This window comes from Amblyomma americanum, chromosome 1, assembly GCF_052857255.1.
Source record: "Amblyomma americanum isolate KBUSLIRL-KWMA chromosome 1, ASM5285725v1, whole genome shotgun sequence".
NCBI classification, from domain to species: Eukaryota; Metazoa; Arthropoda; class Arachnida; order Ixodida; family Ixodidae; genus Amblyomma; species Amblyomma americanum.
In genome coordinates this window covers 296,913,092-296,985,180 of record NC_135497.1, presented here as the reverse complement: position 1 = coordinate 296,985,180, position 72,089 = coordinate 296,913,092, and positions in this window count along the sequence as shown.

The window sequence follows — 72,089 nt, the reverse complement described above, 5'->3', positions numbered from 1 at the left end:
GCTGGTAGCGCCTAGCCAGAACAGATAAGTGACTCATCTTTTGACACCTCCTGGGCACACCTCCCCTTCGGCACTTCCTATCTTTAATCCGTGACGAAGCTTACAGCGTTTTTTCGCTTGAGGACGGTGCGTTTTCCGCCGTCGCCACATGGAATACAAGCCTGGTGACCGTGTATCAGCGTGGGCGCCGATTCGACGACGCGGCCTCAGCGAAAAGCTTTTTTGCGCTCTCATTATTGGCACTCCCAGTGTTCATTTTGCATTGCCTTTGCTTTTGTTGACCTTCCTTTTCCTTGAAACATCCGGCAGATGCTTCTTTGAGAGAGAAGTAATGCCGCGAAAGTGTTGTGCTGTTTGTTTGTTCGAGTTCAAAACCGTTGGCGCGCGGGTATATCACTTTGTTATGTGAGATGCGATCAGCGTTATCTGGAAGGACTGCAGCCAGGCGCAACTATTTCAACATTATCCTGGGTTGTCGTAGTTTCCTTTAGCGCCTTATCTCGAAGGTTCCTCTTCGATGACCCCCGAGCACGTTTGTTGCTATCGGCATCGCCGAATTCTTCAGTCTATTTATGGGCGATAGTCACTTCAGTAAGGACTTTGTTCCGCATTAATGGGCTCCTCTGTTTTTTCATGGCATTGTCACCACCTCCTGACAACATTCAACTAAATTACTGCTGAAATACTACATTTCATGTCTCCTTCACTGCTTATAATTTCACAACGGAACACATCTAACTTGGGTAAAGGGGTGAGACGTGTGGTTTGCGAAAGAACTGAGATCGTCCTTTTGCTATTCGTTGTGACTGAACGTAAATTTATTCATTGTACAACCGACTTCCATCTCCTCTGGACAAAGTTGCTATTATTGGTTTATTTAAAAAAATAATAAAAATTGAAATTTAATAAAAGAAAAGATGGCCGGGTGCTGACCGCGCCAACCACGTGTGCTGTTTCTGTACATAAAAAAAGGCAGCACACTTGAATTTTCGTGACGTCACGGGTTTGACAGTGAAAATTCCACACCTTTATAGTTTCCGGGAAAGTCTCATTATGCGCCCTGCTTCGCTGTGTTTTTATATATATATTATATATTTCATATATGTATTTACATAGCACCCTTCAGAGAGCGTTTTTCCTGTTGAAATATTCGACTTTTGGCAGCGTAGTGCAGGAGGTGCGGCTAGGTGTGGCGCATATCGAGGCGGCTCTAATTGGGAGAAGAAAGACGGTTGAGGAACGCTTGACATATGCGAAACCAGTTCAGAAGCAAAACTGGATGATTTTGCCAGCCAGGCCATGAACTTTTGACATCACGTTGTTTACACTGCGGATATTCTGTATTAGGGGGCTCGGAAACCCGCGAGCTCCTTTCTGCAGACAGGGTGCACCCACGCTTACCCGCGTACAGTGGGCAGCACCGGCACTGATAACGTGAACATTTTGGCAGAGATATGCCTGGTCGGGAGGAGAATTAGAGAGAAAACAGCGACACTCGACCAAAATTTCATTATAGAAGCGATGTTTCGATGCCGATCCGACACATTCTGGTTCCACTATAGCTTGGAGCCAGAGGCGAACGTTGGCTTCGACCGGTTCTCATGACGTCGCAGTTGTAGTGCAGCAGAGGCCGAACAGGAAAAGGAAGGAGACGGTCCTTTCTCCTCTTGATGTGGGTTGTTGCACTGCCATAGATTAGCGCTCGTCCTGTCTACTTCTTTGTCTGTGTCTCTGTTATATGCGCTAGTCTTTTAATTCATGATGAAACACCAACTAGCCCAGCTTTCCGCCTTGATTGCACCCTGCCTTCGTGCAAAAACAGCTTTCGAAAACAGTTGGGTCCGGATAAGACATGTATCCCGAGTATGAATTATAATGTTATACAGGAATTAAAGGATGAAACAGCAAAACAGCACGATCTACACCAGAAAGATACTTTGAGTAAGGCCAAGTGTTGGTAATGCGTGGAATTTCGGAGGGTCTTTGCATCTGTGCAGTTCCTCTGTATCAGCATAATTAACCTTATGCATAAATTCTGCGAAACATTGGTGTTAAAAAGATTTGGAATATACCAATAAGCTCTAGATAATCTAAGCTTCTTGGAGTAAGAACGAAAATTTGAGAGCTGGGAGCAATTAACGCAAACTGACTATTTATACTCCAGCGTTCCATCTCCTCAGAGGCAATATGGAACCAAAAGCCAGCGGGTTGCGTATTTACAGACAAATTCAGATTTTTCGGAAACCCCATCACGCGTTTACCAGGTCTTCCAATAAGCCGGGGATTTTATTAACGACATTTAATAATGTCTACGCAAGATACGTAAATATGTTTATATTGAAGATGAAATAGCGTAAAATGGTACAAGGAATTGGGACATTGAGAAAGCTGGAAATTGCTACCATGTGCTCGAAACTAAAGCAGCCAGGACACAGAGATCAGGCAAGTAGCCAAAATTTTTTGAGGGGAGGGGCACAAGGCAATATTTTGTACCAGGGAGGGGGGGGGGGCTGGCAGTACTTGCTTAAAGAGAAAATTCTTAGATAGCTGGAGGGGTGGGGGAGGGGGGTTGGTACCCTCGTGCCACCCTTTAGATACGTGCCTGCCAGACGTATACATAGAGATTCCTGCAGATATCAGAGGAGAGGGACGGTGGTGACGTCGTACCGGAGAAACTGACAGCCACCCTGCATACGCAGGGGGTTCGAATACCACGCGGGGTTTGAACGCTGTTATACGGAGTCCTCCCCGGCGGATTCACAACGCCACATCACGCGACCAGCCACATTAACCAGTTAATTGGCCACGTGATTGTGCTGTGGTCGCAGATAATCAGATGACCAGTGACGGTGGGTGACTTTGGCTTTGTCCTTGCTGATTTTGTTGTCGTAGCGCAAGGGGCCATAAAATCTGTAGGTCTCAGACTTTACTGTAAGTCTTAGCCATTAGCAAGTCAAGCTGCAGTACGGCAACAGCTTTGCATAAATTTAGCGCGTTACGCAGCGGAGCATAAACGCCTGGCAATTTTTTTTTTCTTGGGGGGGGGGGGGATACTATTCAAAAGGAAAGTTTCGGCGTGTTTCGGGTAAGTTCTTCATGTCCTGCTCCAGGTTCGCTCTGTTTCCCGGGGGACGTTCGGTCTAATTTGTTGAGAATAGGAGCTATCAGCAATTCATGCATAAGAGCATTTTATTCGATGGTATCATCAGTAATAACGCGAGCATTGCGTAGTCGGGGCGTGGAGGAGATATTTGCAAAGCTTCTAGAATGTATCTGCGTCGCAACAAAGTTATTGCTCCCTCTATCTGTATGTATCTACAAGGAATGCGAAGAGCGATAATTGCCGAGGAAAAGTTATAAAATACGAATCAGGAGCGGTGTCATGCAGGGTGACGCAATTTGCCAGCTGCTATTAATTGCCTGCTCACAAGACGTATTCAGGATTGTTGGAGTGTGAAAATTTTGGGATTCACGTAATGGTGAAATAAATCATGGGGCAAAATTGTTGACCTAAAGTGCGGTGAGGTGAAAGCCTTTAGCGCGGTGTTGCTGCTTGTGTCACTGATGTGTGGTTAAGATGTTAATAAGTACTCAATGTTTGTGAATCTTAAATGCTGGAGACACTGGAGGGCGTTTGTGAGGCATCTGTCTGATTCGATGCCTTTCCGCAAACACTATCCAGTGTTACAAACAAGGAGAACTACATATGCGCAGGCAGGAAGAAGCATAGTCGTTAGCACACTCAGCTGCTGAACGTAAGGATGGTGGTTCGAATCCAATCATGCACAAATATTTTCTTGTTGAGTTGAGCATAATGAACGGACGGACGGTATGACGTCACTTCTTTTGTCGTGACTTCTGGTTGGCGATGTAACGGACGGACAGGATCTCGACCGGGAGTATGAGCCACAAAAGGCTTTGGCCTTTAAAAAACCTTAGCAACGTTCGATATGCTTATGCCATTGCCCTGCTTTGGAACTTAGGGAGACAATTGCAGAGCGTCAAAAATTACAACCTGACGTGGTATTGAGGATCTAGATAAACTGCTGCACAGAACAGGTGGAGTCTGAACACAACTTCTTTACATTTTCTTGCAAAGTTAAGGGTCGAAGATACCCCTATGCGAAGTTTCATCCAGAGCTGTAGAAATTCGCCGAAAGTTCAGCAGTGGCTGTTCCAGCTGGTGCCAGGGCGGCCACCACGTTTTCTGAGCACCCTCACGCTTTTGAGAAGAGAAGCCCGCCTTCTTGATTCCGGAATTGTCACTGAATGCCTCAAAATTTTCTGCCAACCGTTTAGCATGACGCGTGCCGACATGAACAGTGTAGGGCAATAGAGTGCATCTTTGAAGGTATATTCTGCGAAGGAGGATAACTGTGCGACAATGCGACTGCACAGCTGACATTGCGGACATGCCTTCTTGGTTAATAGGACATCATATCGTCGTTCTCCTCGACACTTTAGGGAAATTCAAGTGAAATAAACGGTTATTAGCGGTGCAATGAGTTCGGAAGTAAAGCTAGTAGATGTGGCAATTTGTTCAAGTTGATTATGAGACACAGCGCGAAAACGACGTGAGTCAACATAAGTGCGCAGCAAGTGCCCTAAGAGGAGTACTGCTCCGCTAATTGCACACAAGGCAAAGGAACGGCGAAATCCCTCAGCTATGCCGATATAATGACGAGGGATACGGGAAGAGTACCACTGCGCAGATGCGCATTTTAGGCGTGACCTACGACTGTGTTGGAATATGGGATGGTATGGGGTTTTCGGTCGTAGAGGGCTTTACAGCGCGTGCGCGGAGGGCGCAGACATTTCACCTGCTTCTGCTTGAGAGGCGCTACCTGGTTCAGTAGGACATGCTGGCTGCCTTCTAAATGCGCATCTGCGCACACCACTGCGACCCGCCGCGGTGGCTTAGTGGTTAGGGCGCTGGGCTACTGATCCGGAGTTCCCGGGTTCGAACCCGACCACGGCTGCTGCGTTTTTATGGAGGCAAAACGCTAAGGCGCCCGTGTGCTGTGCGATGTCAGTGCACGTTAAAGATCCCCAAGTGGTCGAAGTTATTCCGGAGCCCTCTACTACGGCACCTCCTTTATTCTTTCCCTTACGGCGCGGTTCAGGTGTCCGCCGATATATGAGAGAGATACTGCGCCATTTGCATTCCCCAAAAATCAATTATTATTATTATTATCACACCACTGCAAATGTATCGCACATGTAATACGTGTCTGAGGAGACCCCACAAAAAAGTAATGACTCTTCGAATAATTAAGAGCAGCCCCCGACAAGGATGCTTACTGACGAAAAACGTTTAAAGCTTCAAGCAGGCTGCGTTCATCAGCTAAGTAGAGTACGAATTCATCTGCATAAACGGTGACGCGTACTGCCTCACTGCCTGGCAAAGCCGGACCTCAACTAAGAGAGCGGTGATTGACTATCGAGAGGAAAGGCTCCAATGCTAAGACAAACAAAAGGGAGGATAGCGGACAACCATGACGGACGCCGCGGCCAACATCAAATGCGGTACGTTCTCGGCCATCGAGGAACAGAGTGCTTGAAATATCTCTGTACATCTCTTTAATGTGAAGTACGAAAAAAGGTGGCAAACCAAAAGCATCCAGTGTACCGTAAATATATTCATGGTCTAAAAAGTCGAGCGCCTTCTCTTGATTGAGGGAAACAAGAAGACCCTGTACGCGCCGTCGTACAGTATAATCTAGGATATCTCGCGTTATTGAAGATAAACTATGTATTTCTCGACCGGGGATGGAGGAAACCTGGTGGCAGAAAATGAGGGACGGGGGAGAGCCCGTAGACGGCGAACACGTAATTTTTCTAATACTTTGTAATCTGAATTTTGTAGGTTGATAGGGTGCCAAACTGCCCGAAATGTCGAGAAAGGAGAATTTTTAGGAATAAGGACAATGCGGCCTCTTTAAAATGAATAAGGAAAGACATGATGACTGCAGCAGACTTTTAACACATCCGAGGAAACGGGGCCTACAAAATGCCAGAATTGTAAATAGAACTCCACAGAAAGGCAATTTGGCTCAGGCGCTGAGCCTCGTTTTATGGAATCCAACGCCTCCTTGATTTCACTTGTTGGCGGAGCCATAAGGCCGTCGTGAAGTTCAGCGGCAAACTGCGGCAAGCCTGCAAAAAATGGGTGTGCGTAAATGTCATCGCAATCAACCAGAAGGAACGACTGAGCAATATCCCGGAAATGGCCGAAAAACGCTCTGAAATTCCCGTCAACTAGCTGGACCACAGTCCTGGCGGAAGATGTAAAAGCGGGGCACCTTGAGGGCACAGCAGCTCCTGGCGTGCAAACCGAAGCACCTCATGATGAGCAGTTATACTGCGTCGACAACGCCATGCAGCCGCTGTCAAAGAAGATGATCGTAAAAGACACTGTAGACGCTCCGAAAGCTCCTCTTTCCATGCGCACATAAGCGACGACGGCGACGGTGGGCGCTAAGCAATACGCAGCTTCGCCGTCAACACGCGCACATCATCTGAGACGCGGGCCCTAAGCGCTCGACTAGAAGCGGCGCAATGGTGACGCCACTGCTCCTTCAGACGGTCCCAGTCACCAGGCACGGCCGCAATCATCGAAAAACACAAGGCCCGCGTTAGCCCTTCTCTCGTGCTGGCGTCGTGAAGGATGCGCACACCCAAACGCCATGGTCTCTGCACTGCAGACGCCGAAACCACGAGTGACAGAAAAAGGGGCGATGGTCTGATATGTATACCGGCGAGGAAGGCAGTGTCATTACGTTAGCAGCACGTTCTGTCCTCGAAATGCCCGTCTGTACGTACACCCTGTGTAACCTGCTCGACGATAATTCGCGACACCAAGTCCACACCAAGACGCCGCCATACAGGAGCTCATAAGCTCATTGCCCACGTTCCGACCAGAAGACTGCTACATGCTTTGGTCAACGTAAAGGATGTTCTTTTAAAAGAAAAATACCCCGGGCGGGGTCGTTTACAGCATTCCCTGCTCCGACTGCGTCTACATTGGCGAAACTAGTAACTTCGAAAGGCGCCTAAATGATCATAAAAACGACGTTAAAAACAAAAAAAGTGAATTCCAGTGCTATCGCCGAACACTCCGTATCGAAACAGCACATTATAGACTGGGGCAAGGCACACCTTTTTGCGGCAGAAAAGAAATTCTCTCGCCTTCACCTGGAATCTTTGACGATACAAACGACCTGAAATTGCGTAAATCTGACAGCTGCCTACGCACGCTCCATGCGCCCCATTTTCAAGCAGACATAAGCTCGCGCACCCGCTTCTAGTATTTTTTATTGTGAACAAGGCTGCAGTATGGCAGCCTAAACGTCTTTTGTGTATTCTTTTCTATGTTGTGGTCAGCGTCTACAATGTCACGATTTAAGATCTCATAAGAAGTCTGTGAGGATAAAGTGGTTGACTATAGGCGGCTCATCTCGCACGCATTCCAGCCTGGCCTGCCCCTGCCGGGGCATGCACATCAGCGACCGTATCGAACAAGCAGTTGAAATCGCCCAACATCACAACGTTACGTCCTCCAAGAAAATACACATCTAGACCTTTAAAGAATGATTTTACGAAATTAGAATGCGCAGGTGGAATGAAATCTCAGGCGCAGTGTGAGAAACGTGCAGTGGAACGCCAGCACGCGTCCAAGCGCATCGTATACGCAACATGATGGTCTCGCAGGAGTACGCGCTTCAAAACAAGAACGCCAACGCTGCTACAACGCGTGCTGGCGTACGAAAAGAAAGTGTAGCATAGCCACGGCCGACAGGCCACGGCAGGAACGGAACGAGCGTACACGCCTGAGAAACAAGACAGGTAACAACCGACGTTTATTATAAACGGAGGGTGGTTATATAGCAATAGGAGGGAGAGGGAATGGAAAAGGGACATGGCGACATAGGAAGGAGACTTCGCGCTTGCGCAGTGTGTAGCCCGCACTATGACACAGCGGCCGACACAACACTTCTTCTTCCTAAAGTCGGTCAACTGGTGTAATCGGTCAACTTGTGTCCTCGTCCTCGTCGAGCTTCGTAGGACTTGAGCGGGTTCGCTTGGCACTACTGCTCCGGATGGCGGAAGTGCCGGGGAGGCGCCGTCAGCATGATGATCCCCAACTGCAGGCTGCAAAGCAGATGCTTCTAGTCTCACATCGAGCTGCGATGCGGATTCCTCTGGCCTGAATGTAGCGCCGCCTGGGCGCGCGTCTTCCGCAGTGTAGGATGACTGTGTTTCTGTAGGCCGAAGACGTATCTGGTCCACGTGGCGCCTGACAATAGCTCCAGGTGTTTCTACTGTAACCATTCTGGTCCCAGATGTAATGTCACATGTCCTGGTCCCATAGGTGCGAACGTGCACACGACTCTTCATTTGGGGCAGCCACTCCTGGCTATCAAACGGTGTGTCTCCACTGCTCTTCGGGAAACACGTATCCAGGCGCGATCTAGTCTGGTGTCCTAGAAGCATCTCTAATGGCGAGTTCCCGCTCTTCTGGGGCGTCCTTCTGCAATTGAGCAGTAGACGCATAATTTTGTGCTCCGATTTGCCTCCCCTCAACTTCCGGGGAGCATCTTTCACCGTACGGACAGCTCTTTCGGCAGCCCATTAGAATGCGGGTGGAAGGGGGCGGTCCTAACGTGCGACATGTTGTTCTCGACAAACGCTGCAAATCCACGACTAGTGAACTGTGTTCCGTTATCGGAAACTATCGTTCTGGGTACGCCAAACTGGCTGAATATGTCCCGCAAACAATGGATTGTAGCTGCCGTGGTAGCTTGCTTCAGAGGGAGCGCTTCTATCCACTTGGTGTGCGAATCGATTAGCACAAGCACCATCTTGCCTTTTATCGGTCCGGCAAAGTCCACATGGATGCGCGACCACTTCTCAAACGTTTGTGGCCAGCTTGCGGGTGGAGCGGCTGGCGGCATGGGCAAATTGTACCAAGTCTAGAATACCAAGTCTCGGTTAGCGTTATTATGCCTGCTTTAAAAGAAAGTTGGCAAAAAAAACACTCCAGATCTTCTGTTTTGCCTACTGCAGAACGAACATTAAGATGCAAAGCAGAATGCACTGCGGGTGACGGAAGGAAAATATTCTAGGCTACAACGAAGTTATGATAATTCGTGACTATTGACGGAAAACAAGTGCGGATAACAGTACCGTTCATTCTATTTTCTGAAGGTCTTGCTCACGAGTTATCTCTACCGAGCATGAATCGTCACTTTACTTAGGGAAGACTCTGCCGTTGTAGATCCAGAGCGAGTTCCACTTATACAGATATTTTCATTTTATAGCCATGCGGAGTAATTTCTTCAAAGCAGGGCAAAGGTGCTCGTTTACGTAGAACGGTACTGAACTGTCAATTCTAATGTCTCGGTTTGTGAGTCGCAACTTTTTTGTCTTTCTCAGCACTGTGTCACGCTTTGCTCTGGACCTGAACCGAACAATAATGTTAAATATCTCACAGTCCCGAGTGGGGACGCGATGACAAGACTCGATCTCGCCTTCGGCAATTGGCTCTCTTCGGCAATTTCTCTGCAAGGATTTAGACAAGTACACATTAAATTACGAATCCGCTCTTTACGTCGCTAAAATAATTGAAAGCGTAAGGTTCTGTAAATCGCTGCTGGAGGGAAGTTGCCTGTACCCAATTTAACAATGTCTAAAAATGAAACGTTTGCACAACACACTGATTTTCATCGGTATAGGATTGCCTGCGAACCAAGAACAAGAGAGCTTGTATGAAGGAGCACTTTATTAAAATGAAAGTGGAAACTTGGGACCATGAGATTTAAGCAGTCTTCCAGCTCCAAAACTTTTTGTGAGCACAACATTTATCAATGCAATAATAAAACACTTATTACTATGGAAAAGAAATGTGCCGTCCTAGAGAAATCAAGACAAGCCAAAAATCTAAAAGTTCTAGTCTTTGAGTGCTGTTATGACTGCCGCAACTCTCGGTACCAGGCAGAGTGGCTTTCCGCCTGAGTTCTCAACCTTTGTTCCTCTTACAGGATTAATAGCTGCAATAACCCTTAAACAATGAGCCCCGAGCTGTGACTAACCACCAGGCACAATAACTAAAAACTTAATTTTTATAGCTGAAAGACAAAAATATGTTGTACACTTGCACAACCACTCCGACAAGGGCAAAAGAAACTATGATGTGTTAAAAATAATCAGGTCCCATGAATGATCCGCTACGTTCTAAGTAGGAAAAGTTAAGCGAAAAGAAGCTAATTTTACCTGTTCCCATCCAGAAATAAAAATTGCTTTCTGATATGTGACATTCATCCTCGAACCTTCTTGGCAAGCTCCTCATCACGATAAAGCAGCAAGAATCGTTTTATCGAAAACCATGCATCAGCTGGAGTCGCAGGTACTGCTAGGTGGAAAGAGCATATGGTGCTTCTATATTCTCATCGTTTACGAGGCGTATGTGTTGGCGGAGTTTCCAGTCATACAGGTACCATCGGAAACAGAAGTTTTATAGGACTCTTGTAGAGCCTAATTATGTGCAATGTTTCTGGGTGATCACAACATTTTACTACCACAAATTAAAGAATTTGAGATAGACTTTCATTTCCACAAGTGAGGTTTAGTGCTAGTTGGTAATAATAAAGCTGTCAGCTTCGTTCGTAGGGCATGCGTCCTAGGAACTCATAGCCCCGACCGTACATGTTGCCATGTGAATTAGGAGAATTGATTGATAAAACAAGGAGAAACGCGCTTTATCAACGTTATGGTATTTTCTGCCTTACCTCTAGCTACCACAGTTTCCCAAGGCAGAACGCACCCCTCTCCAATAAAAAAAAAGCCTGAATGCCGTACCCCGATTCCATTACCCGTGCCTGTGTGTGTGTGTGCGTGTGTGCGTGTGTGTGTGTGTGTGTGTGTGTGTGTGCGTGTGTGCGTGTGTGCGTGTGCGCGTGTGCGTGTGTGTGTGTGTGAAATGCGGCGGGCAAAGAGTGGGACAGATCCATTTTTTCCTATACAATGATATTTTATACACAGGGTGATTTTCGCCACTTTGTCAGAATTTTATCTTAAGTACTCAGTTACGTCGGTGTGGTCTTCTGAGCTGGATTGTACAGCGAGGCAGACATTACGAATACCTCAAATGTATCAGTAGTTAAATGATTAACTTTGATAGACTTTTCGATTTTTGATTTTTAAAGGCAAGGTTATATTTCAAAATAATAGTAGTCAACTTGGAATGTCACCTGTTTTTGAAATATTCTTAATCGGCTGTATCGTTCGAAATATGGACTCTCAAAAATACGCACATGAAAGCTCGTTGAGTCGGCTTTCTAGCATTGCATATTCATAAAAAATCACTTTTCGCACTTTACATGCGCAGTTAGTGCATTCGTTGATCTATAAGTTAACTAGATTTAAGCGCCAATACCATGCACAGCGACAGCATTGTATGGATAGGTAATGTGGACAAGCCAATTGAACAAGCTTTCCTTCGATTCTTCGAACTACATTGCCCAGTAAAAAAATTTTAAAAACAAGGCTAACCTTCTATGCTGAGGAGTAAATTTTGCAATATAACCTCGCCCTCTTAAGTAGAAATAAAAAAGTTTATTAGGTAAGCTAAGCTGATTAATCGTCTAATTGTTGACCGATATGAGGTACACCCCTGTCTAAAATATACTACCCAAGGGGTTTGTTTGTAAGACTGCGTGTATGGCTCGTTATGCATCCTAAGTGACCGTAAACTCTCCAAAGAGGAATGGCTTCGCGTCTTCAATCCTTAAAAGCTTTGGACTGCTGGATGTGCTTCGGAGCCCAACTAAACAGCTTAGAATCAAACCCCTTGGGCTGTATGCTCTTGACGGGGGCTGTACAGTATGTACACTTTGCTGTACTATCCAGCACAACAGAAAGCACTGGCGTATTTCTCACAGTTATTAAAATACAAGTCTGTAAATCTTTAAAAAAAACCACCTTGCGCTTGCGTTCTGCACATGAGAACTACCGTCCCCGCAAGCTCCTATCGTATTCCAAGCCTTTGCGGACGCACAACTAAAACTCTAATAAATTCCCACCAAGCAAGCGACTGAGCTATCACACCTGGCTTTGCTCATTTTGCTCAGGGGCCTCATGGTTTACTGCTTCATCATCCGCGACGATAAATTAACTAACGAAGGTTAGAAACTGCACAAAAGGACGAGGGCAGAAGGTAAAGAAACGTGCAATACACCACGGGCAGATGAACAGTTGGCAGTCTGCGCCCGTGGTGTAGTGTTCGTTTCCTTGTCCTCGTACTATTGCGCAGTTCCTGAGCTTCCTCAGGCCGTTGTGAATAAATGTTTATTCATAATCGGGTATGAACCAACCATCCCGCAAGAACGTCGTACTAAAAGTGAAATAACCAATGCGGCGGAAAGCGAATGACGGTGAGGTTGATGAGACGCAGGCATTGCTCGCTCAGTCTCGCTTTTAACCCTCGTGAACGCACAAGATTTTCTCGCTCCGCACAACGCAGTAGCAATGTTTTGCAGGAATTGCCCGATCCCACTATAGAGCAACGACAGTAGCCAGCTTCAGCTTGAATTCTTTGTCTACAGCAGGCGTGCTATATTGAAAATACATGACAGAATTTAAATGATAATTTATTGAAGCAGTAATTTACTTTTTCGATTTGCTAGTCGCCACCAGAGTTAATCTCAGCCTTAGAAGTATCGTTAAGCAAGTTGCTTTATTAATATACTTAAGCCAGGAGAAAAGCACCAGGTCTATGTACTAAAATCTGCTTGTATTCCAGCAGGCTGTGATTCCATTCAGTTCTTGTAGAGGCCTGGTGCAACATGAATGTCTCACAGAGACGTATATATCAAATCGAATTGACGAGGTTATTGGGAGCATACGTGCGTCATGCCCTCTATACGCTTCATAATTGAACTAACGAACACTGACTTAGAGTGTTAAATACGTCTAGTTGGTTCATACTTTCGAAAAAATAAAGAAAATGTTTAATTATGCCTGCAACGGTCTCCGTGGATTCTCATTATTAAGTTGCGGCGGACATTGCTGTAAACAGATGGCTAAAGCCTCGTTCAAAGTAAGCCCTCCATGCTGCTTGCTTCGTGCTCTTCAATGAATAGGCTACGCAGTTAAGTTACACGCTCTATTTGCTGCTTTCGAGATGCTACAAAGATGCGCACCTACCAACATAGAACAGATCGCCGTCTGCACACCTGGTTGCGCGAAGCAAGCACCGTTAACTCGTACCAGTTTGCATGTAAGCATCGGCGACAGTGGACGCGACGGACTACGTCAGCAGAAATGCGCATCCGTTCGAAGCCTAAACTTAGCCCTTAATAAGCAGTCAAGTAACCTGCGCCCTCAATCTGCTGGTAATTTCAGCATGCTGTCAAGCATCTACGCCGTTTGCAATTCAGCGCCAGCAATTCAGGTTCCGAGCAAAGAGAACGGGCCCGTACGGGTGATCGAGGGCCCATGCCCAACATAACATACTTCTCAGCGTCATAACAGTCCATATTACGTGATATATTCCAATAAGGTAGTTCTCATTGCCCAGCAAACAGAGCATACAGGATATTCAACAATACTGTTTTTAGATTATATTTGACGGCCATAGCAAAAACCGTGTAGAATCTATTTGACGCTTAAGCCGATACCCCGGCGGCGACCAGGCCACTGAGCCTACTGAGGCGAAGACATCATCATCATCATCAGCCTTACTACACCCACTGCAGGGCAAAGCCCTCTCCCATGTCTCTCCAATTAACCCTGTCCTTTGCCAGCTGCATCCACCCTTTGCATGCAAACTTCTTAATCTCATCCGCCCACCTAACCTTCTGCCGCCCCCTGCTACGCTTACTTTCTCTTGGAATCCACTCCGTTACCCTTAATGACCAGCGATTATCTTGCCTTCGCATTACATGCCCTGCCCAAGCCCATTTATTTCTCTTGATTTCGACTAGGATGTCATTAACACGCGTCTGTTCCCTCAACCATTCTGCCCGCTTTCGGTCTCTTAACGTTACACCTATCAGTTTCCTTTCCATGGCTCGCTGCGTTGTCCTTAACTTAAGCTGAACTCTTTTCGTTAGCCTCCACGTTTCTGCCCCGTAGGTGAGTACCGGTAAGATAAAGCTGTTGTACACTTTCCTCTTCAGGGAAATTGGTAAACTGCCACTCATGATCTGCGAGAATTTGCCATATGCGCTCCACCCCATTCTTATCCTTCTAGTTATCTCCCTCTCATGATCCGAATCAGCTGTCACTACCTGCCCTAAGTAGACGTATTTCGTCACAACTTCTAGGCTCTCGCTGCCAATTGTGAACTGTTGTTCCCTCGGTAAGCTGTTGAACATTACCTTGGTTTTCTGCATGTTAATTTTTAGACCCATCGATCTGCTCTGCCCGTCTAACTCATTGATCATGCAGTTCACCTCCTGAGTGACTCAGCAAGGCAATGTCATCAGCGAATCGCAGATTATTTAGGTATTCTCCATTTATTCTTATTCCCAACTGTTCCCAATTCAGGCCTCGAAATACCTCGTGTAAACATGCGGTGAACAGCATTGGCGAGACTGTGTCTCCTTTCCTGACGCCCTTCCTTATTGGAACTTTATTGCTGACTTTGTGGAGGACTATAGTAGCTGTGCAGTTGCTATATATATCTTCCATTATTTTGACATAAGGCTCTTCTACCCCCTGATTACGCAATGCCTGTATGACTGCTGAGGTTTCCACTGAGTCGAATGCTTTCTCGTAATCAACGAAAGCTATATAAAGAGGTTGGTTATATTCTGCGCATTTCTCTATCACCTGATTGATAGTGTGAATATGATCTATTGCGGAATATCCTTTACGAAAGACTGCCTGATCCTTTGGTTGATTAAAGTCTAACGTTGCCCTGACTCTATTAGTGATTACCTTAGTAAATACTTTTTAGGCAACGGATAGTAAGCTCATCGGCCTGTAATTTTTCAAGTCCTTGGCGTCTCCCTTCTTATGAATTAAGATAATGTTTGCATTCTTCCAAGCTTCTGGTACAGTCGAGGTCATAATGCATTGCGTATACAGGGTGGCTAGTTTTTCTAGCACGATGTCCCCTCCATCTTTCAACAGATCTGCTGTTGCCTGATCTTCCCCAGCTGTTTTTCCCCTTTTCATTGCTTCTAAGGCTTTCTTTACTTCATCTTTCGTTACTGGCGGGATGACACATTGCTGTGCACTGCTGTCTTTCTCATTAACGCTCTGATTACATTGGCTACTGTACAGGTCTGTGTAGAACTTTTCGGCTACGTTAACTATCTTATCCATATTGCTAATGACATTGCCCTGCTTGTCTCTTAATGCATAAATCTGGTTTTTACCTATGCCTAGTTTTCTCTTCACTGCTTTTAGGCTACCTCCATTCTTTAGAGCATGCTCGATTCTCTCCACATTAAACTTCCTTATGTCACCGACCTTGCGCTTATTTATTATCTTTGATAGCTCTGTTAGTTCTATTCTGTCGGTAGGGTTAGACGCCCTCATGCTTTGGCGCTTCTTAATCAGATCTTTCGTCACCTGAGATAGCTTCCCGGTATCCTGTAGCACTGTCCTACCGCCTACTTCTACTGCGCACTCCGTAATTATTGGTGTCAGATTATCGTGCATTGTATGAACATCAAGATTGTCTTCCTCAGTTAAAGCCGAATACCTGTTTTGCAGCGCTATCCTAAACTCCTGTGCTTTCCCTCCTACGGCTAACTCGTTAATGGTCTTCTTCTTCTATAGCTTCTTCCGTTCCCTCTTCAAGTCTAAGCTAATTCTAGACCTTACCATTCTGTGGTCGCTACAGCGCAGCTTTCCGAGGACGCTCACATCCTGAATGATGCCAGGTTTTGCGCATAGTGTCACAAAGTTCATGCCTGCCCTGTCCAGATTTGACCTTTGTTTCCCAGAGACATGTCGCGGAGCGGCGTCGAGGACTTTTTCCCCCTCCCCCGCTGGGGAACGGCATTCTCACCATAGCGCTGGAGGGGTCACTCAAAACTACACCCACCCCCCTCCTAGCATTGTTGCCATACCGGTGGCAAGCGCTTGCACGTGTTGGGAACAGCAGAAGCGGATTGAATGCCCCGGCACTGTTCGCGGCCCCCAATGACTCCTCGTGGGATTAAGGCATTGTGCCGAATTCTTTCGACATTCCTTCATGTGTTCTTTTTTTCTTTTTGGGAGCTGCACTCCTTTGTGCGTGGCTTCTGAAGAGGCCCAAGTTCGCCCATATCCGCAAGCCCCCATCAGCCCCGCGACGAGCAACCGCAGCCCGACGCTCCCTGCGACCGGACCTTGCCACTCCGCAGCTAAGCCATCGTTTCTCACCCCTCACTTCAACTCTTTTATCTTCGTATTTTTGCTTTCTGTGTTTCTCGTTGTAATCTTTTGCACTGTATTTCCGTCTCGTAACATTTTTGTATAGCAATCGCCCTGATGTTTCTTTGTGTTAATTGTTGTGTTAACATGTTTAAATGGTGCTTGTGTTATTTGCGTCACGTCAGTGTACGGCGCTACCTTGTCGGGCATATTGTAATACTTGGTTGTTGTTTGCCTAATTAAATTAATTCGCTACGGAACATGCCTACGCCTCATGCCTGCGGTCAACGACTAATCAGGCGTGGCCCCTATCGCCGGTCAGCAGTCGAATCACAATCTTTCGCACGCGGGGTGAAGTTTGTCGCTCCTCCCCCTCCGAACTTACGGAGAGTGCAGTGGTGGGCAGGTTGGCCCGATTAATTGTAACTTCGGCGCCAACCAACACCACAGCCGCCCACGATATCTTGACAAACTGGCGTCCGCGACAGGACTTGCTGACCACGATTGGCCGTGACCGCGAGGCATAGCGTTCAAGTAATATCTCACGTACTGTCAGCACTGAGAACAAAGAACCGTGGGTGCAATGGCAGAGTTAGAAAAAATTATTGCTCTCCATTGCGGTTTTCCCACCAGGGAAAACCGCTACCCGCGGCAGTATCATCCACACCACGCTGCTACATTTGCGCGCGACCGGGGCACGTCGCGGCTCATTGCAAGGAGAGCCGGAGAAATCCTGAGCAGGGCCACCGGGCACGCCCTGGAGCAAAGGACGTGTCGGTTTGCATTCAAAACGGCTATCTAGAGCTGAAAGATGGCCAGTTCCTGCCAGTGGTGAACCTCGGCAGGGCCCAAGAGTCCGGGGTCCTTCCCGTCGTTGAAGGCTTCATTGCTGGGCAGAGGATAAAGGTGTTGAGAGACACGGGGTGTAACATTGTTATTGTCAACCGAGACCTTGTAACAAAGTCCCAACTTACTGGCCGACACCGAGCCGTTTACCTGGTGGACCGCTCGGTCAAAACGCTACCCGAGGCACGAATTCAAGTTGACACACCTTACTATAGGGGAGAGGTGCTGGCCGGATGTATGGAATCGCCACTGTTCGACCTAATTCTCGGGAATATCTACGGCGCCAGGCATCCGTCCGAGCCCGACGCGACTTGGAGGGGAATAGCCCTGAGTATCGAAGGGGCCGAAGCGGGTGCATCGGATCTCGTACAGGGACAGCCAAGTACCCCGGACGAGCCCGCACCCGCGGCGGCCGTTACCACCCGTCAACAATCCAGGCAGCAATCGTCGGAGACGTTCCGCAAGTTACGAGTACCAACCGCGATGGCAGAAGTCACCCCGACGCAGATTAGCCGAGACCAACAAGCGGACGAGACCCTCCGGCGTTGTTTTCAGATGCAGAGGGAAGAGGGAAAGGTCCGGTGCAAGGGAGGGGGCTCGTACACCTTTCTGCGGAGGGATGACCATACACCCGAAGAAATGCGAACTCGGCGTCGATCAGCTCTGTTTTCTCGGTCACACGATTGGAAGGGGACCCTTGGCCCGATGGAATCAACACTGGACAGGATCCGCCAAGCCCCACGACCGATAACCAAACGCCAAGTACGAGCCTTTTTGGGCCTAGCGGGATACTATCGTGAATTCATCCCGAGTTACGCAATTGTTGCCGCACCTTCGACAGACCTGACCAAAAAACTCGCACCAAGCAGCGTTAGGTGGGGGAATAACGAAGAACAAGCCTTCAACAGCCTGAAGCAACTGCTCTCAGAGGCCCCCATCCTACAGGTTGCGGATTTCAGCAAGCCATTTGTACTCCGTACCGACGCCTCAGATCAAGGGGTTGGGGCAGTACTGTTGCAGGAAAAGGACGGACTTCTGCATCCCGTCGCGTACGCGAGTCGCAAGCTACTTCCCAGAGAGAAGGCGTACGCAGCAGTTGAGAAGGATTGCTTGGCCATTGTATGGGCTATCAAGCGCTTCAATTCGGCAGTTCGGCAGCGGTGTACCTGTGTGCAACGTCTCTAAGGTTCATATCTGCTCTTCGCAGTTTGTTCATCGCGGAAGCCGGGGAAGATTGCTATCAGCCAGCACAGACTGCATCGCCGAGATCAACGCGAAGCCGAGACTGACACGCCCCAGACATCGGCTGCCAACCGAAAGCCTTGGTTTTGCGACGACAGAGGGCTGCAGGCATCTTCTGCTGTGCTTAAAAGGGATCGCCGATTTCATCCACACGGCAGTTCGGCAGCGGTGTACCTGTGTGCAACGTCTCTAAGGTTCATATCTGCTCTTCGCAGGTAAGCACTGCTCTTTGCTATTCTAAAAAAAAGCATACCACGCTGCTGCCGAACGCACCTGCCGAATGCACATGTGGCCTAGTCTGTTGCTGGGTCAGTTGTTGTAACTTTTTATCTGCTTTTTCATCGCTGCATTATGCCAGGGGAGACGGCTAATAATAATAATAATAATTGGTTCTGGGGGAAAGGAAATGGCGCAGTATCTGTCTCGTATATCGTTGGACACCTGAACCGCGCCGTACGGGAAGGGATAAAGGAGGGAGTGAAAGAAGGAAGAAGAGGTGCCGTAGTGGAGGGCTCCGGAATAATTTCGACCACCTGGGGATCTTTAACGTGCACTGACATCGCACAGCACACGGGCGCCTTAGCGTTTTTCCTCCATAAAAACGCAGCCGCCGCGGTCGGGATCGAACCCGGGAACTCCGGATCAGTAGTCGAGCGGCCTAACCACTGAGCCACCGCGGCGGGGCCAAGACGGCTAAAGCGATTGAGGATTTGCGGCGGGAGCTGAGGGCTGAGCTCAGGTCAATCAAAGATAGCTTGCAAGATGTAAAGACACTGAAAGATGACATTCAGAACTTAAAAACACTAAAAGATGACATTCAGAATTTGCTTGAAGAAAATAAAGATCTGAAAGCTGATAATGCGCGACTGTCACGTCGCATCGAGGAGCTGGAGCAATACCAGAGGGGAAATAACCTCGAAATCAAGGGAGTGCCACTTGATGGCGAGCCAGTGACCATAATTAAAAAGATTGGCGCGCTTGTGGATGAAGAACTTACCGATGCTGACATTGGTGCATGCCACAGAGTGCCGACTTCAAGACATGATGAGACAAATATCATCGTTCGTTTTGTCCGACGCACAAAGCGTAACGCTGTCCTTCAGTAGGCCAGGAAAATCAGGATTGACACTAAGAAATTGGGTTTTGAAGACTCGGAGCCAGTCTTTGTGAATGAGCATCTTACCCGTCATGGTAAGCAGCTTCTCGGTGCGGCGACAAAGAAAAAGCGTGAAGTAGGTTGGAAGTTTGTATGGACAAACGGTGGAAAAATCTTTGCTCGGAGGGACGAACGGTCTGCAACTTTGCGGATAAACGCTACGACCGATCTGGAAAAAATGTCTCGCGAAACTGAGTGAAAGTGTTTAACCACGTGTCAGAAATAGCAACAAGCTAAAGTATGGCAGCTTTAAACTCTTCTCATTACTGTACCATAAACACCTTCAATTCTTTGGCAGAGACTACTCAGAACCAGATGCGAGTGTTCCACTTAAACGTGCGCAGTATAAGAAACAAACAAGAGGAATTACGCGACTTTTTCAATTCACTGTCCGTTCAATTTGATTTGATGTTGTTCACGGAAACGTGGTTAAGAGTACATGAACAACCTCCATTCTTTCAAGACTACGTTTATCAAGGTGCTGTTAGGTTGCTTGGAAGGGGCGGTGGCGTAGCCGCGTACATCAAACGACCCATGCCGCATGAAGTTTTTCCTGATTTTTCTGTCGTTAGCAATGATGTTGAATGCCTTACCATACGTGTGGAAAATATTGTAGCAGCCGTTATCTATAGGCCACCCACAGGCAACAAAACAAATTTCTTCGAGTTCCTACATGGTCTACTGCGGCACCTTACATGTACTGGTCTGTCTTTCGTGATAATGGGTGACGTCAACATAGACATGCTATCGCATGATGCCCCTTCAAGACAACTCACAGAATTAGTCACGTCTTACGCATGCGTAAACACTATCGTCGAAGCAACACGAGTCACACCCAATACTGCATCTTTGCTTCATGTATGTATTACAAACGTGCACACACCAAATTGTGCTGCCGGATTGCTAACACTAGGAATTAGCGACCACCTCCCAGCCTTTTGTTTTATCCCTTTTCTGCGTGGTAAACTTAGTCATGAACCAAAGAAGATCATCCGCAGAATAAATAATGAGTCGTTGAAACTTTTTCGCGTTCTGACTGCTGCCACTGACTGGGCATGCGTATTAAAAGAAGACGACCCTAACAAGGCGTACAATATTTTTCTTGATAAACTTATGATATGCTATAATCAAGCGTTTGCTATAGAACTGAGTAGGCCAAGGCGTAAAAGAAACGGAAGCCCTGGATTAACAACTCGTTATTAAAGAAAATAAAAAAAGAACCGTTTGTTTCATACATTTTTAAAAACGCGAGAAGAAGATGCTCTAATTACTTTCAAACAATATAGAAACAAACTGAGCAATGAAATTAAAAATGCCAAGATAGAATATTATGAACAGGTGTTTGCCAAAATAGGAAAGGATCCCAGTAAAATATGGAATGAAATAAAAGATCTATGAGGGAAGAAAGAACAATGCACCGTTCTAAAGATAGTCACACCCACAGGAACACTAACCGGTCTAGAAGCAGCCACTGTCCTCAACGCCTATTTTGCCACGAGCGCAGTGTACGATCAGGACAATGAAAAACAAAACCTCGTTGATAACAGTGTGACGATAGTGAACTCCATGATACTCGCACCAGTGACGCCTTACGAAATCAACTTATTAATGGGATTAGAAATGAGGTTGCTTCTGGTTTTGATAAAATTAAGGCAATACTAATCAAACATGTGTCTGAAATCTTATCGCCCATCATAGCAGACATAGTAAATAAAATGTTTGAGACTGGAATCTTTCCTGACTCGCTCAAGATAGCTCGCATCTGTCCTATTCACAAGGGTGGTGCTGAAGGAGACGTAAGCAACTATAGACCAATCTCGGTCCTGCCTGTTCTATCGAAAATATTTGGAGGAGTCATAAATATAAGATTAGAAAAATTTTTCGCAAAATATGGGGTAATAAGGGATATGCTGTTCGGATTCCAAAGAGGTAAATCTACGGAGGACGCGCTTCTCAGTATTAAGCATGCTATTATACATAACTTTGAGCACAGGTTTTACACGCTAGGGTTGTTTGTTGATTTACGGAAAGCTTTTGACTCTGTGTGTCACGATGTGCTACTAATTAAACTCAAAAGATACGGTGTTCGCGGCGTTGTCCTTAGACTGATAGAAAGTTAGTTAAGCAATAGGCTTCAATATGTAAGCGTCCACCAAGAAACGACTGAAAAAATATTAATTAAATAAGGTGTTCCTCAAGGTTCTATTCTTGGACCGTTATTATTCCTGGTCTATATTAACGATCTTCGTACCATCCATAATTCTCCTAAATTAATAATGTACGCAGATGACACGAATATTTTCTTCACTGCACGCACCCTTACGGAGCTTCAGGAGATTGTTAATAAATATATGGAGTCACTTTCCGACTGGTTACATGCGAACAGGTTACAGTTGAATACTAATAAAACAAAATATATCATATTCGCTCCAATTAATAAGCCAATGAACAATAATATTCATATTACCTTTCGGGGCACTCAGTTAAAACAAGAGGTGAAGCAAAAATTTCTGGGAGTGTGGTTTCAAGTAAACTTGACTTGGAACACCCACATTGATAACCTTGCTCTGGAGCTGAGTAGATCGCTCGGCTGCCTATATAGAATAAGTTCACTTATACCTTTGTGGCTTAAAATTTCGCTTTACTATACTCTCTTTTATTCCAGACTTTCCTACTGTATTTTGGTTTGGGGTACAACCTCTAGTAAAAATTACCTGCGAATACTCAAGTTACAGAAGCGCGTACTTCGGTTGCTTGAAAGGTATACAGGACACCCACAAGACTTACCAACAGGTCCACTGTTTGTAAAGTATTCTCTGCTAAGAGCTGATGAAGTTTATTGTTTCAAGTTATTGCAGTATGTACAAAAACATAAACTTCACGTAAGTAGTAGCCCTGTAGAAACACATACGCTCGCCCTTCGGAGGCAAGAGCGCAGAAAGCCTCGAACGCGCACGAATTATGGCAAACAGCATTTAAAGTACCAAATTCCGGTGCTTCTAAACAAATTGCCTGATGATGTTAACCTAAAGAAACCAATGAAGAAAAAAACGGTAAAAGCATTGGTTATTGAGAAAGAAATTCGTTACCAGTGACTTCTCTTAAAATCACGTGTAGCGTCTGTAAACCAGTACTCTTTTTTTTTCTCTGTGTTTAGGATGTCGCCTTTGTTTTTTTTCCTTTCTTTCCCTTCTTTTTTATATGCACATATGTTCTCCGCGATGACTGAGCTTTGCACCTTTGTTAATATTTTTTATTCTCTTTGTTGTTTATATTGGTGTATAGTCATATGTACTGCATTCTGCAAGACCTAGAAATGTGTAAAGTGGAACAACAAATGTGTGTTTTTTGTAATGCTGTCGAAACTGCATGCGGAGGGAGAGCCTCGTCAGGCCAATAGCCTTTAGCTTTCCCTTCGCCTTTTCCTTATATTGGAAAGAAACCAATCACAATCACAATTTCTACCTCTACGGCAAACGATTCACCGTCCAGGCAGATCATCAGCCACTGAAATATCTGAACGAGGCTCAGTTTATGAATTCACGGCTGCTTCGCTGGGCGCTGCTCCTACAGGAGCACGACTTCGGGGTCGAGAGCATTAAAGGGACACTGAGGAGAAATTGAAGTTGGCTTTTATCGATAGAATAGCAGCTCCTGATCACAAAAACGCCACTCTTACTGAAAACAAAGCTCTTGTAGTGTAGAAAATAGCAAGAACCAAAATACAGGTGTCGCCGCCACAGGCCAATCTCGCAAGTACAAGCGTTATGACTTTCCAGGACAAGAGGCGCCACCTTGGAGAAATTTTCCTTACTTCATGGAAGTCACGAATCTCTGAGGCTGGCAAAGGAAGGTTGCGCACCGCACCGCTAGCCGTCAGAAAACACGGAGTCTGCGTAAGTCTGCGTTTACGTCACGTATCACGTCACTCCGTTCTGTGACATCATAAGAGTTCTCCGTGTCGTCATAAGAGTTCTCGAGTTTGAATCAGAGCGGCGGGAAAAACTTTCTCAACTTCGAATCCAAATTTCTTTGAAATAAATGCATCTTTCGCGCCCGGACAAGCGGCAACAAAGCCATGAAATGCCGAAGTATCAGATTTTGCTAACAAAAAAAATGATAGAGTTCTCCTCAGTGTCCCTTTAAGGGAAAAGATAACATTGGCGCAGACTACCTGAGCCAGGTGTGAATAGCCATGGGGTGAACTAAACGCGTTGCGACGGCCTAGTTTCACCCTTAGCCAGAAAATTTCTTTTTATTGTTATTTTGTGCATTGTTGGTAGTGTTTTGAAATGTCATGCAGCGCAAGATGTTTGCGTGTGGTCGTGTTTCAGTGTTGGACTGTTACGACCGAATGTGCAGTGTCGAACTGTTTTGACTAACTGGGACGTGACTGCGTGAGGTGTGGCAATGCGTGAGGCGTGTGTCGGTGCGCTATCCTGCGAGCCTTCGTTGAAAACTGGTGATACGACGGGGTGGTGCGCGCTGGTGACAGTGATGTGCGCGTCCTTCATCTCGGGTGGCTTGTCCGCCAGAAGCGTGTGTGCATGCATGAAATTTGCGTTTTCTTTGTGAATGTTATTGAGAATATCATTCTTTTTGTGGGGGTTGTGTCACAAAGTTCATGCCTGCCCTGTCCAGCTTTGAACTTTGTTTCCCAGAAACATGTCGCAGAGCGGCGTCGACGACTTTTCCCCCTCCCCCGCGGGGGAACGGCATTCTCACCATAGCGCTGGAGGGGTCACTCAAAACTACTCCCCCCCCCCCCCCCCCCCCTCCTAGCATTGTTGCCATACAGGTGGCAAGCGCTTGCACGTGTTGGGAACAGCAGAAGCGGATTGAATGCCCCGGCACTGTTCGCGGCCCCCAATTACTCCTCGTGGGATTAAGGCATTGTGCCGAATTCTTTCGACATTCTCATGTGTTCTTTTTTTTTCTTTTTGGGAGCTGCATTCCTCTGTGCGTGGCTCCTGAAGAGTCTTTTTTTACCTGTGTTTTTTTTTTCATTCTTTGCCATGCGAAGGGGCGACGCGAAGGCCGCGCGCTGGCAGTTGGTCTGGAGATTTCGGTGCGTGCGGTCGTGAGTGAGATCAGCCAGGGAAGTGGTTGGCGAGGAGCCTAGGCGGAGATCGGATGCGTAGAGCGCGGCGACGGTGGTCCCGAAGACGCGAGGCCCAAGTTCGCCCGTATCCGCAAGCCCCCATAAGCCCTGCGACGAGCAACCGCAGCCCGACGCTCCCTGCGACCGGACCTTGCCACTCCGCAGCTAAGCCATCGTTTCTCACCACTCACTTCAACACTTTTATCTTTGTATTCTTGCTTTCTGTGTTTCTCGTTGTAATCCTTTGTACTGTATTTCCGTCTCATAACATTTTTGTACAGCAATCGCCCTGATGTTTCTTTGTGTTAATTGTTGTGTTAACATGTTTAAATGGTGCTTGTGTTATTTGCGTCACGTGAGTGTACGGCGCTACCTTGTCGGGCATATTGTAATACTTGGTTGTTGTTTGCCTAATTAAATTAATTCGCTACGGAACTTGCCTACGCTTCATGCCTCCGGTCAACGACTAATCAGGCGTGGCCCCTATCGCCGGTCAGCAGTCGAATCACAATCTTTCGCACGCGGGGTGGATAAGTTTGTCGCTCCTCCCCCTCCGAACTTACGGAGAGTGCAGTGGTGGGCAGGTTGGCCTGATTAATTGTAACTTCGGCGCCAACCAACACCACAGCCGCCCACGATATCTTGACACAGAGTATGAAGTCGATTTAATTTTTAGTTTCACCATTGGGGCTCTTCCAGGTCCACTTCCTGTTTTCTCGTTTGCGGAAGAAGGTATTCATGATTCGTAAATTATTTCTATCTGCAAATTCGACTAATAACTCTCCCCTGCTATTTCTAGAGCCGATCCTATAGTCACCTACCACGTGGTCGTCAGCCTGCTTCTTGCCCACCTTCGCACTGAAGTCGCCCATCAGTACAGTGTACTGCGATTTTACTTTATTCATTGCCGATTCTACGTCCTCATAGCGTAAGTCTTCGTTCCTCGAACAGCACTGCTAGGCTAGCCTCACTAGATAAAGTTCTAGCGTTAAACGTTGCCAGGTTCAGATTCCAATGGCGGCCTGTCCGGATCCAGAGGTCCTTAGCACCCTCCGCTGCGTCACAGTTCTGACAGCCGCCGTGATCAGTTGCTCCGCAGCCGCTGGGGACTGAGGGCCGAGGGTTAATTGGTTTGATAATAGAAGGTTGTGGTCAAGTACTACACCAGGGTGGCCAAATCTTGCTCTGGTGAGAGAGTATGTTGTCGGTTGTGGTCACCGAGCTCAGGCCGCACTCCAGGCCTGGTTATGCAATTCCATCGACACGCGGATTTTTTTTTGAAAACCTGTGGAGAATTGCGCGGAATCAGGATTCGAACCCCGGTCCCCTTGCACGCGAGGCGGATGCTCTTCCTCTAATCTCGCTGCATCTCCCCCCCCCCCATCCGGCAAAAAAGCACGTCGAGTGAGCGAGCTGTTGTGGAGTATACGCCGGCGAGTTTTCGCCACTGTGACGGCTATGCTCGAAGACAAGCGTTGTAGCTGCAACACCACCACCACCACCAGTCAGAGGTAATTGATTACAGAACCTCGGTAGCAAGATTTCTGTGACAGGTGCGAGTGACTACGGTCATCGCCGGCGGGAGGGCGCCGTTCGACTGCTCCTTTGAACTTCGTATATAGCCGAGTGAACGATGGGAATAACACGGAAAAATCTTCAGCTGTGCAGAGCAGTCTTTCACGTTATCTGTTCCATCTGCACTGACCGCGATCATATTGCCATTCGTATTTCGGATGAATGTTTGTTTACACCACGCAGAGCAGTTTTCTTGACCCTTATATCACAAGGTCCAAGTGCAATGTTCTAGCTCATGTTTATTGGTTTTCTCGCCCTTTTTATCACTCCCGCGCTTCTACAGCTTCCCAGTCTACTAATGCATGGTACTCATTGCTTTTGTCTGTTAAGCTGTAGAATTTTTTATTTTTTTCAGTGAAACTCCCGTTATTAAGCATAAACGACTTATTATGTGGCAGATTATGTGGAGACTCGTGGCACAATGAACACGTCCATTTATCAGTTACAGGCTAGACCAACACCACGATACCAAAAGCTTTGCCACTCATAATAGGAGGCGCAGCAATCTAAAACGGCCGTATTAAACATGCACAGAATGCGATGGTTTTGACTTCCGAACGTATAAATATGTTTCGAGGATGACGTGCTATGCGCGAAACTGCGATAACCGCACTCACGACCCCATGCATATTGCCTACATCCTCTCTGTACCCTCTTTCGGCGACGCCGAGTTGACGGCTGGCTGTCCAAAGATCGGACAGGCAGATTCTGGGTCGGTACTGCTTCGCGTAGAAGCCAGCGCCTGTTACATCCTACCAGCAATACGCCTTCGTTAGCTTCACAAGGGATACGCGCGAGGACGTTAATGCGCACGGCTCAGTCGGCCACTAGTCACCGAACAGTTTAGCGCCAGCGCCATAGACGAAGTATTTCTCGCTGAAATATTTACTGCACACATGAGAATGTGCACTTGCGTCTTTTCCCATTCGCAGTTTGATCAGCCAAGCTTCGCGCATCCTCCTATCTTTCGGGTAGAAGTAGATGTAAAGAAACAAGTAAACGAAGAAGCAGAAACAGCAGTTCCCCGGAAAGAAGCGCCAAGCTTGGGTAAAGTGCTACAAAGCAGAAACAGACAGAAATAGAAACCTGGGCGCCGTTGGAGACACCCGAACGGTGGCGCCCCGAAGAGAGCGGTACCACCAACAGCCCGGCGCCTTTAATTGGCAGCGACATTGGGGAGAGCCTCGCGGTCGGCTATAGACGGCGTTTCAGCTACACGTCCACAAGCGGTCTCCTTCCAGAATGAACTCCAGATGTCAAACACGGCGCAAGTGTGGGGGTGGGGACGCGACCACCAAACCATGTGCACGTGCGGGTGAGAGAGAAAGAGTGCCTCGTGGACATTGAGGGTGAAAAAGCGTGTTGACGTGGCCAGTGCAAAAAGAGGAGTCGTCGGAAGAAGACGTGTGTAATGCCTCTTGAATATAGCCAATGTTTTTGTTATCGTTAAACAGTTTTGTCCCTGTGGGATTTTTCCGCTGTTATTCGAACCCCAAAAGTTTTAAAGTTCAGAGTTGTAGCATTATCGCTAGATTTAAAAGAAGCTACTATATATACATTACATGGAGCCGAAACCCGGGATGAGAAGACAGCGGTGAAATCCGAACGGACCACGAGGGACTTCAAATACTGAGCTGAAGAAACGACAACATGGAAAAGCTCAAGGCCAAGAGGAGAAGTCGACGAGGGCAGAACACCATAATCAACGAGGCCACAGCAGTGCTGCCGTCAGCCGACGTTCATCAACTGACAGCTCTGCTGCACAGACTACAAGTAAGCAACGATGAACTGCGGAAGTTAAACAACGACATGGAGGACCATCTACCGGAGGAAGCTTTCGAGACCGAATTCAACGAGGCCATCGAATACGACGACCGGGCCATGAACACAATCGGTCTACTCAAGGCTCGGATAGCAGCTTCGCAAACGACAACGCCTACAGTACACAGCGCCGAATCCATGCAAGCGTCGCTGCCGACACCAAGGCACAGTGGCATAAAGCTCCTGAAGCTGCATTTAGAATCCTTCAACGGTGAGCTTGCCAGCTGGCAGAGTTTTTGGGAATGCTTCCGCGAGACGGTGCATGAAAATCGGAGCTTGTCGAAAGCGGAGAAGTTCCATTACTTAAAGAGCCTCCTCACCGGGCCCGCCTCATCGGCAGTAAGAGGATTGCAGGCAACAGAGGCCTGCTATGACGACGCAGTACAGATACTGCAGCGCCGTTTCGGCGACAAGGGACGAATAGAGCAGGAGCACCTTGCCGAGTTAAGGATGCTGCCGTCTGTATCGTCTTCAGGAGATGTGAGGGGACTCCGCCGGCTTTACGACCATGTACATGCACACATTTGCGGACTCGCGGGACTGGGAGTGACCACGCATGCTTACTCTGCAATGCTTTGCGACATTGTACTAACAGCGCTGCCGCGAGACATGGTGGTAGAGTTTCATCGACTGGCAAGCCGAGCCACAAAGATAGGTGCGTTGTCGTCAGCCGATAGCAGCTCCGCCTCGCCAGCGCAGCAGTCCGCCTCTACGCACACAGCAGACAGATCTGACGGCAGGTTAAATGAGATATTAGAGTTTCTGCTAGTGGCGACCCAGTGCTGAGAGCGGTGCAAACAAGATCCTGTCACTGGCGCAGAGAAGAAGCCATATCACATAAACCGCTTCGGAAAACGACCGAATCAGCATACTGCCCGTGCCGCTGTGCTTTCTACGCAACCGGAAAAGGCTGAGAAGTGTGCCTTCTGTGATTCAAGCAAGCACGGCACAGAGTTTTGCACAGCTGCGCTGACAAAGAAAAGCCAGAGCAGTTATAGCCAAGGCGAAAAGGTGCTTTCGGTGCACAAAGTGGGGGCACATATGTAAAGATTGCAGGAGAAAGATAAGCTGCGTGCATTGCGAAAGAAAACACGCCACCTCAATGTGCAATCCAAATTGGACAATAGACAAAACCGACGCACCAACGGAGGTCACTGCCACGAACGTGCATGCAGCCGCTAACAGAAAAGAGACTCAAGAGACAGCGCTGCAGACTTTCCGCGCCTTTGCTGTGGGGGACACTAAATACGGCTACATCCGGGGCGTAATGGACGGTGGAAGCCAGAAAACGTTCATTCGAGAAGACATCTCAAAAACACTTGGTTTGAAGACGTTTGGAGAGAGCGAATTCCATCTGTACACATTCGGGAAGCCTGCCGCGCAGTTGCAGAGATGCCGGCTTGTCGAACTTCGCCTTCGGAGCCAGTATAGCGGCCAAGAAACCACAGTAGAGGCTATTGAGGTGCCCTTTATATGCAAGGATGTCCAGCAAGTGCCCGCAGATCACAGTTTTGTGCAAAATATGGAACTCGGAGGAGCATTATTCGCAGAAAAATTTCTCTATCCCCGCATGACATCTGTCCCAGGAATTGGATTATTAATTGGCGCCGATAACCTCTGGAAATTCCAAACTGGTGAAGTGCAGCGAAGCGACGAAAACGAAGGGTTGGCAGCCGTTAACACCAGGCTTGGTTGGACCATCCAGGGGCCGTTCAGTGTGACCCCCAACCTCATACTAGCAAACAATGTTTGCATATCACGTTATGAAGTTGCACTGCCATGGAAAGACCCATCGCAAGAACTCAGTGACAACAGACACATGGCGGTGCAACGGCTGAACAGCTTGACGAGGCGACTTGGGCGGAACAAACAACTTTTGGAAGAGTACGACTCGGCTATTAGAAGCTACATGGAAGCCGGGTATGCAAAAAGAGTTCCAATGGGAGCGAAGACCACCAACGTATACTACATGCCGCATCAGCCAGTTTTCAGAAGCGAGTCGACAACTACCAGATTGCGCGTGGTGTTCGACGCCTCATCGCACGCACACGGCAAGGTGTCACTGAATGGCCACCTCGAAAAAAGACCGAAGCTGATTGGTGACTTGATGAGCATTCTAGTGCGATTCCGCCTGCACGAAGTAGCCCTCGTTGCCGACATAGAGAAGGCCTTTTTACAAATCGGCGTCCGATCTGAGGACAGAGATGCATTGAGATTTCTTTGGTACAGAAGCACACCTGTCGCCCAGGAACCTTTGCCTAACGTAGAAGTATGGAGAATGTGTAGGGTACCATTTGGCACTGCGGCAAGCCCCTACAGCGGGCATCCTGAAGGACTCCTTCTACGTGGACGACTTGGTCATAGGGGCGAAATTAGAGCACGAAGCCTTAAAGGTAGTGACGGAGGCAGCAGGGATAGTGAGGAATGCCGGAATGCGCCTACGAAAGTGGATGTCGAATTCGAACACAGTGCGAAAAGCCCTGCGCAACGAAGACTGCGGCGCATCAGAAGAGACACAAAAGGTTCTCGGTCTTCACTGGACTCCCACGACTGACCGCATGGGAATATCGCTGGCCGGCGAGCTAAACACCATAAGCACAGAGAAGAACACGAAACGAGGGGTGTTGCAAGCGTCGCCCAGTGTGTTCGATCCTTTGGGCCTTGTTTCTCCATTTGTCATCAGAGCAAAGATATTATTTCAAAGAATGTGGGAGAGAGGTGTCGACTAGGATGAACAGTTACCGAGTGACCTGGAAGCGGAATGGACGAGCTGGTGTTCGGACCTCGCCAGTTTGAGACAGCTTTACTTTCCGCGTTGCATTGCGCCCAACGACCAACTTTCCTGGCTGCTCCACATTTTCTGCGACGCAAGTCCAACTGCCTACGAATGCTGCGCCTACCTCCGGATTGGAGAAGACAGCGGAACGGTGTGCGTCAATCTCGTCCTTGCCAAGTCACGCGCGGCGCCCCTAAAAGCCTTGTCGCTGCCTCGATTGGAGCTAATGGCTGCAGTAATTGGAACACGTATGGCCACATACCTGCGGGGCGCAATCGATCACCAATTGAATGCTTCCTTTTGGACTGACTCAATGATAACGCTCCACTGGATTCGAAGCACAGCAAAAAACTGGAAACCGTTCGTTCAAAACAGAGTAACAGAAATACAGAGCGCAAGCAAACCGGAGAGTTGGCGACATTGCTCTGGATCCCATAATCCAGCAGACTGCCTCACGAGAGGTATGAAAGCAGAGAGCCTCGGCAACAGCAAAATTTGGTTGCATGGCCCAGAATGGCTAGAAAAGAGCGCAAGTTCGTGGCCTAAGACTCAGTCTGCTCTGCCGTGCAGCCCTGAGGTCGTTGCAGAAGAAAGAGACAAACAAATCAACTTTTCGTCTCTGAGGCCAACACTCCATTGCTGCGAACAGAAAATTATAGCAGCCTTACTCGCTTGCTGACAGTGACAGCCTGGATAAGAAGATTTGTAAACAACTGCCGGAGAAGTGCTGCTGCTGAGGAGTTCCTTACCTCGGAGGAGATTGACACGGCACGCAACTTCTGGATTAGATGCGCCCAAAGAGAAGGCTTCGAGCATGAAATTATGACGCTATCCCGCGGAGAAACGCCACCTAACTCGCAAGCTGCCCAGCTTCAACTCTTTCTAGATACCGAGGGGTTGCTCCGGGTCACAGGAAGACTGCAATTTGCAACGCTGCCAGAAGTGAAGCACCCTATTCTCCTCCCGAAGGATAACGCAGTTGCAAACCTGGTGATGAATGCAGCGCACCGCCGCACCTCACACGGGGGGTGCAGTCAAGTATGACAGAACTTCGCGAGTCGTTCTCGATTCCTAGCGGCCGGGAACGACTAAAGAAAATCATAGCCTCCTGCCCTGTGTGCTGCCGACAACGACTTAAGGCGGCAACAGCACCCACGGCACCTCTTCCTTGCGACAGAGTCAGCGACAATCAGGCTTTAAAAGTTGGGGGCATTTATTTTGCCGGCCCATTGTACACAAGAAGGAAGGATGGCAGCTCCAAAGGTTACATTGCCCTATTCACCTGCGCAACAACAAGATCAATTTACCTGGATCTAGTCTCTAATTTAACTACTGAATGTTTTTTGCTGGCTTTACGACGCTTCGTCACGCGCCGGGAACTGCCTTCGACTATATACAGCAACAACGCTCTGACATTTAAGAAGGCTTCCAAAGACCTGCAGATGCTGTGGAATATTCTTCGCAGCCGCGAAACGCAAGATTACATCACTTCTCAGCAGCTATCTTGGAAGTTCATCGTAGAAAAAGCAGCATGGAGGCTGGTGGGAACGAATGGTGAAGACAGTCAAAGAAACGCTGCGGAAAATCCTCGGACATCAAAGCCTCTCATTCGAGGAGCTAGCCACAGTGCTTGCAGACGTAGAAGCAACGATTAATTCCCGGCCACTGGCATACGCCTCCGCAGACACAAGGGAACCATCGGTCCTGACGCCTTCCCATCTCATCACGGGCAAACGGCTGATCGCTTTGCCCGAGGCATGGATAGCGTCCATTCCTTCGGCCACTGCAACAGACATAAGTCGAAGATGAAAATACCGGCAAACTATCATAAACTATCATATCGCTCACCTCCCCCCAGCCCTCAAACGCATCTCAGCTTAAACCAAACTTCACCATGGCGCCCAGCCACCTACTTAACGTGTGGCAATGGAACTGAGGTGGTTTTCGCCGCAAGCGAGGCAACCTGCAGGAGGACGCCCAAAATTCGGAGATCCCGCCTGATAACACCCTCCAGGAAACTTGTGGCCCAGTGAAACTACCTGGCTATAAACCATACTCCTCCTTAGATGTCACCGCTCCCGACACCGGTATTTTAATTCAATACAACCTGCCGGCCGTCCAGCGCTCCTTAGACGACGTTGCCGTCGACAGCGCCTTACTCAACTCCTCCCTCGTAAAAGGGGCAACCAAAGCCTCTTCATTATTAACGTTTATAGCTCCTAAGAAGACAGAAGGCCCGACTTCAGCCCCCTTCTTTCCCGTGCCAACAAGCTCGCGCACCATTCAGGTCTCTTCATTGTAGAAGATTTCAATGCCACCCCCCCCCCCCCCTTGGGGTTACCGCGCCACCAACCGAAAAGGTAACAATCTGTGGTTACGGGCACAGGTACAGGGCTTCACCCTTATTACTGACCCTCACATTCCCACCCGCGTGGGAAACAGAGGGTCTGTTGACACTTAACCTGATCTAACATTCTGCAAAAACGAGCGTATATATCGGTGGTTCAACACTGCGATACCCTTGGCACTGACCACCGTATCCTCGCGACCACTCTCAGCACGTAACCGTACAGTCGGAAAGGTTGCCCGACACTAATCACGGATTGAGACAAGTTTCGCTCCCTACGCGCTCAGAACACCCCTACCCGGAATAATAACCTTGACAAGTGGATTTCCAATCTCCAGCAGACGTCTCTGCTACTATTAAGTAATCACCTGCCACGGCTTATCAATCCAGTACAGACAGCCGTCTCCTCCACCTATGGCAGGTCAGGGAAAGCATGCAAAACCGCTGGAAAACACACCACAATAGAACGCTTCGGCATCGAAAAGCTCAGACAAACAGATTAAGGCGCACGCTCTCTCATTGGGTACCCAGCAATGGGGTCAAGTTTGTGAAAACATGCGTGGCCAGCCCGGGCTAACCCGCACCTGGCACCTTCTCCGATACCTTTTAGACCCGGACGGTTTCAAAACATCCCAACGACACAGCATTTTCCAGTCCATCAACACCCGGGCTCAGACCAGGATCTTCATGAAATCCGTGTCCGGTATCTCAATACTACTTCCCCGGACCCCCCCTACATGGGTGGGGCCAACCCTGCCCTCGATGCGGAGATTTTGGACGCTGAGGTAAGATTCGCAATTACTCAGCTCCGCCCTAACTCTGCCCCGGGACCGGACGGCATTTCCAACAAAACTCTCCATACTTTAGCAAGGTGAAAAGTTGGGCTGGTTGGTGCATGACCTTGTGGCAGGAACAGCGCAGCACGAGAGAAAGAAGAGACAGACAGGACACGACGCTGAATAACAACCAGATTTTCGTCTTTGTCTCGCGCTGCTCTGTTACTCCCACAAGAAAAACAAACTATCCTTAATTTAGATGACCCGTCCATTGAGGCTCTCACTGCCTTCATGAATGATTGCTGGAGAGAGGGTGAAATCCCTGCAGCATGGAAACATGCACGCGTGACTTTCATACCGAAGCCAGACAAACGACTAGCTCTCGAACACCTCCGCCCCATCTCCCTCACTTCCTGTGCCGAGAAACTGACGGAGGACGTCATTTTCAACCGTCTTAATCATTATGCTGAAGATAATGATCTCCTATCTCACACTGTGATTGGCTTCCGCTCAAATATCTCTACGCAAGACATTAGGCTCCAGCCCTCTCTCTCCCCCCCCTCTCTCTCTCTCGAGAGAGGAAGCACTTTATTTGCACCCGTCAGAGAGTATGGGTGATCGGGTGAGATGCAGCTCCTCCTTTCACCGTCTGCCTCCCCCCTAGACATCAGCCGGAATCAGTTGACTTCCGGCGGCGGCCTTGGCTTGACCGATAACTTGTTTTTGGACTTGTTCTTCCTGGCTATGGAGGAAGGATTCTCATGACTCTTTGTTCCATGTAGACTATTTAGCGCTGGGTAAACCCACAGCACGTGATTTAGGGTCGCTATGCCTTCACAGTTTTTGTATTTGGGAGAGTGCACCTCTGGATGCTATTTGTGTAGTATATACGGGTTGGGGAAGGTACCCTCCTGCAGTTTTTGGCAGATTACTTCTTCCTTCTTTGTGAGAGATGTATGGGGGGAAGGCAGGGTTGTCCTCCCCATTCTGTAGTGTTCTAGAATTTCGCTTTATGTGGTTAAGTCTCGCTTTTTGGACAAGGAGTATTCTGCCTGCGCAAGGGACCGGTGTGTGAGTCCTCGGGCGACCTCGTTGGCGATCTCGTTCCCTGTGAGTTCACTATGAGCGGGTGCTCATATTATGCTAAGTCGTTAGGTACGTTCTTGCCTGCTTGCAGAATTCTGCCGGCCTCTTTGGACACTTGACCGTTGTCATAGGCTTTGATTGTAGTTTTAGAATCGATGATGATTATTCTAGTTGATGGGTTTGTGTTTGCCAGTCCAATCGCCGCCATCTCGGCCTCCTCTGGTGAAGAGTGTCTTTGGGAGCTTTGGAGTCTTTGGACTCTGCTTCTCCTGCGTTCCTCGTTTTGTATGGGGTGCATGTTTCTTGGGATGGGGGTATTCTTAATTTGTTGGCAATTTCTTTGGGGAGGGGGTATATCCCCTCTCGTGATTCTGGGTATTGGTAGCCCAGATTCCTAAGGATGGATCTGCCCGTTTTGCTGCTAGTTAGTCTGACATATTGTGCCGTGAGTTTAGCCTCGCACATTTCCTCTAGGGTGTTCGACACTCCTAGGTTGAGGATCGTCTTGGTAGATGTGCATGCTGGTAAACCTAGGGCTGTTTTGACACCTTTCCTGATGAGAATGTCTACCTTGTCTCTCTCTGCTTCAGTTGTATTTAAGTACAGGATAGCGTAGGTGATTCAGCTAACGATGAAAGAATGGACAAACTTAAGTAGGTTCACCTCCTTCATCCCCGTGTTTTTGTTTGTTTGCTATCCTTTCGAGAAGCCTGCATGTTTGGTTGGTCGTGGCTTCTAGTCGGTTTATTGTTTCGGTGTTTCTCCCATTTTGTTCTATCCATATACACGGTATCCTGATCTTGTCCACCCTTGTGACCGGGGTGTTGTTGACCAGGAGCTGGATACTGACCTGCTGCTTGCTCATGATTAGCATCTCCGATTTTTCCGGCGAGCATTTAAGCCCTATGGGTCTGAGATAGCTTTCGGTTTCCTATACTGCCCTTTGTAGGGTGCCTTCTAGTTGGCCATCGCTCCCCCCTCTGTCGACCGAAAGGGTGAGGTCATCAGCGTAGAGAGTGTGGCAGAGGCAATCTAGCTTTCTGAGTCGTTCTGGCAGCCCGATCGTTGCAATGTTAAAAAGAATAGGGGAGAGCACCGATCCCTGCGGTGTTCCCTTGTTGCCTAGCTTAATGTTTTCTCTTATTGTGCCTCCGATTTCTATGTTCACCGTTCGGTCCGTGAGGAAGGATTTGATATAATTGTATAGCTTGCTTCCTACATTTAGGTGATTGAGGTGCGACCGGATCGCTTGGTGTTGGACGTTGTCAAACGCTTTGCTGACGTCGATCCCCACTATGACCCCCGAGTCGCTAGTCTTCCTTTCCAATACTTGTCCTTTCAGTTGTAGCATGACGTCGTTTGTGGACAGTTGTTGTCTGAATCCAACCATGCTGTCTGGGTAGAGTTCTTTACTTTCCAAGTATCCGTTGAGCCTATCCTGTATGATGTGCTGTATGAGCTCGCCTACACAGGAGGTTAACGATATTGGTCTAAGGTTCTCAAGTTTGAGTTCTTTTCCTGGTTTGGGGATGAGGACTAGATTTGCTGTCTTCCACTCCCTGGGTATCCCCCCCCCCCGTTGCCAACACTTTTGAATGAATGCCATTAGCTGCTGGAGGGAGTTGTAATCGAGGTTTCTAAGCATCTTATTGCTGATCCCATCTGGGCCAGCCGCGAGTTTTCCGCTGAGCTTGTTTAAGGCAGCTTGGACCTATATTATGGTGATTGGTTGGTCTAGCTCCTCGTTGTTTTCGCCGCTATAGTCGGGCAATGTTTCGGCGCTTGTTTCCCCTATTTACCTCTCTTTTATCAGGTTGATCATATCCTCCTCCGACCCCTGGAAATTGTGGGTTATTCTTTGCATTTTTCTCCTGGTCTCAGCTTTGGTGCTGTCTGGGTCCAGGAGGTGTCGCAATAGTTTCCAGGTGGTGACGGAGCTTAATTGGCTTTCTAGTCTATCGCAGATGTCGTTCCAGTGTTGTCTATTTAATGTTTGGGCATGACTCTCAATTTCCTTGTTGACAGCTTCTATTCTCCTTCTGAGGTTACGGTTGGCCCTTTTTTGGATGAGCTCGATTTCTGACTCTTTTTTCTTTTGCCACAGTTGTCTCATGTGGCTATCAACTCAGTTTTGTTTCTCATCTAATTTCACTTCCTCCTCAGCCTCTTGCACGCCTGCGTGATGCCATTGGCCCATGCAGCTATGTCGGTGATCTCCCAGCAACCCGCTCCGTTGGCGCGGAAGGACTGCCAATTGATGGATTTTAGGGTTTTCCTCTCCCGTTTGATGTTGACCCCGTTTTGGATAACGATCTCTATGATTCTGTGATCACTGCCTATGTTCTCTCTCGCTCGTGTTGTGCCATGTAGCCTCAATGTCCGCTCCGATCATGGTCAGGTCGGGGGAGGTGTCGTATGACATGCGGTTCCCCTGCCTCATCGGTGCGAGTGGATCGTTAAGGAGTGTTAAATTGCACTGTATCACGGCGTCCCATAATTCCTTCCCTTTTATCTGGGAGTGGTTGTATCCCCATGGTTTGTGTAGCGCATTAAAATCGCTCACTATTACGAGACGCTGCTGACCTTGTGCCAGTGCTTGCGCTTAGGCAAAGAGCTCCATGAAGCCGCAGCCTTTCCTTAGTTTAGGAGATTTGTAGACGTTCAAGACTAGCAGGCTGCGTTCTTTCCGCTTCCGCGGTATATCTCTACGCACGACATTATGCTCCAGCCCTGTCTTTCGAGAGATACCGTGCCCATCTACCAGAGCGGGAACAAAGGCTTATTCTAGGGCTTGATTTAACTAAAGCATTTGACAGCGCCTCCCACGGAGCTATTCTAGATAACCTCTCCCTACTAAATCCTGGTCACCGTACCTACAAGTATATACGCACCTTCCTCTCTGGCTGTACAGCTGAACTTAGCTTTGGCACTCTCCTCTCAGACCCTATAACCTTCGGTAGCAATGGCACCTCCCAAGGATCCGTTCTGTCACCCTTTCTTTTCAATGTAGCTTTGCTCACGCTACCTTTAAAATTAGACGCTGTCCCCGGCTATCCCATACCTTATACGCAGACGACATCACCCTCTGGGTTTCAACAGGCAACGATGCTGAGGTTGAATCCACACTTCAACAAGCGGTGGATGCCTTTGGGCGCCACGTACCCGGAGCCGACCTCTCGTGCTCACCTCAGAAGTCCGAGCTGCTGCTCATTCGAGGTCAACCCGGCCTCCACGGCCATCCTCCCATCTGCATTACTGCTAGCGGCCAACCCATACGCGAAGTATCCACCCTTAGGGTATTGTGGCTTCTCATCCAGAGCAATCGGAAAAATATCGACACTCTGGCAAAACTCAGTCTTTGTCTGGCAGACCATCCGTCTAATTCGTCGCATTACTAATAAACATAGAGGTACGCGCGAGGCAGACCTTCGACGTCTTGTTCGGGCGTATGTTATCAGTTGTCTCACATATACCTTCCCTTACCTCTACCTTAGGTGCCAGGAACGGGACCGCGTTGACTGCCTTATTAGACAGGCGTACAAGGCGGCTTTCCATATCCCGCACCGGACCCCCACGTATATACTACAGGCATTGCGGTCGCCAACACTGAGACAGAGCTCTCGGAAGCTGATCTCACCTCTCAGTAGTAGCGTATCACCCACACCTTCACGCGACGTCACATATTCGACAAGCTTGGAATAAGGTTCGAAACGACCGTCGCCGACAAGGCCCAGCTTCCGTCCCAAATCCACAGCAACCTTATCGTTACCCATTTCCTGAAAAAAATATGCCCCTAGGGTATCATGTCGATCGCCGCAAGGACAGGGCTAAGTCGCTGCATAAAAAGTGTTTAAGAGATCAGACAGTGGTCTACGTCGACGCCACCGGATACTCCGATCGCGATGATTTTCACTCCCGCTTGTAAACTACTGTGGACGGCCTTTGGTTGCGTGCTTCATTCCCGTCAGATCGACTGAAGAGGCCGAGGAGGCGGCCATAGCCTTGGCGAGGGTCTCCACCTCTGGAAAAATGATCTTCAACGACTCTAAACTTGCGATTCATAATTTCGCAAAATGCCGGGTCTCCCCCGTCACCCTATCTCTCCTCCACTCCACCAAGGACCAGCTCCATCCGATAGAATTGATCTGGGTCCCTGCGCACTCATCCCATCCAGGGAATGAGGTGGCCCACAATCATGCCGGATGATTCGTCGACCGGAATGTGGTGTCGCACGTCCTGAGGACGGCGAGAGATCGTATGGTTACATTTCATGACCTAACCGTGCACTACCGCTTAGAAAGTCTTCTATATCCCCCCGCACATATTTCTCTAACCAAACCCCAAGCGGTTGCGTGGAAGCAACTCCAAACGAACACCTTCCCCAACCCTGCGATATATGCCTGCATATACTCTGGGATCTACTCTCCCTCCTTTCAAGTATGTGGCCAACATGCCACTCGATTCCACATACTCTGGACTTTCCCTCAGGACACCCCTCCGCGAGGTTTGCACCTCTCTAATCCAGACCAGTGGGAGGCCGCACTGCTCAGTTCCGACTCAGACACACAGATCCGGCTTGCGATAAGAGCCCTAGAAGTCGCCGAACGCCACGGGCTCATGGCCACTTAGGGGCTTATAACCCCACACCATCTGCTACTTTTTTCGATCAAAATGAAGTTTATCCTCCTCGTCGCTTTCGGCCAGGGTTAACCAGAGCTAAACCGCCAGCACTTTTTTTCAGAAAGCCAAATTGTAAAAGAAATTGGTTTTTCGGGGAAGGGAAATGGCGCAATGTGAGACAGACGCTATTTCCTTTATTTCAAACCTACTTTCATTTTCCTTCGCTTACGGCGCTTTCGGATGTCCACCGAGATATGCGAGACGTGTAACTTCCTTTCCTTAAAACGAATTTTAATTTCATTTTCCTTCCCTTTCGCGCCGCGGTGGTTCAGTGGTTAGAGCGCTCGGCTACTGATCCGGAGTACCCGGTTTCGAACCCGACCGCGGTGGTGGTGGTGGTAGTGGTTTTATTAAAAATAATAGTAAAAAGGAAGGAAAAGATTTTTGCTAGCCCCGGCATCTGCCATCAATACTGAAGCACCTGAGCTGGGGCAGCGGAAATAAAGGACAGCAGGCAGAATGGAGAAATGAAATGAAAGAGGTGAGGGGACAGGAATAGAGGACAGGGGGAGAAATAATATGTACAAACTATTTACACAATAAGTAATGTGTCCAGGTTGTGCGCGTGATTAGTTCAGTTTAGAGGAATTAAATCACACACGCGCACAGCACTGTGTAGGTTACAACTGGAGTGGGGCGTCCAGTTATTAATCGTTCAAGGTAGAACTCGCGGAGCGTTCGGTCACTGCGTGTAACTACCTGACGGAGAACAGACGGGACGTCAAGCCCGTGTGTTCGAGGAATGCACAGAGGCTCACCAAAGTTCGCTCACGAGTGCGCGCACTGCCCTGCGGCCACAATAGCGTCTTGATGGAGTCTGGTAGTATTCCCTGCGCCCTATAGGCCGCGAGCATATCGCGACGAGCATCGGCGAACGCGGAGCAGCGAAGGAGCAGATGTTCTAGTGTTTCCACTGCACCGCATCCGTCACACACATCACTCATCGCGATTCCGTGCCGCACCCGTCGTTCCCCGGGCCACACGCAGCCAATGCGTGCGCGGAGGATCATTGCACGTTGCGACCGTGTAAGTGCGCGACAGCCGGTGACACTGTCGATGCGCTCACCTCCCGCGATGCGTGGGTCGGGGTGCTGCTTTCGGAGATGGTCGTGAATGGCCGCACGCTCGTCCTCCAGCGCAAGGGGCAGATCGCTGGCAGGTAGTTGGTGTGCAGCGGTCGCGAGGTCGTCAGCTTCTTCGTTGCCGGCGATGCCGCAGTGACCGGGCACCCACTGTGCACGCACGGCACAACCTCTCTGCGCGAGGCGCTCGATGCGCGAGCGAATTTCCCGCACTAGTGGGGTACCGCGGCCGTTAGATTGCAGGCGGCTGAGGGCGGCGCGGGAGTCGCACAGCAGAGCACTCCTGGGCGGCGGAGGGCCGAGGGTGAGCAGCAGGTCCAGCCCGAGCCGGATCCCCATCAACTCCGCCGTGGTGGAGGAGCCCAGGAAGGTTGCGTGTTGCTGGCTGTGCAGTCGCAGGGCGGGGATGGTGGCCGCCGCAGCAAGGGAGCAGCTGTCGCGGGCCACTGAGCCGTCGGTGTACACGAGGAGATGGTCCTGGAGCTCCTCGTGTATGACGGCTCTGGCCAGCTGCTGCACAGCGCAGAGGGGTGTGCTCCGCTTTCCCGCGATGCCGACGATCTCTCGCTGTACCTCCGAGGCAGCAGGCCAGGGCGCGCAGGAGCCGTAGGGGGGTGGGCCTTGGGTCAATTGCTCATACTCGAGCAGCGCCGCGCCCATTCGTGAGCGCGGGTGCGAGCGCATACGCTGCAGCAGCGAGCCGCCGTCCGGTGCGCGGTGAAGCCGGTCGATGTGATTCAGTGCCCTGCGCGCTGCTTGGAGCTCAAGGGGCCACGCTCCTGCCTCGGCCAACGTTGCGGCGCACTGCGAGTTTTTGGGCAGTCCTAGGCACACGCGCAGGGACTTGCGGTGCTGAAGCTCGAGCTTCTTCCAGCACGGCTTGCGCACCGTGACGAGCGGCAGCGCATAGAGCACCGCCGCCAAAGCTGTGGCATTGTATAGACGCAGCGCGGCTTGCTGGGAGATGCCCTGGCCTCGAGCGGTGAGCTTGTGCACGGCGGCGGTGATCCTCTTCATCTGCAGACAGGCCTTGGTCGCCGCGGGGCGGAAGGAAAGGCGCCAGTCGATGTCCAGGCCAAGGTACCGCACCGATTTACGCCAAGGAATCGGAGTCCCGTCCAGTGACAGTGGCGCAAGGTGCGCGCGCGAGTGCGAAACGCAGGCCATGGCCACCGATTTGTCCGCGCTCAGTGACAGACCAAGGCCGCGCAATCTGGCATCGATTGCCCGACCGCGGTGGCCGCGTTTCGATGGAGGCGAATGCTAAAGGCACCCGTGTGCTGTGCGATTTCAGTGCACGTTAAAGATCCCCAGGTGGTCAGAATTATCCTGCAGCCCGCCACTACAGCACCTTTTTTATTTTCTTCTTTTATTACTACCTTTATGTCTTCCCTTACGGCGCGGTTCAGGTGTCCGCCGAGATTTGAGACAGATACTGCGGCATTTCCTTCCCTCAAAAAACATTTTTTTTTCAATATTATGCGATGCCGGCAGACGCTTTCCCGGTTAAAAGTCAAGATCAAAGCCAAAGGTCAAGGTCAAAGGTCAAAGCCGAGATAGTTGGTGTAACAGCCGCTGGTGTCGCTGCTGTAGCTGACGTCATGTGTTTAACCCTAACTACCGCCTATTATGCTTATGGTCTGACCTCTGCCTACATTCAAGGACAAACATGCAGCCCCGCTGACTGCTCAAAAACCTGGCAGAGTGAAACTTTTCGCTTCAAAATTGGCAGTTTGCCTCGTCCCCGTTTGTAGGCGTGTGCATGAAATGGACCGCAGGAGACGTGTGGCAGTTTCTAGGACAGCTCGTAGGTTGCCGCCCTTGGGTATCGGCAAGGTTCCTAGCTTAAGAGAACTTATTTGTGGCTTTAATTGGTGATTTATCATTATAATTTCAAGGCGCCGAAAACTACGCACACAGACACGAGGGAAGAGAACGGAACATTTGTGAAACCCGTTGGGAAAATCAGTTATGAGTGGCACTCTGTGTGTGTGTGTGTGTGTGTGTGTGTGTGTGTGTGTGTGTGTGTGTGTGTGTGTGTGTGTGTGTGTGTGTGTGTGTGTGTGTGTGTGTGTGTGTGTGTGTGTGTGTGTGTGTGTGTGTGTGTGTGTGTGTGTGTGTGTGTGTGTGTGTGTGTGTGTGTGTGTGTGTGTGTGTGTGTGTGTGTGTGTGTGTGTGTGTGTGTGTGTGTGTGTGTGTGTGTGTGTGTGTGTGTGTGTGTGTGTGTGTGTGTGTGTGTGTGTGTGTGTGTGTGTGTGTGTGTGTGTGTGTGTGTGTGTGTGTGTGTGTGTGTGTGTGTGTGTGTGTGTGTGTGTGTGTGTGTGTGTGTGTGTGTGTGTGTGTGTGTGTGTGTGTGTGTGTGTGTGTGTGTGTGTGTGTGTGTGTGTGTGTGTGTGTGTGTGTGTGTGTGTGTGTGTGTGTGTGTGTGTGTGTGTGTGTGTGTGTGTGTGTGTGTGTGTGTGTGTGTGTGTGTGTGTGTGTGTGTGTGTGTGTGTGTGTGTGTGTGTGTGTGTGTGTGTGTGTGTGTGTGTGTGTGTGTGTGTGTGTGTGTGTGTGTGTGTGTGTGTGTGTGTGTGTGTGTGTGTGTGTGTGTGTGTGTGTGTGTGTGTGTGTGTGTGTGTGTGTGTGTGTGTGTGTGTGTGTGTGTGTTGGCGCCTTTATTTTGCAATGAAGGTACTTAGGCGCTGCTCGACGCACCGTCAGCTTCGCCCGGTTCTGTTCTTTGAGGTGAGCAGAGCGCCTCGTCTCTGCGGCTGCTTTCGTGCGACTTCAGAAGTCGCCGCCGTCAGACACTTGGGTTCCATCGGCATAGCGAGCGATCGTAGTCGGTCGCTTACTTTCGTACTTTTCATGTCAACGAATTGAGCCGCTTCTCTTCGTGCAGAGCGGCGTGCTCATGGAAACCTCGCTGCTTGACGCGCCGTAGCGCTCGACCGTTCCTTCTCTGCCTCAGCGACGTGTTGGGCAGAATGGGCCGCCCTTTCTCCTGGGTCTGTGGCTACGTAAATGAGCCGTTGCGACATGGGCAACCGTTTCTGTCTCTCGACTCATCCGGCTCCACTACACGGTGATGACTGCAGAACTACTGCCGCCTAGCATTTAGAAGCGCCGAACGAGCGGATAAAGGATGACGAATACGACGATTCTGCCTATAGTAAGTGCTATAGCACTTACAAAAATTGCTCAAGAGAGTGCAGCGCAGGCCACCTTCTTGCGAAATGTAAAAAAAAGCTTAACTTGGCTAACACAGGAATTCAGCGAAAAGCAAGCTCATATGCTAAACTTTTGAGTCGCGTCCATGGCAGCTCCGCTACACGCTTGCGACAGCCATTCTATATATACTCACACGACCACGTGGCTATAACGTGTATCACATGGTATTACGACGCCCTATCGGATGTCATCACGTGGCTTCACATGCCTCCATCGGATGTTCTTAAGGTCAACGGTCAACCCAAAGGTCACATATACCAAAGCTCAAAGGCCAACTAAAGGTCGTGGGTGGAGGTCAGGGGTAAAGGGTTCGACACCATAAATGCGCCACATATGGTCTTACACGGCAACCCTTGATTGGGCTCAAGGTCTTTCAAGGTCGTTTTGCTGCGTACCTGAAGACTGCTTACCTAGCGTAGTGAAGCTTTTTGCTTCAAAAAGATTCCTGCGCAGGCTGAGTGGTCTGAGGCGCAGCGAAAACAATATGCTCTGTTTGCATCGGCGCTGGTTCGAACCCTGCTAGGTTCTTGTCGGGCGGGAAAGTTTTTTGCGTGTGTTGGGTACCACTGGGGAAAATAATCTTTGGAAAGTTTCCGAAAGGGTCGGTATCAGGTCGGAAGGATGCTCGCGTAAGCCCGCTGAAAATGGGAGCTCAAAGCATTTCATGACTGAAACACTCTACTCATGACGAAGGTAATCAGTACTGAGGATGCCGCAAGCTCCATAGACACGCACGCATACCGCCTGGCATAACGCCGACAGCCGTGAGACAGTTTCTCACACACAGTTTCGCTGTTGCATCGTCCGAAAGCTTGGCACTTGTCTTCCCGCGTCACTTTAATGTGGACATGTTTCGGGACACGCGGTTCATGAAATCTGTGACCACAGTGCTTGCATCTGCTCTGCTTTTGCACTCGATAAGCAGCGAGGAACAGGTCTTGTGTAGACATCACCCTGGGAATAAGTATAGGTAGTGACGTTGGATGTGTTGACCTCATATTACATTTCACCTCCCATCATAGAACAGTATGCGTCGTTGCATATATGAGCCCCAAATGGCTGCTCACACACTCTACTACAATGTAATAAAACAGACATTCTTCTCACCAAATGAGCACTCACTGATAGTTATCTACGGCGCGTACACACATACGCACGCACTCTAAACAGAAGGTAGCTAGGGAAAACTTTATTGATTAACCAAGTAAGGAAAAGCGTTAGGGGAGGTTTGGTTGGCTTGGTTCTTAATCCCATTTGGAGGCTATCAGTCCATGACTTCTGGCGACCTTCTCCGCCCCTTTCACCAGCCTCTTCTGTGAGTCCGGCTCTGAGGTAGAGACCGCGATCTCCCAACCTGCTAGGTCTGGGAGGTTCCAGCGAGATGCGGGTTGCAGTTCGCGGCATATGAGGAGTATTTGTTCGAAGTTCGCTCTCGGATCCCCACAGAGAGCATTCGGGCTTGTTTTGACCCGGGTGTATTAGTGCCAGACAGGCCGATGAAGGAAACGTTCTGGACTGGAGTTGCCTCCATATAGTCTGTCGTTCCTTCGAGAGGGTGTGGTGTGGTGGCGAATATATGAGCCTTTCCTCTCTAAAGTGTAGTGTGAGTTCATTGTACGTGATTAGTCTTTCCCCCCGCGCAATTCACCTCGACTGTTTGGCCTGCTTTGTTGACGTACGCTCGAGCAATGGTGTGCGACTCCTCGTTTCCTGGGTTGCCAGCTTGGGCTGGCACCCAAAGTTGTTGAATGGGTCTGGGGTCGTGGGGGCTTGATTGGAGAACTTTGTAGGTGGCAGAATGAATCTGCCCCTTTGTAAAATTCCTGATTGCGGTTTTCGAGTCACTCATTATAAGTGTGGCACTGGAAGATCGTGTCACCAGTTATATGGCTGTCTCTTCTGCTGCGAGGGAGGTGGTTGCCCTTATCGAGCCCGAAGCCTTGTGTTTGAGGTCGTGTGACACCACGCTTAGAGCGTAGGCTGGGTTGCATATGGATATTCTGCTACGACTACGTAGTCTACGTAGTCGTAGCGACAACGTAGTCTGCGACCGCGACTACGTAGCATACACGGCTTTGGCGCGTGCTTCGCGTCTTTCCCGGTTGTGGGTTGGATGTACGTTTTTGGGTAGTGGGTGGACGATTAGCTTTTCCTTGATTTGTTTAGAAATGCTGTGGGTGTTGTCCGGAGGGGGACCCATTGGTTGAATCTTTGATGCGGCTAGAATGGGTCTGCCCGTATTTTGTGCTGTGGGGGAGGGGGGGGGGAGGTGGCTTCAGTCAGTTCTTGTAGAGTGTTCTGGACCCCCAAGCGGAGGAGTCTGTTGTTTGAGGTCCCTTGTGGGAGATTTAGGGCCGATTTGCAGGCCTGCCTTATTGGCGAGTTTACTCTGTCCGTTTCTGTCTTTGTGAGGTGAAAGATAGGGGAGTGACTATACAATACTGCTAATCACGAATGACTGCACTAACCGCCTGAGGTCGTGTTCTCGCATGACTCGGTGCTTGTTTGCTATTCTTTTGATTTGCCTGATGGTTTGATGCGTCGTGACCGCGAGTTTGGAGATGGTGGTATTGACGCCGTTCCTTTGGAGGAACATTCCCAGAATGCGGAGTTTTTGTACCTCCAGTACTGGGAGGCCGTCGACCATCACTTGTATAGAGGGGTTCCCCTTTTTGGGATGGTCCGCGGTCGGGTGGAGCAGGAGGATTTCTGATTTGGTCGGCGAGCATGCCAGGCCTATACAGGCCGCGCACTCGGCTATCCCGTCCGTTCCCGCTAGGAGTGTTTCCTCCATTTCACCGACATTTCCCGTGGCCGTCCACGGGATGACGTCATCTGCGCAGAAAAAATGCTATAGGTGTTGGATGCGCTCTAATTTTCGGGCCATCGGTATGAGGGTAATGTTGAAGAGGAGATAAAACTGAGCCTCGGGGTGTGCCCCTGCTTCCTAGGGGGAAGAGGAAGGATTCCGCGTACCCAAACTTATCTCCGGCGACCTGTTATTCAGAAAGGCGGTAATATATGCGTGTGTTCTACTTCCTACGCCTAAGCCAGATAGGGCGTTTAGTATGGCTTCGTGCTGGACGTTGTCAAACGCTTTCGTGAGGTCTTGGGCTAGTAGTGCTCTCGTGTGTTTGCTGTGTGCGGAGTCTAGAATTTCTTCCGAGATTTGAAGCATCACGTCCTGCGTGTACAGGTAGCTTCGGAATCCCAGCATCGCACGGGGGAAGAAGACCTGTTCGTGCATGTGGGTTTCGAGACGGCCAAGAATAACGTGTTCGAAGAGTTTTCCGGGGCATGAGGTGAGCTAGATGGGACGGAGGTTCGCCAACTGAAGTGGTTTGGGTGGCCTTAGCGTGTGTCCATACAGGGGGGAGGTGCCCTTCCTGCAGTGTTTGTTGAACAGTTTGGTTACGGCATGGATCAAATTTTGGTCCAGGTTCCGTAAGGTTTTGTTGGTGATTTTATTTCCGCTTGGCGTGGACGTTGTGCGCAGTTTGTGCATGGCTGCTCTAATTTCCTACGTCGATATGTCTTCGTCGAGCTCGGGGTTTCGAGGGCCGGGAGGGTGGTCCTAGCTGTGGTTGTGTGATACCCGTCTCTTAAGTCTTGGATCAGGGTGCTGTTGCCCACACCTAATTTGTGGACGATGCGGGTAACGTTACGTTGCTTGAAGTGTTTAGTGTTTTCTGGTTCCAAGAGGCAATGTAGAAGTTTCCACGTGTCTTTCACTCCCAGATTTCCTTCCATGCGTTTGCAAATCTGGCCCCACTGTGGACGGGCATGGTGTGCTGCATGTGCTTGTGTTTCGTTCTTTTTTATTAAGGCCGGTTTCCTTAGTCGAAGTGCACTCTTGTGTTGGTTTTTGAACCATATTTTTTGCATACTGGAGTGTGCTTCCCACTTGTGGAGAAGTCTGCTGTCCACGATTTCCGTTGAAACATGGCACTTCCGACGTCCTTAGTGAGCGTATTAACCCATTATGAAAGGGGTTCTGTCTCAGCAGGGGATTCGTTTCGGAGATTCTTAAATTTATCCCAGTCTGTGATTGTTAGTTGTCGTTTTACAGAGGAATGATTGACTTCAGTGCGAAGGTTGTTTGAATGATGTAGTGGTCGCTGATTGGAGAGATCTGCGTGTTGGTCCACTGACATTGTGCGATGTTTTTGGTTATCGTGAGATCGGGGTTGGTGTTTAGCTGCAGGCTGTTTCCTATGCCGGTATGCTGGCGCGTATCGTTAACGCGGGTGAGGCCCTCGTTTTGCATTAATGTCCAGAGTTGTGATCAATTTCTGCAGTTGCGCTTGTAGCCCCAGCTTACGTGCCTCGCGTTAAAATATCCTAGGATTATTAGCGGGTTTTTCGCACTGATCTTTAGCGCTTTACTAATGACAGCGAGGAGGAGAGGGCGCTGCTTTTAGGGCGCTGTTCTTGTTGCGGATGAATAAGCTAGGTGTTCTAGTTTTTTGAAGGAGCTGTATCAAGTGGCAGTATATATTTTCTTATTCGATTGGTTGATCTGTAGCGGTGTAGTCTCTGCGCACAAGGGTGGCTATCCGCTGAGTGGTGGATGTGTTTGGTTTGTGAGGGGTGTAGTTGTGGAGTTTGGCAGGGGGTGCGTCTCCTGCAACGCGAAGACTGCTGGGATCTCCGTGTTGGGGACGGATTGTATGCGGAGCTGCTGGTTACGGCGTTTAGAGCGGTAACATCTGCAGTTCCACTGCCACACTCTAAGTTCCTTGCGAGTTTCTTCCATCATGAATTAGCTTAGCGGGGGCGAGTGGGTCGAATTTGGTTTGGGTGGAGGAGAGTTTTTCTAGGCTGCTCTGATGGTGAGCGATGATAGCATCTTGTGCATTCATCTTTTGCTCGAGAGCTGCCAGGCGGCTGTAGACTGTTGCAGCCAAAGTTTCGGTTTCCTTGGACATGTTTTCAATATTTTGTTCGAGGATATTAATAGCCCTAAAGATTGTCTCGAGAGACATTGCGCTATCGGTTGTGGTAGCATTCGGTTCCTTGGCCTTGCGTTTCACGGCGAGGCATTGCGTGGGGGAGCTTGGTGGGTTGGCTACTGGTGTAGGAGTATCTCGGGGGATATCCATCTTTTCTGGGGTCGTTGATGCTTTCATTAGGAGTTGAATTTGTTTGCTAAGGTTTTCGATTTGTTGGCTTTGAGGCTGGATTTGTTTGCTCTGCTTTTCTAGCCGTGTCTAGCTGGTTATTCTCCCGGACAAAGGAGGGAGAGCGCGGGCCCCAGCACACCTCCGCTGCCCAGGGGTGGGAAGGACGGTGATCTACTCCTTGTTCTTTTCGGTGGGGTAGTGGTATTCCTCGTTCAGGACTTGGATCTGGAGCGGGAGTTGACCGCTGTTGGCTTCGTGAGCGTCGCTGGGTCGGCAACTGCTTCCCCTCCGTTTCTTCTTTGCTATAGTTGGCGGTGGTGCCTGATTTCTTGTTGCCCGGGCAGTTGAAGCGAACCTAGCATTTCTTGGAGCACTTAAAGTGCGATCCGTTGCACACGATGCATTTGACCTCGCGCGTGGGTGGGTCGGCCGGTGGATGATTCTCTCCACATGTGTGGCAGAGATTTTGGTGAGGAGCCGTACATACGTAGCTCCGATGTCCGGACTTCTGGCAGTTAAATCACGCTTCGTCTTTCGCCAAGAAGGGGTAGCAGTTGTAGATTGCCTCTTAGAATTTCAGCTGCTCGGGGACCTTCTTAGTGTTGATCGAAGTAACGAGGATCGAAATCGTCTTGCCCAGTTGCCTCGCGTCAAAAATGGTGTAGGAATCGCTCTTGGGTTAGGGTTGGAGCTCGCAGACGATCTCTTCTTCCTTTTGCTCATAGATGGCGTTGCAGAGTATGCCTCGAATGGCATTGTCGGGTTGGGCTAAGTAGGCTTTCACAAGATATGTCGTGTCACCGATTAGTAGGGAGGTGATCTTCACGCAGCGCGCCGCGCACTCTTCCGAGGACGTACTCACGGTGAACGAGTTGTTGCGGGTATTTATACGAATGATGTCCTGTTGACGTACCGCTTCCACGGGGGTTTCAATATGGCGCACAGAAGGGAGAGGAGGAAGCCCCGTTGTGCTTGTGAATGTCTAGGCCTCCGTTGGGTCGGAATATGACCTTCACGTCTAGCGTGGACAACTTAGGTAGTGGAGGCTGGCGCTTGAGTTTAGGTACAGTGGGCGAAGACGACTTGCTTTTTTGGGGCTGGGCCGGTGTGGCGAGCCTGGCCGGTGGGCAAGACTTGGTTGGCCAGCACATGGCAGAGACGGCGGGTTTGGACAAGAACGAAGCTGGGTGCGCTAGCTTGCGGGCCATAAATGCCCGGGCCCTTCTCGGATCGGTAGAAAACTCTTCGGGCGTGATCAGAAAGGTCATGGCAGTGGACGAGTAGCGATGTTAGGCCTGGGCTATGCCAGGGCCTTGCGTGGTCGAGCTATGCCTGGCGTGAGGTCTAGCAAGGCGTTCGCTCCGCGTAGAGAGCAATACTCGAAAATTTCACGAGAAATTCAGGCTGGAAACTTCCTAAACGTGGATGAAAACAATGCGGAATAGCTTTACGAACCGATTGCAGCAGCTTTCAGGCCATGGGTCTTCGAAAAACCGCCCAAAAGAGTGGAAAATTTCGGAGCCAACATGACACACGTACGCTCTCTACGGTGGCCACCTGACGGTCCCGTGCGATGTCCCTGTAAACATAATTTTCTGTACGAAACGTGATGTCATTTTCTGTAATGATGCCAGCACCTTTCACAATGTCACTCCAAATTCCTGCTTTCGCTCTGCCACCAATATGTCATCCATAACCATCTGTGCGCCTGGGATGTCTTTCAGTACTTTTCCCGTTTCCCTCCAAAATACTGCATGCAAGTGCAGAAGCAATTACGTAAGGCAGACTGTGGTAAGAGAAAAGGCGCTTGTGCGTGTTCAGCACTGGTGCCTTCCTTGACTATTCATCCAAAGGTGCATGGCAGCACTCCTCCTTTAAGCCGAGCTTTGTGAACGAGTAGCCATCTTTGAGAGACGCAAACATGCCCTCTACTTTTGGTATAGGGTATTGGTCAACTTCACAGGCTAGGCTCAACTTGACTTCGAAGTCACCGCAAATCCTCCTGCTTCCATCTGCCTTCAGCACGGGCACCTTTGGAGTGGCCCACTCAATGTGTGTAATTGGTGCCAATATGCCCCCTTGGCACATCCTGTCCAGTTCTTCGGCCACTTTGTCTCTTAAGGCATGCGGCAAGGACCTTGCCTTGCAGAACTTGGGATTCACATCCTTCTTCAGGTTGATTTGTGCTGGGGATATAGGCGGGTTGAAGTTTGGAACAAGTCCTTGAACTCATTTTTGAGGCCATTCACTGTTTCTCGAACATGACTGTCCTCATGTTGCACTAGGCTTACCACAGTAACACCCAGATGGTTCAGCTGTTGCGTGATGTCTCGTCCACAAAGGGACGGCCGTGAGAACTTAGTCACAAAAATGCTGCCTTCAACTTGTTTTCCTTGGTGCTTCACTACTAGCTGCAATACTAGTAGCAGGGGCAGTTTCCCTGTATAGCAGTACAGGCTTCAACTTGCTCTCTCCAGAGATGGCCAGAACGTTGCCTAACGCATATACGTGTCCTGCGATACGATACAGACGGGTAAGCCCTTGTCAATCTGCATTTACAGCTCCACATCCCCACAACTCTGAATAATGCATGTTGGCTCATCTGTTGCCTGTGGGCTCTGCACTATGAAAAGGTCGATATCATCTGGTTCTTGTTCCAACAAAACATTTCATTGCAGCCTACGTTAGTGTGCTGAAGGTCGATCCCCGAAACACTGTCTTCCCAAATGTCGCCGTTTGTTCCGCTTGTAGCACGTAGGGTCTTGTAGCGAAAATCACATTGGCCACGAACTGCCCCACTTATAATCAGCGACTCCAAATCCGCAATCACGAATTTTTCAGAGGGACAGATCCATTCTGCCACCTACAAAATTCTCCAATCAAGTCCCCACGACCCCAGACCAATTCAACTAGTTTGTGTGCCAGCCCACGCTGGCAACCACGGAAACAAGGAGGCGCACACCGTTGCTCGAGCGTACGTCAACAGAGCAGGCCAAACAGTCGAGGAGGATTGCGCGGGGGGAAAGACTAATCACATACAATGAACTCACACTACACTATAGAGAGGAAAGGCTCGTTTATTCGCCACCACACCACACCCTATCGAAGGAACGACAGACTATATGGAGGCAACTCCAGTACAGAACGTTTCCTTCACCGGCCTGTCTGGCACTAATACACCCGGGTCAATACAATCCCGAATGCTCTCTTTGTGGGGATCCGAGAGCAAACTTCGAAGAAATACTCCTCATATGCCGCGAACTCCAACCCCAATCTCGCTGGTACCTCCCAGACCTAGCAGGTTGGGAGATCGCGGTCTCTACCTCAGAGCTGGCCTCGCAGAAGAGGCTGGTGAAATGGGTGGAGAAGGTCGTCAGAAGTCATGGAGTGATAGCCGCCAACTTGGATTAAGAACCAAGCCAAAAAATCCTCCCCTAATGCCTTCCCTTACTTGGTTAATCAATAAAGGTTTCCCTAGCTACCTTCTGTTTAGAGTGCGTGTGTGTGTGTATGCGCCGTAGATAACTATCAGTGAGTGCTCATTTGGTGAGAAGAATGTCTCTGTTTTATTACACTGCAGTTGTGTGTAATAGCCATTTGGGGCGCATATATGCAATGACGCATACTATTCCATGATCTGACGTGAAATATAATATGAGGTCAACACATCCAACGTCACTACACTTACTTATTCCCAGGGTGATATCTATGCAAGACCTGCTACTTGCTGCTCCTCGAGTACAAAAACAGAGGACATCAAAGCACTGTGTCCCCAAATTTGATGAACCGGGTGTCCTGAACATGTACACATTAAAGTGACGCGGGAAGACAAATGCCAAGCTTTCGGTCGATGCAAGAGCGAAACGGTGTGCGAGAAACTGCCTCACATCTGTCGGCGTTGTGCAAGGCGTTATGCGTGCGTACCTATGGAGCCGGCGGCATCCTCAGTACTGATTACCTTCGACATGAGTAGAGAGTTTGGCATGAAATGCTTTGAGCTCCCATTTTCAGCGGGCTTACGCGGGCATCCTCCCGACCTGATACCGACCCTTTGCGAAAGTTTCCAAAAATTATTTCTCCCACTGGTACCCAACACACACAAAAAAAAGTTTCCCGCACAAGAACCTAGCAGGATTCCAACCAGCGCCGATGCAAACAGAGCACCTTCTTTTCGCTGCGCCTCAGACCACTCAGCCTGCGCAGCAATCTTTTTGAAGCGAAAATCTTCACTACGCTAGGTAAGCAATCTTCGGGTAGGTCGCAAAACGACCTTGAAACACCTTGAGCTCAATCAAGGATTGCTGTGTAAGACCATATGTGTTGCATATACGGTGTCGAATTCTTGACCTCTAAACTCCACCCACGACCCACGATCTTTGGTATAGGGTGACCTTTGCGTTGACCGTTGGCCTTAAGAACATTCGGCGGGGTCATGTAAAGCCACGGGATGACGTCCGATGGGGTGTCGTAACACCACGTGATACACGTTATAGCCACGTGGTCGTGTGAATATATATAGAATGGTTATCGCAAGCATGTAGCGGAGCTGCCATGGACGTGCCTCAGAAGTTTAGCATATCAGTTTGGTTTTCACTGAATTCCAGGGTTAGCCAAGTTAAGCTTTTTTTATATTTCGCAAGATAATGTGGTTCTGGCTAACAGAAGGTGGCCTGCGCCGCACTCTCTTGAGCAATTTTTGTAAGTGCTATAGCACTTGCGATAGCCAAAATCGTCGTCCAGAAAGGGCGGCCCATTCTGCCCAACATGTCACTGAGGCAGAGAAGGAGCGGTCGAGCGCTACGGCGCGTCAAGCAGCGAAAGCAGCGAGGTTTCCACGAGCACGCCGCTCAGAACGAAGAGGAGCGGTTCAATTCGGTGACATGAAAAGTACGAAAGTAAGCGCCCGACTACGATCGCTCGCTATGCCGTTGGAAACACAAGCGTCTGACGGCGGCGACTTCTGAAGTCGCACGAAAGCAGCCGCAGAGACGAGGCGCTCTGCACAGCTCACAGAACAGAACCGGGCGAAGCTGGCGGTGCGTCGAGCAGCCTAAGAACCTTCATTGCAAATTAAAGGCGCCAACACACACACACACACACCCACACACACGCACACGCACACGCACGCGCACGCGCACACACACACGCGCACACACACGCACACACGCACGCGCGCGCACACACGCACGCACACACGCACGCACACACGCACGCACGCGCACACACGCGCACACACGCGCACACACGCGCACGCACACACGCGCACACACGCGCGCACACACACGCACACACGCGCACACACACACGCACACACACGCGCACTGTTGTGCTCGCGCTTCCTTCCTGCTGTGGAATTCGGCGAAGTTGACCATGTGAAGGATTCCCTGAAGACCACCGCGAGGGTGGGTGAGCGCTCTGGGGGAGACGTGACTGCAGGACTGCCAGAGGGAACGACGACAATAGCGTCCCCACGTGTTCGAACAGGAATGCCGGAAGCAGCGACGACAATAGCGTCCTCACGTGTTCACCGGGAATGCCAGCGACGACCATAAGCGTATTCATTCCGGTCCTCACCACGACGAAGTGCGGTATCAGTGTGGTCCCCTTCAGTCACGCTTGATTTGAACAATTGCCCTAGTGCCGCACCTTCGACAGAGCTTCCGCGTTCCGGTCACCAGTACAAGCTCTTTCGACACCTGCTGGGAGACTGCCTGCATTCCTGTGTCATGCAGGTGCTCTCCGGGTCAACATTGGCGCGGTCCGGACGCACGTGCGCGGCAACCTCGAGGCCACGGGTACGACAACGTGACCGGGTCCTGTTCCCTTTCCCTCGACCGAGCTTCGAAGAAACATCAGTACCGCCCTGCCGTGGGTGGTACCATCAGTGCCATCGTGTGATTGGACATCATTCTTCGAACTGTATTCCCCAGCCAGGGATCTGGGGAATACGAAGAGTATTTAAGGAGCTGCTGGTTTGATACCAGGGCAGAGCCCCCTTCTTGAGAGGTATCAGAGACTCCCGACTCCTAAGAAGCTCTCTTTACTGAGAAGCACTCTCAGTTGCCCGTATTTGTACATAATCTAAATAGTCCTTGTATAAAGTTATCCAAGTTTTCTTCCTCCGATCGTCCTCGTTTCTTCTCCGGCCCAGTCACGCTACCTGAATCCCAACAACTGGATGGCAGCTGTGGGATGTCCACGTGAAGTTACCGGCTCCAACGGACCTTGGCAGCTACGGGACTGACAGGCGTCAGCTATACCTTGGCAGGGTGAGTGCTCAATGTTTTCCATTCATTTCGCCAGACCGTACTAGCACAGGCAGATGCTAGGGGCGGATTCCTGTTGTCTGAGAAATTGATTTAGGGAAACTGCTTTGTCCACTTCAAGCTAGGGCTTTTGTTTTAGTGGGCTTGCTAACGCATGGTGGAACTCACGAGTGAGAAGTTAAAAGGGCAGGACCTGCTCGAAATTTGCCAGGAGCTGGGGATTTCGCTACGTTCTGCGAAAAGAAAAAGAAATTCAAGGGGTTATCTGGCAGGAGGAGGTGGCTACTGAGGAGGTCGACGAGGCTTTGGAAACGATTGTTGGACGCAAGAAAGAAAAAGAAGAGCTTCGGTTGGCTCAAGAAAGACGGGAATTGTGCGAGCAGAAAGAAAAAGAAGAGCTTTGGTTGGCTCAAGAGAGACGGGAGGTCCGTCAGGGAGAGGAAAAAGCGAGAGAACATGCTAGAGAAATGAAGGAGCTCGAAATCGCGTCGAACGGAGGGAATACGGCACGTCTTAGCCCTGTAGCTTCGGTAGAGGAGCAAGGGCGGCAGAGATTGCAGGATCTCATCTCGCCACACCGCGTGGGAGGCGATATTCCACTCTTTTTGGTAAATTACGAACGTGCATGCGGGAAGGTGCACTTAGACACGAGCGCTTGGTCAAAGAAGTTACTTCCTCTCCTTCCGTGCGAGGCGGCCGAAGTGTTGGCTCGTCTCTTACAGGAAGAGCGGGACGACTACGAGAAGTTAAAGAGCGCACTGCTTAGAAAGTACCGGCCTTTAGGCAGCGATTCAGGCAGGCAATGAAAGGCGGGGAGTCGCATACTGACTTCTCGTACCGGCTTTAAGTCAACTTAAACGAGTGGCTTAAGACCGCTGAGGTGCACGGAAGTCATGACAAGGCACTGGAGTGCATCGCACTAGAGCAGTACTATAGCGCGATTCCAGAAGATCTGAGGATATGGCTCGAAGATAGGCTAACAGATATAGACTTAGACAAAGCGGCACAGCACGCAGACGAGTATAACGTTCGCCGAAACCTCCAAAGCAAGGCAGGGTACGATAACAGGTTATGAAAGGGAGAAACCTATTTAAAGAGAATCCCCGACCGAAGGTTGCCACCAGCACGCCGAGATCGCCGAACAGAGGAAGCGGGATCAAAAGAAGGAGGTAGCGAAAACAAGATGGAGTCACCCAAATCTGCCGATTCGCCGAAACAGCAGGCACCTGGAGCTCGCGCGTTTGAAGCGCGAAAGCCTATTGTCTGCTATAATTGCAACAAGGAGGGTCACATCTCAGTGAACTACATACAGAAAAAGATGGCGTTCGCGTGCATGCGAGATTCGGAGGAAAACCTTAAATTGCTGGAGCCATACTTGCAGGACGTGGTTATAAATGGCAAGAAATTCAGGGCACTGCGGGATTCAGCGGCTACCATGGATGTTGCTCACCCGTCCTGTGTTTCCTCCACGGACTACACCGTCGAATGCGCCTGGATTAAGCAGGTCGCCGAAGAACAGAGTGCATGCTTGCCTATAGCGAAGGTGACCCTAGAGGGGACTTTTGGCAGGCTAGACAAAGAAGCGGCAGTTAGCGCAAACTTGCCGACACACTTGCCCTACCTGTTTTCGAACAAATCCGAGCAGCTGCTGAAAGAGAAAGGTCTCTCTTTCACCTCGGGCTTGGCTTGCATGGCGCTAACACGTTTTTGAGCGCGAGAGCTCGGAAAGAAACTCGACTGCGCTCTGATAAATGAGCAGGCACCGAACCATTCTCCCGGCCAGCCGGGGGATTCTTGTAAGAAAACTGATCCGTCTGAACCGCATGAGCAGGACCATGAAGGTGTTCCCGAACCAGCGGTAGCTCATGAAATCCAAGGAATTGCCGATTCCGTAGAGGATGGGGCAACAGGAACCAACGCGAAGGGTTCGACATTGACACCTGCTTCGACTTGTTGGGAGGATTTTGCGAAGGTTGATAGGAAAGCACTCATTGCAGAGCAGAAAAGCGACCCATCGTTAAGATCTCTAAGCAATAATGTCAGAGCAATGCAGTCACTGTCTAAAGTGTACTACAACAAATCTGCACGCAAGCGCATCTTTCAATCTGGCGACCAGGTGATGTTGCTGCGTCCGTCAAAAAGGAACAAGCTTGAGGTGCAATGGGAAGGGCCAGCTTAGGTGGTGTCCAAGCTTTCGGACACCAACTATAAGGTAAACATTAAGAACAACCACGATCGGATAATCCACAGTAACTTGGTGAAGCCTTATGTGCAGCGTATGGCCATGGTTAACACACACACACACACACACACACACACACACACACACACACACACACACACACACACACACACACACACACACACACACACACACACACACACACACACACACACACACACACACACACACACACACACACACACACACACACACACACACACACGCACACGCACACGCATACGCACACACACACACACACACACACACACGCATACGCACGCGCACACACGCGCACACGCGCACACACTCACATACACATACACGCACGCACTCACGCACGCACGCAGAGAGCGCCACTCATAACTGATTTTCCCAACGGGTTTCACAAATGTTCCGTTCTCTTCCCTCGCGTCTGTGCGCGTGGTCTTTGGTGCCTTTAAATTACTATTATGAATTACCAATTAAGCCAGTCGGAAAAGAAGTTATCTTAAGCTAGGAACCTTGCCGATACCCAAGGGCGGCAACCTAAGAGCTGTCCCAGAAACCCCCACACCTCTTATGCGGTCCATTTCATGCACACACCTACTAACGGAGACGAGGCAAACTGCCAATTTTGAAGCGAAAAGTTTCACTCTGCCAGGTTTTTGAGCCGTCAGCGGAGCTGCAAGTTTGTCCTTGAATGTAGGTAGAGGTCAGACCATGAGCATAACTCACGGTAGTTAGGTTCAGCAGATGAAGTCAGCTACAGCAGTGACACCAGCGGCTCTTACAGCGGCTGACATTTGACCTTGACCTTTGGCTTTGATGTTGACTTTTGACCTGTGACATTGACCGTGGTCAAGCGGAAAAGTGTCTGCCGGCATCGCATAATATTGAAAAAATTGGTTTCTGAGGAAAGGAAATCGCGCAGTGTCTGTCTCACATCTCGACGGACAGCTGAACCGCGCCGTAAGGGAAGAGATAAAGGAGGGAGTAAAAAAATAAAATAAAGAGGTTAACAAGATGATGGTTCGGGCTAGTGTGTATGCGTTATGATCCATAGCGCAGCAACAAAACAGGGGACAAACACAAGCGCTAATTTTAACGATTGTGTTTGTCCCCTGTTTTGTTGCTGCGCTATGGATCATAAAAAAGATGTGCCGTAGTGGAGGACTGCGGAATAATTCTCACCACCTGGGCATTTTTAACGTGCACCGAAATCGCACACCACACGGGTGCCTTAGCATTCGCCTCCATCAAAACGCGGCCGCCGCAGTCGGGTTCGAACCCGGGTACTCCGGATCAGTAGCCGAGCGCCCAAACCACAGAGCCACCGCAGCGCGTAAGGGAAGGAAAATGAAATTAAAATTCGTTTTAAGGAAAGAAAGTTACACGTCTCGCATATCTTTCTGGATATCCGAACCGCGCCGTAAGCGAAGGAAAATGAAAGTCGGTTTGTAGCAAAGGGAAAGCATCTGTCTGATATTGCGCCATTTCCGTTCCCCGAAAAACCAATTTATTTTACAATTTGGCTTTCTCAAAAAAATTGCTGGCGGTTTAGCTTTGGTTAACCCTGGCCGAAATCGACGAGGAGGATAAACTTAATTTTCATCGAAAAAAAGTAGAAGATGGTGTGGGGGTTATAGGCCCCTAAGTGGCCATGAGCCCGTGGCGTTCGGCGACTTCTAGGGCTCTTATCGCAAGCCAGATCTGTGTGTCTGTGTCGGAACGGAGCAGTGCGGCCTCCCACTGGTCTGGATTCGAGAGGTGCAAACCTCGCGGAGGGGTGTCCTGAGGGAAAGTCCAGAGTATGTGGAATCGAGTGGCATGTTGGCCACATACTTGACCGGAGGGAGAGTAGAACCCAGGGTATATGCGTATATGCATATATCGGGTATATGCATATATCGCGGGGTTTGGGGAAGGTGTTCGTTTGGAGTTGCCTCCACGCAACCTCTTGGGGTTTGGTTAGAGAAATATGTGCGGGTGGATATAGAAGTCTACCTAAGCGGTAGTGCGTGGTTATGTCATGAATTGTAACCATACGATCTCTCGCCGTCCTCAGGACGTGCGACACCACATTCCGGTCGACGAATCATCGGCCATGATTGTGGGCCACCTCATTCCCTGGATGAGATGAGTGCGCAGGGACGCAGATCAATTCTATCGGATGGAGTTGGTCCTTGGTGGAGTGGAGGAGAGATAGGGTGACGGGGGAGACCCGGCGTTCTGCAAAATTACGAATCGCAAGTTTAGAGTCGTTGAAGATCAGTTTTCCAGAGGTGGAGACCCTCGCCAAGGCAATGGCCGCCTCCTCGGCCTCTCCAGTCGATCTGACGGGAATGGAGCACGCAACCAAAGGCCGTCCACAGAAGATTACAAGGGCGAGCGAAAAAGCATCGCGATCGGAGTATTCGGTGGCGTCGACGTAGACCACTGTCTGATCTCTTAAACACTTTTTATGCAGCGACTTAGCCCGGTCCTTGCGGCGAGCGCCATGATACTCTAGGTGCATGTTTTTCAGGAGAAGGGTAACGATTAGGTTGCTGTGGATATGGGACGGAAGCTGGGTCTTGTGGGCGATGGTCGTTTCGAAGCTTATTCCAAGCTTGTCGAATATGTGACGTCCCGGGAAGGTGCGGGTGCAAAGTTCGTACTGCGAGGTGAGATGACCTTCCGAGAGCTACGTCTCGGTGATGTAGGCCCCAATGCCAGTAGTTTATACCTGGAGGTCCGGTGGGGGAGATGGAGAGCCGCCTTGCATGCCTGTCGAATAAGGTAGTCAACGCGGAACCGTTCCTGCCAAGTAAGCTAGAGGTAAGGGAGGGTATATGTGAGACAACTGATAACAAACGCCCAAATAAGACGTCGGACTTCAGCCTCTCGCATGTCTCTGTTTATTAGCAATGCGACGAATTAGACGGATGGTCTGCGAGACAGAGACTGTGAGTTTTGCCAGAGCTTCGGTGTTTTTCCGATCGCTCTATATGAGAAGCCCCAATACCCTAAGGGTGGATACTTCGCGTATGGGTTGGCCACTAGCAGTAATGCAGATGGGAGGATGGATGTGGAGGCCAGTTTGACCTCGAATCTGGGGTGAGCACGAGAGGTCGGCTCCGGTTACGTGGCGCTCAATGACATCCACCGCTTGTTGAAGTCTGGAATCAACCTCATCATCGTTGCCTGTTCAAACCCAAAGGGCGATGTCGTCTGCGTATAAGGTATGGGATAGCCGGGGGACAGCGTTTAATTTTGAAGGTAGCGTGAGAGAGGCGACATTGAAAAGAAAAGGGGAGTGAACGGATCCTTGGGAGGTGCCATTGCTACTGAAGGTTATAGGGCCTGAGAGGAGAGAGCCAAAGATAAGTTCTGCTGTACAACTAGAGAGGAAGGTGCGTATATTCTCGTAGGTTAGCTGACCAGGATTTAGTAGAGAGGGGTTAGCGAGAATAGCTCCGTGGGAGGCGCTGTCAAATGCTTTAGTTAAATCAAGCCCTAGAATAAGCCTTTGTTCCCGCTCTGGTAGATGGGCACAGTACCTCTCGAAAGAGAGGGCTGGAGTATTATATCTTGCGTAGAGATATATGAGCGGAAGCCAATCATGGTGCGGGATAGGAGATCATTATCTTCCGCATAATGGTTAAGACGGTTGAGACTGACGTGCTCCATCAGTTTCCCGGCACAGGAAATGAGGGAGATGGGGCGGAGGTGTTCGAGAGCTAGTCGTTTGCCTGGCTTCGATATGAAAGTCAAGCGTGCATGTTTCCATGCTGCAGGGATTTCATCCTCTCTCCAGCAATCATTCATGAAGGCAGTGAGAGCCTCAATGGACGGGTCATCTAAATTAAGGATAGTTTGTTTTTCTTGTGGGAGTAACAGAGCAGCGCGAGACAAAGACGAAAATCTGGTTGTTATTCAGCGTCGTGTCCTGTCTGTCTCTTCTTTCTCTCGTGCTGCGCTGTTCCTGCCACAAGGTCATGCACCAACCAGTCCAACTTTTCACCTTGCTAAAGTATGGAGAGTTTTGTTGGAAATGCCGTCCGGTCCCGAGGCAGAGTTAGGGCGGAGCTGAGTAATTGCGAATCTTACCTCAGCGTCCAAAATCTCCGCATCGAGGGCAGGGTTGGCCCCACCCATGTAGGGGGGGGGGTCCGGGGAAGTAGTATTGAGATACCGGACACGGATTTCATCAAGATCCTGGTCTGAGCCCGGGCGTTGATGGACTGGAAAATGTTGTGTCGTTGGGATGTTTTGAAACCGTCCGGGTCTAAAAGGTATCGGAGAAGGTGCCAGGTGCGGGTTAGCCCGGGCTGGCCGCGCATGTTTTCACAAACTTGACCCCATTACTGGGTAGCCAATGAGAGAGCGTGCGCCTTAATCTGTTTGTCTGAGCTTTTTGATGCCGAAGCGTTCTATTGTGGTGTTGTGTTTTCCAGCGGTTTTGAATGCTTTCCCTGACCTGCCATAGGTGGAGGAGACGGCTGTCTATACTGGATTGATAAGCCGTGGCAGATAATTACTTAGTAGAAGCAGAGACGTCTGCTGGAGATTGGAGATCCACTTGTCAAGGTTATTATTCCGGGTAGGGGCGTTCTGAGCACGTAGGGAGCGAAACTTCTCTCAATCCGTGATTAGTGTCGGGCAACCTTTCCGACTGTACGGTTACGTGCTGAGGGTGGTCGCGAGGATACAGTGGTCAGTGACAAGGGTATCCCCAGTGTTGAGCCACCGGTCGATCCGCGCGTTTTTGCAGAATGTTAGATCAGGTTAAGTGTCAGCAGACCCGCTGTTGTCAGTAATAAATGTGAAGCCCTGTACCTGTGCCCGTAACCACAGATTGTTACCTTTTCGGTTGGCGGCGCAGTAACCCCAAGGGGGGGGGATGGCATTGAAATCTCCTTAAATGAGGAGACCTAAATGGTGCGCGAGCTTGTTGACACGGGAAAGAAGGGGGCTGAAGTCGTGTCTTCTGTCTTCTTAGGAGCAATAAACGTTAATAATGAAGAGGCTTTGGTTGCCCCTTTTACGAGGGAGGAGTTCGAGTAAGACGCTGTCTACGGCAACGTCGTCTAAGGAGCGCTGGACGGCCGGCAGGTTGTGTTGAATTAAAATACCGGTGTCAGGAGCGGTGACATCTAAGGGGGAGGATGGTTTATAGCCAGGTAGTTTCACTGGGCCACGAGTTTCCTGGAGGGTGATATCAGGCGGGATCTCCGAATTTTGGGCGTACTCCTGCAGGTTTCCTCGCTTGCGGCGAAAACCACCTCAGTTCCATTGCCACACGTTAAGTAGGTGGCGGAGCGCCTTGGTGAAGTGTGGTTGAAGCTAAGATGCGTTTGGGGGCTGGAGCGGGAGGCGAGCGATCGTACGGTCTAACTCGGGTCGTGGTGAGGGCGGTCGGTGCGCCTACCCTAGCTTCAAGGCCTATGACGCGTTTTTGGAATCGTTGCGTGAGGGTGTTAAGATGTTTTATTTTTCCGGAGAACTCAGCAAATTTTGCTTCCAGCTTAGCATCAATTTGAGCCTCCAATTTGTCTTCTAGGTGAGCCTCAAATTCCTCGAGGTCGGCATAATTATCGAATCGTCCTGAGCGGCAGGTAGGTTTCCGCTTAGAGGCATGACTGGAGGTTTATCTTTGCGTTGCGGGGGAGTAGAGGTGGGCGCCTGAGACGAGGCGGTGGGAACAGGTTGAAGTGGTAGAGTAGGATTTGTTTGAGATGGTGGATCAAGTGCAAAGGGTGGACGCTTTAAAGAAGCGTTTTCTTTTTGGTGTCTATGGTTGCTAGCTTTAAGGGCCGTTATCTCGTCGCGCAGGGCTTGCAGCTCTGAATCGCGAGACAGATTGCTGAGAGTGAGAAGCCGCTGCTGCACAGCTCACCTAAATTTTCGTGGAGGACGCTCCGCGAGGAGACAACCTGGAGTCCAGGGGGGGGGGGGGACCGTTTGCGAATCCGGCTGGAGCGCCGGTAAGAGGAGGAGGAGGAGCGGTCCGAACCTCTTGTGGCCGAGGTGTTCTCAGCCCGTGGCGACGGGTCCGGGATCGGGAACGATGGAAGGTGGAAGCATTGTCTGAGTTCGTAGCGTGTAGCTGGCGTTGCATTAGGACAGAAGGCACTTTGTAGCGGCGTTTACACTTGGAGGGACCAGTCTGGCGATGACCAGAACAAACTTCACAAGTGGGGCTGCATTCATGGGCCTCGTCAGGGTCGCCAGCTCCGCAGTGAAGACACTTGGAGAGCTTGGGATACGGGCAGACATCCTCTCGGTGTCCCGTTTTGCGACAGTTAAGGCAGGCTTCCACCTTGTTTTTGAAGATGTAGCAGCGCACAGCACTGCCGGCGTAGGAGACTTGGCAGGGTACCTTGGTCCCTGCGAAAGTGATGACAATAGATTGGGTCTTGCCTAAACAGTGGGCGTAGAGAATGCAGTGTTCTGGATTCTTGGGTATCAAGTACTCCATGATTTCCTCCTGGGCTTCATCCACGTATTAGTGGTGATTGATACCTCAGGCGTATGCGCTTGGTGGGGCCAAATAGGTGGCAACTGGATAGCTTGTCGGACCCAGGATGATTGCCTGGAGTTTTGTATAAGTGATAGCGCTGTTCCGGTTCGGGGTGCTAAGGGGGAGGGTGTTGTGAACAAAATTAACCCGGAGGCGGTACTGTGCGGCGTCGGAGTAGGTCAAATCAAGGCTTGAGGTGATTTCTCAGCGAAGAGTGTTCTCGCCCCCGGCATGCAGATTGAGGCCCCCGGGAGGGCGAATGATGAGTTTAAAGTCATCAACAGGGAGACGTAGCAGTAACGGAGCGCGGCGCGGCAGCTTACGTGACGAGGAGTGAGATGGCTGTTGGGACGCGGTATGCTGTGCGGACGCCGAAGGCAACGACGTCGGCGGTGGCTTGTCGAAGGTGATAAAACGGATGAGTCACGTTCGTAGCAGTGGGCTACGTAGGTCGAGTCCGTTTGTATATTGTCACGAGGTGGTGACGGGAACTCCGCCGGGGTCACGTAGCACCGACTGCGGTCCGGTCTTGAGGAAGGCACAGAGCAGCTCGTAAGAGAATACTTTAATAGGCTGGCTTACGCCCACTAAGAACAGCTCTGAAAACTCAGCGGCGGCGACAGCAGCGAACGTGCTCGGCGGTCGTCGACTAACAGAATGCCCGCCGCTCTTAGCAGTGCTCGATTTTAAAGGCGGCAAGGAACGTTCCAGAACATAGTAGGCGCACTTGCGCGAGGCTAGGAAAAATCGACATAACTCTGGTCGCGTCTCGCGTCCCAGAAAAGTGATAATGCGGCGGGCCTGCCGCGATAAGAACAGACAAAAAGCAAGCTTCGCGGCATTACTCCCCCCTTAAAGAAGCATCGACAAGATGCTTAAAAACAGGGATAACGGACATAAAGATACAGAGCATACAAAATAAATACTCATAATGTAAACACAAAGAGTCATTACCGCGAATAGTAAGGCTTCAGACGGGCGACGTGGACAACTTCTGAGCGTGTGCGGCGTCTCTGGGATGCTGTAACTCCGTCAGGGACGACTTCATAGTCCAGATTACCCAGTCTGCGAAGAATCCTGTACGGGCCGAAATAGCGGAGCAGAAGTTTTTCACTCAGTCCGCGGCGGCGAATCGGCGTCCAAACCCAAACTCTATCGCCTGGCTTGTATTGCACTGCGCGTCTTCGAAGATTGTAGCGTCGGGCGTCGGTGCGCTGCTGGTCTTGTATTCTCTCACGGGCAAGTCGTCGAGCTTGTTCTGCGCGCTGCAGGTAGGCGGCGACGTCGAGGTTACTTTCGTTGGTAACGTCGGGCAGCATGGCGTCGAGTGTGGTCGTGGCCTCCCTCCCGTGGACGAGACTAAATCGTGTCATTTGGGTGGTCTCTTGCACAGCGGTGTTGTAGGCGAACACCACATAGGGAAGAATGACGTCCCATGTCTTGTGTTCTGCGTCTACGTACATAGAAAGCATATCGGCGATGGTCTTGTTGAGGCGTTCTGTAAGCCCGTTTGTCTGCGGATGGTACGCAGTTGTTCTCCGGTGACTTGTATGGCTGTGCTGCAGAATGGCCTGGGTTAGCTCCGCCGTGAACGCTGTCCCCCTGTCTGTTATCAGTATTTCGGGGGCGCCGTGTCGTAAAAGAATGGATTCGACGAAGAATTTGGCGACTTCTGCTTCTGTGCCGTTCGGGAGGGCCTTTGCTTCAGCGTACCTGGTGAGATAATCGGTCGCCACAATAATCCACTTGTTGCCCGTCGTTTATGTTGGGAAGGGGCCAAGTAGGTCCATACCGACCTCCTGGAAAGGTCTTGATGGCGGTCGAATCGGCTGCAGGAACCCTGCTGGTCTTTTCGGTGGCGTTTTCCGGCGTTGGCATTCACGACAACTCTTAACGTAGTGCGCGACGTCGGAGGATAGACAAGGCCAGTAATATCTCTCTTGGATTCGGCGGAGGGTGCGAGTAAACCCGAGGCGGCCAGCCATTGGTTCGTCATGCGAAGCCTGCAGAATTTCCTCCCGAAGGCTCTTCGCGACGACGAGAAGGTAGGCGGCCTTGTTCGGTGAGAAATTCTTCTTCACGACGATTCCCTGTTGCAGACAGTAGGACGATAGTCCACGCCCGAAGAGGGCAGGAGGTGAAGGAGACTTCCCCTCAAGATACTCGTGCAGGCGCTGTAGGTCAGGATCAGATTGCTGCTGTCGTGCGAAGTCGCTGGAACTTAGCAGTCCAAGGAAAGCGTCGTCGTCATCGTCTTTTGGCGGCGTGTCGACAGGGGCTCGTGACAGGCAGTCAGCGTCGGAGTGCTTTCGCCCAGAGTTGTAGACCACCGTGACGTCGAATTCTTGGAGGCGCAAGCTCCATCGAGCGAGACGGCCAGAGGGGTCCTTCAAGTTAGCCAGCCAGCACAATGCATGGTGGTCGCTCACAACCTTGAACGGGCGGCCATACAAGTAGGGACGGAACTTCGATGTAGCCCAGACGATCGCAAGGCACTCCTTTTCAGTGGTCGAATAGTTCGCTTCTGCATTCGACAATGAACGACTTGCATATGCTATTACTTTTTCGACTCCTTCGTTTTTCTGGACGAGCACGGCGCCTAAACCAAAGCTGCTTGCGTCGGTATGGATTTCTGTCTCGGCGTTTTCGTCAAAGTGCCCTAGCACCGGTGGAGACTGCAGGAGACGCTGAAGTTCGTTGAAGGCTTCTGCTTGTGCCGAATTCCATGTGAATGGTACGTCTGCCTTGGAGAGCTTGGTCAGAGGTTCCGCGACGCGCGAAAAATTCCTCACGAAGCGTCTGTAATAAGCACACAATCCCAGAAATCTGCGGACCGCCTTCTTGTCATGAGGCTGTGGGAAATTGGCAATGGCGGCTGTCTTCTGCGGGTCGGGGCGCACTCCGTCCTTGCTGATGATGTGGCCGAGAAACAATAGTTCGTGGTAGCCAAACCGGCACTTTTCAGGCTTCAGGGTAAGTCCGGATAACTTGATTGCGTCGAGTACTGCCTTCAGCCTCCGCAGGTGTTCCTCGAAGCTCGCTGCGAAGACTACAACGTCGTCTAGATAGACGAGACAGGTTTGCCACTTGAGGCCTGCCAACACTGTGTCCATTACCCTTTGGAAAGTTGCGGGTGCGGAGCAAAGCCCAAATGGCATGACTTTGAACTCGTACAGTCCGTCCGGTGTGATGAAGGCAGTCTTTTCCCGGTCTCTTTCGTCGACTTCAATCTGCCAATATCCACTCTTGAGATCCATCGACGAGAAATACTTGGCGTGGCAGAGCCTGTCCAGAGTGTCGTCGATCCTCGGGAGGGGGTAGACGTCTTTTTTCGTAATCTTGTTCAGTCGCCGATAATCGACGCAGAATCGAAGAGCACCGTCTTTCTTTCTCACTAGAACGACCGGTGCCGCCCATGGGCTCTTCGAAGGTTGGATGACGTCGTCGCAAAGCCTTTCCTCTACTTGGTCCCGGATGGCCTGTCGTTCTCGCAGCGACACACGGTAATGGCTTTGGCGGAGAGGTCTGGTGTGTTCGTCGGCTATAATTCGATGTTTGGCTATCGTCGTTTGTCGCACCTTTGATGACGAGGCGAAACATTCGCTGTAACTTTGAAGAAGAAGGGTGATTTTCTCTTGTCGGTCCCGGGGTAATGCTGGGTTGATGGCGAACGTGGGAGCATGGTCTTGCTTTAGGCTGTCATTTGCAGGTTCGTCGGAGATGATGAAGGCGTCCAGTAACTCAGTTGCTTCGTCCAAGAACGCAATTGTAGTGCCTCTGTTGAGGTGTCGGTATTCTTCGCTGAAGTTCGTGACCAGTACTTCAGCTTTTCCATGCCGCAAATGAGCGATGCCTCTTGCGACGCCAAGTCGTCTGTCTAAGAGCAACTGCGTGTTTCCCTCGATGATGCCTTCTGCGTCTTCGAAATTTCTTGCACAGACGGGGACGATGACGCTGGACCGGGGTGGGATGGTTAGTTCTTCATCGAGAACACTGAGGGCCTTTGACTGCTCTGGGGTCGTTTTCGGAGGTAAAGCTTCGTCCGTCGAAAGCGTGATGGACTTGGACTTGAGGTCGATGACTGCGCGGTGCTGTGTCAAGAAGTCCATCCCCAGAATGACGTCACGGGAACATTTCTGAAGTACAACGAATACTGTCGGATATGTGTGTCCGTTGACAGTCGGTCTCGCAGTGCACCTTCCTGATGGCGTGATGAGGTGTCCGCCTGCTGTGCGTATCTGCGGGCCATCCCAAGTCGTCGTCACTTTATTGATCCGGTCGGCGAAGGAACCACTCAGCACGGAATAGTCAGCTCCCGTGTCGATTAGAGCAGTAACGTTTCGGCCGTCGACAGTCACCTCTAGATCGGAAGTCCTTGCTCTTGCGTTGCACGTAACTTTCGGTGTCGGGTCAAGGCTTGGTCGGTGATTGCGACTGCGGCTGCAGGGGCTTGTCGATGTCGGTGGCCTTGGGGTCTCTTAAGTTGCGTCGTGTCGTCGTCGGTACGGCGTCGCCGTGAGTTCTCGTCGTTGGAGGGTCTTCGTTTTTTTTTGCCGGGAAGCAACCTCACGTCCTAAGGTTGCTGTTTTCAGTTTCCCCTACGGGGGCTGGGGGACCTTCCTCGCACAGCCGCTGCGTAGCTGTGGCAGGGCGACGTGAAGCGCGAGGCTCGCGGCGAGGGTGAGCGGGAAAATCGGCTCGACACGTATTCGTCGCGGCGCAGGTAGTTGTCGATTTCTTGTGGATGTTGGCCGAAGCGTGGTCGTGGTGCGTCAACGGCGAATCCGCGAAGACCGATGCGTCAGAACGGGCAGTGACGCAGGACGTGACCGGCTTCACCGCAGTGGAAGCACAGCGGACGGTTGTCACGGGTTCTCCAGGTGTCGCATTTCCTTGGGCCCGAACGTTGTTCGTAGGTCGAGTGGGCGGGGCCCGGAGGGCGGCGGTCCAGCACTGCTGGCTCACGTCGAATAGGGCTTGGGGTGGCACGTCGAGGCGCGGGCTTGCGTACTGCAGCGACGTAACACATGGCTGGAGCTTGAGGTTCAGTCGTCGCAGAAGGGGAGCCAAGCGCATGCCGCACTTCTTCACGGACGACTTCCGTCAGGCTCGCTACTTGAGGTTGTGAAGATGATGGCAGCAGCCGGCGTAGTTCTTCGCGGGTGATTTCACGGATGATCTCCCGCAAGTCGCTGGTTGTAGTCGTCGTGTCCGGAAAGCTGGAGCAGACCTGCGGTGGTCGGTTGTACTGCCTTGTGCGGGCGTCCAGGGTCTTCTCAATCGTTGACGCTTCTTCGGCGAACTCGGCGACAGTCTTGGGCGGATTTCGTACGAGGCCAGCGAAAAGAGACTCCTTTACGCCCCGCATTAGATATCCGGTTTTCTTCTCCTCCGTCATGGTCAGCTCGGCGGAAAAGACGCTGCATTTCTTCGACGTACATGCTGACAGTTTCGTATGGGTGCTGCATCCGTGAGTACAGCAGCATCTGCGCCTTTTCCTTCCGGAGAATGTTGATAAACGCCTTCACGACTTCAGACTTGAATAATTTCCAGGTCTTCAAGGTAGTCTCGTGGTTTTCGTACCACGTTCTTGCAGGACCGTCAAGGGAAAAGAAAACATAGCGGAGCTTCATGTCATCTTCCCACCTGTTAAATGTAGCCACGCGCTCAAAGTTGTCTATCCAATCTTCCGGGTCGTCGCCAGGGTAGCCGTGGAAGGTTGGAGGCACCCGTGGCTGGTGGAGCATGACAGGGGTGAACGTCGCTGGCTCGGTCATGGTGGGCGCTGGAGCTTGTTGTCGTTGTCGAGTAGGATCCGGTAGTAATCCGTGCTGAGCTTGCAGGCCTTGAAGACGGCGGCTGTGTCGTACCTCGGGATCTTCTTGGCTCTCGTTCTCTACGGTGGATCTTCCAGGTTGGGTTGGGTGCAATACCCAGCACCTCCACCAGATGTCACGAGGTGGTGACGGGAACTCCGCCGGGGTCACGTAGCACCGACTGGGGTCCGGTCTTAAAGAAGGCACAGAGCAGCTCGTAAGAGAATACTTTAATAGGCTGGCTTACGCCCACTAAGAACAGCTCTGAAAACTCAGCGGCGGCGACAGCAGCGAACGTGCTCGGCGGTCGTCGACTAACAGAATGCCCGCCGCTCTTAGCCGTGCTCGAGTTTAAAGGCGGCAAGTAAAGTTCCAGAACATAGAAGGCACACTTGCGCGAGGCTAGGAAAAATCGAGATAACTCTGGTCGCGTCCCGCGTCCCAGAAAAGTGATAATGCGGCGTGCCTGCCGCGATAAGAACAGACAAAAAGCAAGCTTCGCGGCAATATACTCTTCAGGGGCTGAATCGTCTCCCTCTACGGTGACGAAGTCTATGCTTGACGAAGCACTGGGCCGGGCTGCGAAGCGGAGCCTATCTCCAGCGTAGGTAGGCTTAGCGAGGCTGGCACTGGGCTCGGTGGAATCAAGTGTGCAAGTAGGCCACAAAAACGGAGTGCCGGTTTCGAAAATGGGCTGGGCAGTTCCCGCGCACCTTCATGAACTTCGGCAGACACAATAAAATTCAGCGGAAGTTGAAAAGTTGGTCAAAATAGGAAAACTGACTGGAGCCCATACGCACCGGCGTCTGCACGCCAGAATCCGAAACTATAAACCTCGGTCGAAAGCGAAAAGCTGCATCTCGCTGCCTATGTTTATGGTCGAGCAACTCGCGGTTTTCATAGATATTCATACTTACACACGGTATTAGGCATTTTTTATTTGTTAAACATCTTGCTTTCTTCGAAACAACATTAAAGGCGCTCACACGAGAGAGTATATATTTCTTATAGTTTCAGTGATATTTAGAACTGTATTCTTGCTCGTTGCATTCGGAGATATGCAACAAAATCCGGTTCCAAACGACGCACAAAACCTGCAGGTAATTTCAGGAAGCCAAACTGAAAAGAAATTGGGTTTTTGGGGAAAGAAAATGGCGCATTGTGAGACAGGCGTAATTTACTGTTCTTAAAACCAACTTTCATTTAGCTTTCCTTCCCTTGCCCGCCGCGTTGTCTCAGTGCTTAGAGCGTTCTGCTACTGATGCGGAGTACCCGGGTTCAAATCCGAGCGCGGCGGCTGCGTTTGGATGGAGGCGAAACGCTAAAGGCACCCGTGTGCTGTGCGATCTCAGTGCAAGTTTAAGATCCCCAAGGTGGTCGAAATAATTTTCCCGCCGCGGCGGCTCAGTGATGCGGGCGCTCGGCTACCGATCCGGAGTACCTGGTTTCGAACCCGACCGCGGCGGCCGCGGTTCGGTGGAAGTGAAACGCTAAAGCGCACGTGTGCTGTGCGATGTCAGTGCAAGTTAAAGATCCCCAGGTGCCAAAAATTATTCTGGAGCCCTCCACTACGGCAGCTCTTTCTTCTTTTCTTCTCTTATTACCTCCTTTATTCCTTCGCTTACCGCGCAGTTCATGTGTCCGCCGATATGTGAGACAGATAATGTGCCATCCCCTTTCCCCCAAGACCAAATTGTTAAGAGCGTTAGCTCTTCCTCATAATAATAATAAGTTTCGTGATTTCGTGGGGCCTGCTACCACCATTGTTCACAGCGGCATCTGTGCCAGCAACTACTCATCACGTTTCGAGATTTCGTGAGGTCTCCTACCACCCTGAGATCAAAGCGCCATCTGTAGCTGCAACTAGAAAACAGCGCACCTCGAATTGAGATTTGTAGCGCTCTCTACAATGGCATTGTAGAAGCAGCCACCTGCCGCGTGCCAATGATGACGTCACGGTCGAATATGGTGGATAGAGGTGGAACTGTGTGAGCATGAGGTCAGGGGACGAAATGACAGCGTAGTTTCAGTTTCTCGAATACAAGATTGTGGCCATTAAAATTGGTTGTGCCCTCGCATCCCTCCCTCCACCAAACATTATCCTAAACCG